The sequence below is a fragment of the Myxine glutinosa genome, chromosome 14 (assembly GCF_964187855.1).
Source record: "Myxine glutinosa chromosome 14, kmMyxGlut1.1, whole genome shotgun sequence".
Lineage (NCBI taxonomy): Eukaryota > Metazoa > Chordata > Myxini > Myxiniformes > Myxinidae > Myxine > Myxine glutinosa.
In genome coordinates this window covers 23,636,184-23,708,272 of record NC_136274.1, presented here as the reverse complement: position 1 = coordinate 23,708,272, position 72,089 = coordinate 23,636,184, and the positions used below count along the sequence as shown (strand labels likewise).

The window sequence follows — 72,089 nt, the reverse complement described above, 5'->3', positions numbered from 1 at the left end:
ATCTTCGGTTAAAACACCTCATTACATGTGAAACAAGACTGAGACCACATCTTCGGTTATAAACACCTCATAACATGTGAAACAAGACCGAGACCACATCTTCGGTTAAAACGCCTCATAACATTTGAAACGAGACCGAGACCACATCTTCGGTTATAAACACCTCATAACATGTGAAACACGATCGAGACCACATCTTCAGTTATAAACACCTCATAACACGTGAAACAAGACCGAGACCACATCTTCGGTTATAAACACCTCATAACATGTGAAACACGACCGAGACCACATCTTCGGTTATAAACACCTCATAACATGTGAAACAAGATCGAGACCACATCTTCGGTTATAAACACCTCATTACATGTGAAACAAGACTGAGACCACATCTTCGGTTATAAACACCTCATAACATGTGAAACAAGACCGAGACCACATCATCGGTTATAAACACCTCATAACATGTGAAACAAGACCGAGACTACATCTTCGGTTATAAACACCTCATAACATGTGAAACAAGACCGAGACCACATCTTCGGTAATAAATGCCTCATAACATGTGAAACAAGACCGAGACCACATCTTCGGTTATAAACGCCTCATAGCATGTGAAACAAGACCGAGACCACATCTTCGGTTATAAACGCCTCATAACATGTGAAACAAGACAGAGACCACACCTTCGGTTAAACACGCCTCATAACATGTGAAACAAGACCGAGACCACATCTTCGGTTAAAACGCCTCATAACATGTGAAACAAGACCGAGACCACATCTTCAGTTATAAACACCTCATAACATGTGAAACAAGACCGAGACCACATCTTCGGTTATTAACACCTCATAACATGTGAAACAAGACCGAGACCACATCTTCGGTTAAAACACCTCATAACATGTGAAACAAGACCGAGACCACATCTTCGGTTATTAACACCTCATAACATGTGAAACAAGACCGAGACCACATTTTCAGTTATAAGCACCTCATAACATGTGAAACAAGACCGAGACCACATCTTCGGTTATAAACACCTCATAACATGTGAAACAAGACCCAGACCACGTCTTCGGTTATAAACGCCTCATAACATGTGAAACAAGACCGAGACCACATCTTCGGTTAAAAACGCCTCATAACATGTGAAACAAGACCGAGACCACATCTTCGGTGAAAACGCCTCATAACATGTGAAACAAGACAGAGACGACATCTTCGGTAATAAATGCCTCATAACATGTGAAACAAGACCGAGACCACATCTTCGGTTATAAACACCTCATAACATGTGAAACAAGACCGAGACCACATTTTCAGTTATAAGCACCTCATAACATGTGAAACAAGACCGAGACCACATCTTCGGTTACAAACACCTCATAACATGTCAAACAAGACCGAGACCACATCATCGGTTATAAACACCTCATAACATGTGAAACAAGACCGAGACCACATGTTCAGTTATAAACACCTCATAACATGTGAAACAAGACCGAGACCACATCATCGGTTATAAAATACCTCACAACATGTGAAACAAGACCGAGACCACATCTTCGGTTATGAACGCCTCATAACATGTGAAACAAGACCGAGACCACATCTTCGGTTATAAACGCCTCATAACATGTGAAACAAGACCGAGACCACATCTTCGGTTAAAAACGCCTCATAACATGTGAAACAAGACCGAGACCACATCTTCGGTTATAAACACCTCATAACATGTGAAACAAGACCGAGACCACATCATCGGCATGAATCTGGACGGAGTTTCTCATTCCAATGTTGTGTGAAAGTGGCGAATGAGACTTATTCGTGACATACACATGATATAGTGAATGAGACTTATTCGTTACATACACATGATATTGTGGCGGACACGATGGCTCGCTGGCGCAGTCACATAATTCCGCGCATCAGTGGGCGTCGGCCACGCCCCAGGTGAGGTGTGGCCTCCAGATATACACGCGGGCTCGCAGCCCCGAGCACGGCAGTGCTGACGAGTGAGCAACGAATAAAGAGCTCGACTTAACCTAAAGTGTTGTGGCCTACCTTTGTTTAACGTGTGTGCCCAGCACCACACTGGTGACCCCCACTGGTTCAGCCGTTGCTGTTCCCCGAACGCGCCAGGGCCGTCAACGCTGTTGCGATCAAGCTCCCGGAGTTCTGGGAAGCGCAGGCCGACACCTGGTTTCTACAGGCCGAGGCCCAATTCCAGCTCCGGGGCGTCACGGCGGACGACACGAGGTACTTTTACGTGGTCGCTGCCCTTGGATCCGGCACGGCCGCCCGAGTCGTGTCCTTCCTCCGGCACCCGCCGGACGAGAGCAAGTACGCAGCGCTCAAGCAACTTCTCCTCGACACGTTTGGCCTCACAGAGGCCGACCGCGCTGACCGTCTTTTGGACCTTCCCATCCTCGGCGACACACGACCGTCCGCCCGCATGGATTACATGCTGTCCCTGCTCGTCGACGGCCACGCGGATTTCCTTTTCCGTGCTCTCTTCCTCCACCAGCTACCTGTACAGGTACGGCTCGCGCTGGCCGGTTCGACCATTACAGAACCGCGCGCCCTGGCCAAGGAGGCGGACAAGTTTTTCGCAGCCCATGACACATGGCCGGCATATAGCACGGCCGTCGTGGATCCCGGCGCCGCCCACGGCGCGAGTGGTTCGGATCGCCACGTGGCATGGCGTTCGGATCCTCCCGACCACGGCGCAGGTTGTTCGGATCCGCGCATGGCTGCCGCCATGCCCCGCCCACCACCGTCGTCACAACCGGCGCGACAACCACCACCGGGCCAGACCTGGTGCCACTTCCATACCAGGTTCGGCCACAAGGCCAGGTCCTGCCGCCCGCCTTGTACTTTTGGCAGGTCGGGAAACGGCCAGGCCGGCACTCGCTTCCTGCCATGAGCGTCGGCCATACTGGCAGCCTTCTGTTCATAACAGACACCTCCTCGGGTCGTCGCTTCCTGTGCGACACGGGAGCGCAGGTGAGCGTCCTCCCTGCCTCCGCGTCCGACAAGCAAGCTGAGGGCCGGGGCCCCGCTTTGCTTGCCGCCAACGACACGCCCATCCGAACGTTCGGGAAACGTTGTCTCTCGCTGTGGTTCGTGGGGCAGCACTTTCAGTGGTCGTTCGTTACCGCTAGTGTCCCCATGGGCCTACTCGGAGCGGACTTCCTCTGTGCGCATGGGCTGCTGGTGGACGTGAGGCACAGACGCCTTGTCCAAGCCGAAACCTTCAGCTCACTCGCTTGCGCGCTGAGCAGTTTGTTGAGCAGCTCCCTGGGTGGCTCACCCGGCGGCTCGCCAAGCGGCTTGCTGAGCGGTTCGGTCCCGGCGAGGTTGGTCTGCACGCTTCCGGCAGCGGACGAGTTCACCCGCCCCCTCGCCAGTTTCCCGGCCCTCACGCGGCCCACCTTCTCGGCGGTGGCCATCAAGCATGGGGTGGAACATCACATCCCCACCGTCGGGCCACCGGTCTACGCCCGGGCGCGCCGCCTCGACCCGGCGAAGCTCGCCGTGGCGCAGGAGGAGTTCACCATGCTGGAGCGACTGGCCATCGTCCGGCGCTCCAACAGCGCATGGGCATCGCCGCTGCACATTGTGCCCAAGCCCGGCGGCGGGTGGTGGCCCTGCAGAGACTCCCGCCGCCTCAACGATGCGACCACCCCCGACCACTACCCGGTCCCTCACATCCAGGACTTTTCCGCCCGGTTGGCGAAAATGTCCCTCTTCTCCAAGGTGGACCTCATCCGTGGATACCACCAGGGCCACGTCAGGCCGGAGGACATACCGAAGACGGCCGTCATCACACCATTCGGCCTCTTTGAGTTTCTGCGGATGCCCTTCGGGTTGAAGAATGCGGCCCAGGCGTTCCAGCGGCTTATGGACAGCGTCTTGCGCGACTTGGACTTCGTGTACGTCTACCTGGATGACATCCTCGCCGCAAGCGCGTCCCATGAGGAGCACCTCCGCCATCTCCGAACGCTCTTCGAACGTCTGGGCCGGCATTGCCTGATCATCAACCCCGCCAAGTGCCGGTTCGGCGTCACCGAAATCGACTTTTTGGGGCACCGCGTCACCAAGCACAGGGCCATCCCCTTACCGGCCAAGGTGGAGGCGGTCAGGGGTTTTCCGCGCCCCTGCACGATCAAGGGGCTCCAGGAGTTCCTGGGCATGGTGAACTTTTATCACCGTTTCCTGCCCCGCATCGCCCAGCTCCTGCGCCCCCTGCACGAGGCCCTCCGGGGGAAGCCGGGCAAAGGCGACGTCGCGGCGTTCGCGGGCACGAAGCTCGCCTTGGCTAACGCCACCATGCTCGCGCACCCGGCGCCCGATGCACCGATCGCCCTCACCACCGACGCGTCGGACTACGCGGTGGGCGCGGTGCACGAGCAATGGGTGTGGGGTGCCTGGCAACCGCTGGCATTTTTCAGCCAGCAGCTTCGCCCGCACGAACGGCGGTATAGTACCTTCGACCGCGAGCTGCTCGGACTCCACCTGGCGGTCCGGCACTTCCGCCATCTGCTCGAGGGCCGCCCGTTCGCGGCCTTCGTCGACCACAAGCCCCTGGTCTTCGCGATGGCCAAGGTCGCCGAGCCGTGGTCGGCCCGGCAGCAGCATCACCTCTCGGCCGTGTCCGAGTACACGACGGACATCCGGCACGTCGCGGGGAAGGACAACCCAGTGGCGGATTGCCTTTCCCGGTCCGTCGCCCACGCGGTCCACCTCGGGATCGACTATGCCCGGATGGCGGCGGACCAGTCCGCCGACCCCCCCGCCGTCCAGGCTTTTCGGACCGCCGTCACAGGCCTCCGTGTCACCGAGGTACCATTCGACGGCGCGGGCACGGCCCTATTGTGCGACGTCTCCCTCGGCCGGCCTCGCCCCATCGTGCCCGCTGGCTGGCAGCACCGGGTTTTTGAAGCCATTCACGGCCTGTCCCACCCGGGCACGAAGGCCTCCCAGAAGCTGGTCGCCGACAAGTTCGTCTGGCATGGCCTCCGGAAGGCCGTCCGCGATTGGGCCAGGACGTGCCTCGCATGCCAGCGCGCGAAGGTTCACCGCCACATCCAGGCCCCGTTGGCCCCGTTTACTGTGCCCAAACGTCGGTTCGACCACGTTCACGTGGACTTGGTGGGACCTCTGCCCCCCTCGTGGGGTTTCACCCACGTCCTCACCATGGTGGACCGCACCACCCGGTGGCTGGAGGCCGTGCCTTTGGCAGCAACGACGGCGGCGGACGTCGCGCAGGCATTCATCGCCACTTGGGTTGCCCGGTCCGGCGCCCCCTCGGACATCTCGTCCGACCGCGGCCCCCAGTTCACCTCGGAGCTCTGGGGGGCGGTTGCGCGGGGGCTCGGCGTCCAGCTGCACCGCACCACGGCCTACCACCCCCAGGCCAACGGCCTGTGCGAGCGCTTCCATCGCGCCATGAAGGCCGCGCTCTGGGCCAGCCTCCGCGACGGCGGCTGGGTCGACAGGCTCCCCTGGGTCCTGCTGGGCCTAGGACGGCGCCCATGGATGACCTGCACGCATCCGCGGCGGAGTTGGTCTTCGGACAACCGCTGCGGGTGCCAGGCGAGTTCCTCCCCGACTCCACGGCACCATGATCCGCGGCACAGCAGCGCTCCGCCCTGCAAGAGACCGCCCGGAGGTTCGCCCCGGTGCCGACGGCGCACCACGGTTGCCCGCCAACGCACGTCGCCCCGGAGCTTCGCACGGCGGAGTACGTGTTCATCCGCCACGACGCCCACCGAACACCGCTGCGGCCCCCGTACGACGGGCCCTTCTGCGTGCTGGAGACCGGGGCGAAGCATTTCACCCTGGACATCGGCGGTACTCCTGACCGCGTCTCTGTGGACCGCCTCAAACCGGCCCACCTCGACTTGGACCACCCCCCCCCCCCCCCCGCCAGCGGCTCTGCCCCCGCGTCGGGGCCGCCCCCCAGTGGGCGGACCCCCGGCACCGCCCAACCCCGCCGTCACGCCACCCCCCTGCCCTGCACCCATCCCAGATGCCGCCAGAGGCAACCCAGATGGCATCCCGGCATCCCGGACGCCGCCAGCCGCCAGAGGGCGCTTCGGCCGGGTCATCCGGTTGCCCCGCAAACTGACCCTTCAGGTGCGCGGGAATTCTGGGGGGGCGCGTGTGGCGGACACGATGGCTCCCTGGCGCAGTGACATAATTCCGCGCACCAGTGGGCGTCGGCCAAGCCCCAGGTGAGGCGTGGCCTCCAGAGTCCAGATATACACGCGGGCTCGCAGCCCCAAGCATGGCAGTGCTGACGAGTGAGCAAGCAATAAAGAGCTCGACTTAACCTAAAGCGTTGTGGCCTACCTTTGTTTAACGTGTGTGCCCAGCACCACAATATAGTGAATGAGACTTATTCGTTACATACACATGATATAGTGATGAGACTTATTCGTTACATACACATGATATAGTGAATGAGACTTATTCGTTACATACACATGAGATAGTGAATGTGACTTTTGAGTGAAGATACTGGAAAATAATCAGCGGTTCAATTTTAGGCGGTGTAGGTTCGAGCCTCGAGGTGCGATCCGGAAAATCCTGAATTACTTCATTATGTTAACTTCACTATTTAAATGCAATTAATGTTTACACTAATATATCAATTACCGTTTCCAAACAAATAGCACCAATAAAACGAAAAGATGTGCTCTGCATTTTAAGTTAAAAACAAACGGTGGATGACGTCACTAGATGTGGCTCCTCAGCCGCCATTTTGCGTTTCATCATCGGGCGTTTTCCGTGAAGTGTGACAGTGTCGCCAGAGAGTGAAGACAGACAGCATGGGGTTTTACACTTGTGGTCCAAACGAGGCGATGGTCGTGTCAGGTGAGTTCAGTTTGATTTGATGTGATTTATATGCAGTGATTTTGTAAGTGATTATGTTTACATCCTGTTAGTGTTACCCCTCTATCCCCGAGGCCGATGCATCAAGGTACCTGTTTACTCTTGCTGCCGTGTCACTCGCTACCTTTTCTTTCCAGGGAGAACGTTCCAATAACCGTTGCTAATCGTTGACACTTCACTTTGATTACGAATGCCATTTGGACTCGTTTTAAAAGAATTTAAATAATGAACACACAAAGTGTAGCATGTACGAGTTGTTTGTGGCGGTGTATTCGTACCCTTGGGTATTGAAGGTACAGTTTGCCTTTAGTAGTAATAGTCGGTGCATTATCAGAAAAGGGCTTACCTTGTTACACTTACAGTACTTTTTGGCGTCATTCCACAATGGGATGCACCTGGAGGCAGGTAAATGGTCCGTGCACTTCTTTTAACGACCATAACAAATTGGCTGGACCGTTCTTCACTCTTCAGGGTGAGCCATAAGCCCCAAGAGTAATAACATATTACAGTAATAAATAATAACAAGATTAATAATAACACATTACAGTGATAACAGTAATACATAACAAGAGTAAAACTAGAACGGCATTTAGTAGGGTGCATACCTCCACCTGGTGATCAGGGCACATATGGTTTGTATCCCACTGATAGGCCGGATCTGGATTCAGACCTGAACCAAAATCTAATCGGCTTGTTCTTGTCACCTAACCAACTCATCCACCAAGTTTAGTCACAAGTCGTCCGTAACTTTAAAAAATGTGTTATTTATCACTTTTCGCCCAATCTCTCAATGGTGAAGAATCGCTTAAAAATTCAATAATTCTTGTAGACGAACACATATTCAGATCTTCACCAAAATCGAATTGTTAAGTCATTGTCACACACACAACCTGTCCACCAAGTTTCGTCCAAATGCGTCTACAACTTTTTGAGATATCGTTCTATGTATCGTTTTGGCCCTATCTCCCAATGGTGAAGAAACACTTAAAAAATTATAATAGCCGGATCTGGATCTTCACCAAAATCTAATCATTTCGTCCGTGTCATACGCTACATCTCTGCCAAATTTCGTCCGAATCCGTCCACAACTTTTTTAAATTATATCTTGTTCACAGACAGACAGACAGACAAACAAACAAGAAGATGTCATGCAGAGCACGATACTTGCAAAATCCACCCCCTTTCCCCAAAAAAGTTTGCAATTCATCCAGCAAATTGCCCATTTCTTCAAGATTAAAATTGACGATCTTGATCAAAGCTCGGGTCAATAAGATGAAAAGTGATGATTTTAGAAGTTTGACCTAGAGTTGACCTTTGACCTTTTGACCTCAAAATAGTTGGTTTTCCAATTTAGTGACTCGGTATGCAAATGCTGTTCAATTTTCAAGTCAATTGGATTTAAAATGGCGATTTTAGAAATCTGACCTCTAGATGACCTTTGACCTTCTCAATTGTGACGACCTCTACAACTTGGTGAAGTTTCATGACGGTCGGTTTAGAATTGTGACCTGTAGACGAGTTGACGGTCATAGTGACGTCACATTTGTCACTCGTCACTTTTTTTTTTTTTTTTTTTTTTTTTAATCCTTTTATCACAGTCTACTAAATTCAAGCCGAGTGCTTTATTCAAAAAGGAAGTGCTCTATATTGACCAGACTCGATGGCATAATGGTCCGAGAGTCCGCTCTGTCCGAGACGTCCGAGACGAGTGACAAACAGATAGACGGAATAACAAACGCAACCGACCAATATCTTTGAAAAAATCTTCGATTTTGCAAGTAACAAACAGACAGACAGGGGTGAAAACACAACCTCCATCCACCTCAGGTAATATTTAATTGATTTGGTGCACACATGTATAATTTTGTACATTGTACTGTACTGTAAATAATTAGGCTTCCAGTGAGGTTCCCACTGGAAGCCTATTGTTTTTGTAAGGATTATTATTCTCACACATTTTGTGGAGACTATTCCGAGAAAACCGTTATAGCTAGCTCTATGAAACCTTAACTCGTTTTAGATACCAGTGTAACTAAGTGCATCATTAATTTTGTTTTTGCAATTTTCACTTACTTTGGCTGCCATTGCCAGTAATACATAATAACAGTGATAAATAATAACAGTGATAAATAATAACAGTAACAATAACATATTACAGTAATACAACGGTTACAATACCTGCTTAGACATCGAGTGCATCCATATGACGTCCGCTGTTGTCACGGCACAAGATGATTGTTTTTCCACGTGATGTGTGAAAACTGATGCGAAATACCATGTGTTATGGTGCCAAATGTTTCCTGAATGCGTTGTTTCCGTTCATCAACAGATAGCATGCGATGTTCTGCAACCTTAGCTTTGACGTACCCCACAGAGCAGTCACAAGTGGTCAGGTCAGGACTGCAGGTGACCACACAAGCTGTCAACCTGTTTTCATGATCTGACAATTCACAAATGGCAGTTGGTTTATCTGGTTTCATGTGAAGATTGAGAAGGTTGATGGAAATGGTTGAGAAGAGTGATGGAAATGAATGTAGAAGGAAGTAGAAGACGGGGAAGACCGAGAAAGACTTGGCTAAAGATGGTGGAAGAAGAAATGCGGGCAAGGGGGTTAACAAGGAGAGATGCAGAAAATAGGGCAAAATGGAGAAGATTGTCATGGGGACCGCAAGGCTAACCCCCGCTCTAGCAGGGAAAATGGCCTTTAAAATGCATGTTGTTGTTGTTGTATGTGAAGATCTTCTTCCATTGTGCGACGTAACGATGAATACGAAACGCCCAACTCTGCAGAACGTTTCCGTAATGATTTTTTTTCCGGAGATCTGAGAACGGATGTTTTCAATTGCAAAATCACTAATTTTTGGTAGTCTGCTGCACTTGCTGTCGAGTTGTGAAATTCCATTGTGAAATTGTGGAAATTGTGAAATTTGTGAAATTGTGAAAATTGTGAAAAATTCTTCTTCCATTGTGAAAAATTGTGAAAAAAAACTTCCATTGTGAAATTCCTTTTTTGCCCAAAGATGAAAATTTGATTTTGGTGGAGCTGTATTTCCAAAACGCTCCTCGGTCTTCTTGCACCTGTTTCATCGTCTTGTTTGTGTTTCTCCTCTCGTGGGACCATACCACTGCCAGCAGCACCTCTTCCACTGTCAATGGACATGTCTGCCATCTTGGTTTAATGTATTATTTGTATTATCTGAAAAAAAAAAAATGGTATAAACAAATCTTTATAAGTCGCTAAAACAGTGTCCTTGGACTTATGACTCACCTTATAGGTCGTTAGCTTTTTGTAACGATTCCTCAAGTTTCATGTATTGTGTGGAATGACACTGAATCTTTACATCCATAGACTGGAGGTATTTCGGATCTTTTACGGACCCTGTGTTACAATACGACATGCACCCGTGTGGTGCTCCCAGAAGTCTCTACGCGTTGCCGAGGCAACTGTAGCACCTCGGGGATCACGCAACCTAGTCGGCTGTGAATATTTCTTGGCTGTGCTACAGTGACGTCACCTTGATGCTTATCTCTGTCTACCTTTTGTCTCGTAGGTTGTGGTCGTTCTCCACCCTTCACCATCACTGGTGGACGTGTGTTCGTATGGCCCATCATCCAGCAGATTCAGCGGTGAGCTGCGAGTGGTTACAAGCTGATGTTTGGATCCTGAAATCCACATGAATGGATCATTTAATGTATTATTAAATAAAATGGCATCTTCACTTGCACTATGGTAGTGTATTTAAATGCTTTTGGGTCCTCACTGATTGTTTAACTAGTACTAGTACTGCTCCTGCAGTTGCTTTTCGACGTTTGAAAGACCAGGAAAGGAAGTGCTGATGTTGTCTCAATTGCACGCCTTGTTTGTATTCCAAACAGAATCTCCTTGAATACAATGACTCTGAACGTAAAGAGTGATACGGTGTACACGCGACATGGCGTGCCCATCTCGGTCACTGGGATCGCCCAGGTACTGAACCGCTCCTCCCCTATCATCCACAATCCTTTTGTAAACCACCATCGTCCATCAAACGTTCTCTCGATTACATGCTTGACCCTGACTGATCCGCGTTTCTACCTTGGGTCACCAGGTGTTGTAGGGGATTTTGTTTCCACCCTTCTAGTGTTGTATCCTTGTCGATAATCAGGTGAATCACAAATGTTGATTTTTCAGAAAGACACTTGGTAAATGGGGAAGCCTATCTGCTCTCTATTAGTATGTTGTTCTACCTGGAAACTATTTACCATGGAAACGAGTGTTACTGGTGAGGTTGTGTCTTTGGTTTAGGCTTCGATGTTTTCAGTGAGTGAACTCAGAGTTAGCTTTTCCAAGTTGGAGCAATGTCCAAGGTTGGATCCTAGTGCAAACTTGCTAGACGGAGGTGAGTGGAAAGTATCTGTCGATGAGACTTAATTTGTGGATGGCCTGATTGGATAATGTAAATTTTAAAAGGTAATTTAAGCCAAATACTCACGGCAAAGTTAGCAATTCCATATTATAGTGTTTTTATATACCGGCACAACATGGAGCACCCCACGTGTTCTACAAGCCTGCCTGAATTGAGGGTTTGTGAAAGCTCTCACACGTTGACAGGAAGTTACCAACATAGCTGAATGTGAATCTGCCATGTTCGATGTCTTCACCTCGTCATATAAAACCCAACACTGGCATAATATTCATATTCTGTGTTTACGAGTCACATCCCACTTGGTGTTCCTTCTGTGGATACTGTATTCGTCGGATTGTTTACAAATGTCGGACTTGGTTGGACTGTACGAATGCTTGTTATCAATGTTGCATTAAAATGCCGCAGACTTGTTGAGCTCATCACTTCGCTCCGAGTCCCCGATGAGAAATGGACTTCAGATTGAACTCCTCTGACCCGTTTGTCTTTTCCTGGTCAGGTGAAGATCCAAGGTCAAAACAAGGAGATGCTGGCCGCAGCCTGCCAAATGTTCCTCGGGAGAGAGGACCATGAGGTCGCGCAGATTGCCTTGGAGACGCTCGAGGGCCACCAGCGTGCGATTATGGGCAACATGACTGTCGAGGCGAGTAGTTGGGGTCTACTCAATTCTTGTCTCGTTCTACCCAGCTACTCCAGCTCCATGATCTTAACCTTTCACCCACACCTTCCCTCTCCCTTCCCTTTTCACTTGGTGTTTCACTTTTTTTTTCTTTTTTTTTAATGATTTGGTCTCTTGTAGTCGCTGCAGAATGGAGTCGCTTGCCAAGATTTTAATCGAGCAGTTTTGCTTTGCTAATGATGATTGATGATGAGTTAGAAATGTTACTGTCCAAGATTGGTGTTCATTTTGAAACCTTTGCAAATTCGCATGACTGTTGCACACCAGCCCTTTTGAATAGTGGTTCCTGGTAACACCCTGTAGAGATATCTTATCTACTATTGTGTGTGGGTGTGCAAACATTGCGAGTTGGTCATTTTGGAGGTAATGGACCATATCGCTTGAGTCTCGTCTGTTTGGATCTGCAGGAGATCTACAAAGATCGTAAGAAGTTCTCACAAGAGGTCTTTCGCGTTGCCTCCTCCGACCTTGTGAATATGGGAATCGGTGTTGTCAGCTACACGCTCAAGGATGTCCGGGACGATTTGGTAAAGGAAATACGTGTGGATCTTCTTCTTCCTTCATTATTATATGTGTGACTATCTCTACCAACCCCCTCCTCTACTCAATCCTCTCGTTCATATTGTCTGATGGCTTTTATTCATGGTCCTTTTTCCTGTATCTGTGTTCCGATCAGGAAGGATGTACACGTATATTGATCGTTCCAAATTAGTCATTTTTCTGTGTTTGACATGATTCGGATTTTTGAATTGCATAAAACGTTAATTTTGTTATTTCACAAAGAGTTGTTATAATCTGAGTATAAAAAGTTGTGATCATATGAAGATGATGTGCATGTTCAATGAATGTGCCAGGATATATGTCGTGCTTTGTGCTTGTTATTCTACTACGGGACCCGGAATACGAGCTTTCCTCCTGGCAGGCAGAGATGACTTGTTGTGACGTGTGTCGTTGGCATATGGGCAGGAGGTGGGAGGGAGGAGGGATACATTGCATTATGGGTTCCTGGAATTGATTATTGTCTCAAATAACAAATGAAATTCATCATCCTTTTATCACAGTCTACTAACTTCAAGCCGAGTGCTTTATTCAAAAAGGAAGTGCTCTATATTGACCAGACTCGATGGCATAATGGTCCGAGAGTCCGCTCTGAGTCTTGGAGATCGGAGGTGCAAAACCCTGGCCGTGTCATGATGAAGACAAGATGTGGATGTGACTTTTTCAGCCTTCGCTTAAGATTCCAGTTAGAGATGTGGATTGTTTCTGGTCTGACAACGCCGTTCAGCTTCCTCATCATAACGATTTCCCTCCACAAATCACTGGTCAATCACTCTGGTGAAGTTCTCATAGCTTTTCTGGATGCTCCTCGCATCAAACTTGATGTAGGCATAGGTGTAGGATTTGTACCAGGTGCTGTGGTACATGGCCTCCCACACAACCAGGTGCTGCCCTTCGATGATATGTAAAACAACATGGTCGTTCTTCACTTGGGCAGCAGTAACGATAGAGGTTGCAGCATCAAATGATGTACGCTTGACGAGTTTCTCGTGCTTCCGCCGAGTCAACCCTGCAGTATGTTTTTACTTCCTGCAGATGATGCAGATGCATTCAAATAGATGGCTGTTAATCCCATCAGCACCAGTGATATTGTCTGTCTTTAGGATGGAAGAACACTCATCGGCGTTTGACTCAGATGGTCTCTGAAGCTGTGGTCGATTTCCATTTCTCTGTTCGCTTCTCAGCAGCCTCCAACCGAGTTTTGTCAGTGAATCGACAGTGACACGCATGGTGGTACACGTAATGTGCCAGAAAACTCAATTTAGTTCTGAACTGTGACAAAAGTTGATTTGCCACAGGTTCCCCTGTACCTTCAGCACTGCCCACTTCGGCATGCAGTCCTTCACTTTAGCAGCTGACTCCTCACTGAACTGGAGGATGTGCTCTTCTTCGGCTGGACATATATGGATACAGCAAATCGATGCCATCACTGGGACTTCTGAGACGATCAAAAAGATTTTTTTTAAAACACAGAAACTTATTTGAAGCATGAATCTGTTGTGGTCAAAATAAGAAGTTTTGGCAGCATTCTTTCTTCATAATCGGCAAAAATTGGTACAAGCCCAGCTGTGCCAGCTGCCATATTGATTTCCCATGATTCCTCAGTCTTCTGGGCAACGTTGTAAATACTGCGAATGGCGTACTGTGATTGGTCGAGACAGTAGATGCGTCAGCATCGCTTGTCTGTTAACTGGTACAGCAGCAGTCGAAAACTGACTTTTAAATGCTTATTATTCTCAAACGCGACACGTTAGGGTCTGGAACATTGGTGATTTATAATGTCGAATGGATACAGAATCGATTGATGCAAAGAGATCTTCATTGGAAAAAAAATGAGGAGTGAGATGACCGCTTTTGAGCTTCGTGACGGAGACTTATCAGTATTTTAAAAGGATAAAGCATGGACTAACAACCATATGCTGGCAAATGTAGAGCAGGTTTGATGGGCCTCATGGTCTCCTGTGTTGAGGTTCCTTGTAAGGGAACTCGTATTTAATTTTGAAATTTCATCATTTTGTTCATATTTGAGGCGCAATGAGGAAACTACGAGCACTTCGGACATGATCTGCACCATAGGGTTCTTGCTTACGCAGAGTGCTTATGGGAACTTAAAATGCTCTGGGGTCGCTCGGATTGTGTGTGATGTCATCCTTGTCCAACACATTCGACCGTGTTCAGGACTTTTCGGGTTCACAAAGCATTTCCTCTCCAAGAGTAGGCCCAAGGTGTGCATGCGTCTTTGCAAGGTTAGACCCACGTTTGGTATTGAGATAACCCATCAGCTCAAGACAAATTCAATCGCCCGTTGCCACAGCATTCGGATGAGCCAATGAATTTACGGCTGATCAGGCGTCAGTTGTGAAGCTCCCAGTTGATTTTTGTTGTGGAACAGGTGTGATGCACATTTGTCTACCTGAGATGCACTCTTCCTAACATGTTTTGAACCTTTGTGGTCAGTTCTGGAGATGCAAATGCTGCTTTCAGTCATCTCTTTTCTCATGTCTGAGTAAGCCAACCACAATATTTTTTTTAAAATATAAATGGGCATGTGTTTCGTGTGATTATGGTACATGTATCATTGTGCAAGTCGTTTTTCCGATGCAATAATTCGTTCCGAAGGTTGCATCATGTGCATTGTCCCTGGCGATGAACCGCAAACTTGTAACAATTAAATTTACTTGACAGTGGGTTACCCTAACCTCAATCATGATTGGTCCTCTTTACACAATTGGTCGGTAAACCAGACTGTTAGCCCATATGCTTATTTTTAGTTTGGCTTGTTTATTCGCTTGTTCTAATTTGTGAAATTGTCACGTGTTTATGCCCTACAGGGTTGGGGGTGACATTGGGATGCAGCGGTTAATACCGAATGTTTCTGATGTGCGACTCGGCTTCCTACCCCCAGGATTACCTGCGCTCTCTGGGTAAGGCACGTACGGCTCAAGTACAAAAGGACGCGCGCATTGGAGAGGCTGAAGCTGGTCGTGATGCTGGGATCAGGGTACGTGACACTGGAGGAATTTCCAGCATGCTTTGCAATCCAGGGTCGAGTATAAACGTCGCTGGGTCCGCAGTCCTGTCCATTGTTCAGTTCAAAGTGTCTCCTTTATTTTTCATCAAATTTGTCATGGTGGTACTTTGGTCCAGCACACCCAAGCACTTTTTTCATTTTTTCCATTTACGCTGTTCCGATTTTAAGGGGACCAAGGTGAAACACTAGACATCAGACGTGTTATCCTTCCCGAGTGTCTATGTCGATTGAGATGAGATTTGGTACAAAGGTGCTTTTAAACATCACCAATTATGGTGTTGAGAAACATATCGGATTCAAGCCGTTTTGGATTTTACTGGGACCAAAGGTCATCATCTGTCACAAAATCAAAGTTTCTGCTTTACCTAACCTCTGTATTTGAACCAATATAGAACACAATTAGGACGGCACTTGGCAGAGCGTGTCCCTCCACCAGGCTCAACAGTTTGCATTTTGTATCCCACTGATTGGCCGGATTTGCATTCAGACCTCAACCAAAATCTAATCGGCCTGTTCTTGTCACCGACCCAATTCATCCACCAAATTTTTGTCATAAGCCGTCCATACCTTTTTGAGATATCGTGTTGTATATAGTTTTTGTCCCCATCTTTCAATGGTGAAGATTAATTTAAAAATTCTCGTATCCGAATCTGGATCTTCACCAAAGTTGAATCAATCCGTCCTTGTCACAAGCTCGACCTGTTCACCAAATTTCGTCCGAACCAGTCCAACTTTTTGAGATATCCTGCTCACAGACAAACAGACAGGTGTGAAAACATAACCTCCATTCACCTTTGGTGGTGGAGGTAATTAACAAAATTGATACCTTACCACAATCCCACAGTTGCTACAAGAATAAATGCAGGCAGGTATTGGTCCGGTTTCTTCTTTTCAATAACATGGGGTTCAAAGGTCAAAAATTGTCACCAAATTAACTGTTTTGGCCTCCCGGGCGTTTATATTGTATCGACTCGGACAATATTTGACGCACAAACACCTTGCCACAGTCCTATCTTATAAAGCAGGTAAAATTGGTTTGTTTTAATTTTGAGGTCCAAGTGTATGGAAGAGGATGAGTGGTGGGGTTGGGGTTTGGACACTTCTTTCATTTGCTTGCAAATTTCTATGATTATAGTTTTATTTTGCCATCACCCATTTGTTTTATTTATTTATTTAATGGCGTATTGGCTCTGCCTTGCAGGAAGCGATAGCCAAGCAGGAGAAGGTGGCTGCGCAGTTCCACAATGAGATTGAAGTCGCAAAGGCCGAGCGGGATTTCCATCTGAAGAGTGCAGTCTATGACATGGAAGTAAACACCAAGAAGGCGCAGGCTGACCTGGCTTACCAGCTGCAGGTACGTGTGTGAGCGGCTGTCTTGAAGGTAAACGTTAGCCACCTGTATTGACTATTCCTGATCCCATCCCTCTGCCGACTGTTCTCGCTTATAGGTGGCAAAGACAAAACAGCGTATCGAGGAAGAGCGCATGGAGGTGGCTGTGGTAGAGAGGCGACAACAGATCTCCGTGCAAGAACAGGAGACCACCCGTATGGAGCGAGAGATCGAGGCGACAATACGCAAACCGGCCGAGGCGGAACGCTTTCGCCTCGAGAAGATTGCTGAAGCCGAGAGGTTTGCTTGTTGTGCTGTTGTCAGCGTTGAAGGACTTTCGATGACTTCCTAAACAGTGTGGTTTTGGTTTGTGCTTCTGGGTTTTAACATTTTCATCTAATCGGAGGCAAAGCATTTCCTCATTTTGATCTTTTTATTTTGTTCTGCTTTGCTTTGCAAAGGGCTCGTCTGATTATGGAGGCTGAGGCTGAGAGCGAAGCCATCAAGGTAACTAAAGTCTGTTTTATGTTTTAATTGGAATCGACTCTTCCGTATGGCATTCGGTTTTGCATCAATGTTTGACACGCCGTGCTTTTTTTTTTTCTTCCTCCTCATGCTGCTACCCGCCATGCCCACCATGCTCCCTCACACCTGTAGTTGATGTGCACCTGCGCTCGCGTGTCTTTGTGAAATGTATTCCTGGGCATCATGCACTCGCACCTTTTCTCGGCCACGATGTTTTTCATTTCCGGTGTGTAATCACGTCTGCCCCGTAATCTCGTTGTGATGAAACAGCTTAGGGGTGATGCGCAAGCGTACGCAGCGGCCGCCTGTGCTGCTGCAGAGGCTGAACAGATGACCATGAAGGCTCAGGCTTTCAAGGAGTACAAACAGGCTGCAATGGTGGATCTGCTTCTGCAGGCACTGCCCAAGGTCCACATTGCTGTTTCTCGGGGGTTTCGATTACTTCTTTCTCCTTGGTTGTTTTTTTTTACGGGAATGCTTATGTTTGCCCACCTCTTTACCGACCCTCTCTCCCCGACACTTTACTTTTTCTTGCATCCATTTTATCCCTTCCTCACCAGATAGCGGAGGCGGCAAGCCTTCCCCTAACCAAGACAAAGAAGGTGACCATGATATCGAGCGGTGGAGGTGAGATTGGGGTCTCACGTCTGGCTGGGGAGGTTCTGGACATCGTGGAGAGAGTTCCTGCTGCCGTGAGCAAACTCACCGGCGTGAATATCGGCCAGGTGTGGTGCGATTCGCGGGCGGCGCACAATATTGTGTGACGTTACGATCGAATACAAAGTAAAGTTGATGGTTTGCACTTTCCGCAAATCTGCATTTTTGTTCTCTCCCCTTGTAGGCGCAGTACATGAGCAGTGGGTGAGGAGGTTACCTGTTCGCTGGTGTTTTCTGGTGCACCTTAAACCACCGAGCAGTGTGCACTTTTTTTGTCCTCATGATTACATGTACCAGTTATGACCTCTGTTAACCCAAACCTGCAGTGCAAAATTATTTCCAAAACCAACAGCCGATTTTTCCCTCTTTACCTCATCGATGCACATTACTCCCGAGCTGTTCTTGTAATGACGCCACACTGCTACAGTGGTGAGTTGAGTGTTTTTATAGGGTCATTGAGGAGTGAGTAGGAGAGAAGTTGAAGGATTTCCTGTAACACTAGCGGTGAAGCTCTGCTTCATCGTGTGTCATGCTAAATTAACCACGTGCTGTTGCTTCCTGTCCGTGCTCTCGTTGGTTCCGATGGGTTACCTCTGGCTTGGACGCTTGTAGGCCTGTGCGGTCACTTGATGGAGCTTATCTATGCATGGTTCTTTATATTGCATGAATGCTTTTGGTCACCTTTTGGTGCTATTTGCCTAAACAATGATTTAATTTATACCTCGTCTGTACAAGCACATCATGTGACGGACGTAATAAAAGGCCCTTGAATAGGTCATCGTACATCTCGTGCCATTAACACGAGCTCGTGAAGTTTGTTTGGCACCGTTTTGTTCAATGTGAGGCAAATATGTTTCAACAATTTAAGGACAAGTTTACCTTTTTGTGGTTAACGTTGGATTTTACTTTTATTTTACCTTTCCCCGATACGTATTTTAACCACGAATAACAGCTTTAATCCCTTTAAGTGGTGTTTAACCTTTTTTTTGTGTTTTTTTAATTTAACCGGCCTTTCGCGCCGGGTCCGACATGATGGTGTGGAGATTGCGCACTTACCTTTGAGCCGTCTTGTCTGGGCTCGATTACCAATCTCATTTTAAACCCTCGGATTGTTACTTTGCAGGGGGTTGCATCGCAAAGTATGCCGTTCCTCGGACGGAGGTCAAGCCAGGTGTCCTGTCTGCTAGTATTGGTTGAAGGATTTTTATTGATCCCATGGTGTCTTTCGACAAGAGTGAGTGTGTTATCGCCGGGATCCTGAGCGAGTTGCTATAATCTGTGCTCAAATTTTATCCAGTCAATCTGGCCAGCCGGTTCGTGAAAGACTCAGGCCAAACTTTAGTCTTTATCATTCCGTATGGCGTTTTCTTATCTGTACATTCCAACCATCTCGACTTGTGACCTCCACACACCTTCCCATTGAAATTATTGCTGCATTAGCTCACAGTTGAATAGGCCAAAGTGCCCTAAGGGTCATATTTTGGTTTAATCAAAGGTTCCCAACCGGTACATTTGGGATTTTCTGGTGATACATGATAGACAAAATAATTTTGGATATCTACCTCTGCCACCGAAGGTGTACAGCGGTTATTTTCACCCATTTTTGTCTGAGAGCAGGACATCTCAAAAAGTTATAGATGGATTCGGACGAAACTTGGTGGACAGGTTAGGTGACAAGTACGAATCAAGTCACTGTGACATCAACTATCATGTGAATGACATCAAGTGAATCAAGTGACAAGGTGTGACAAGGACGAATCGATTAGATTTTGGTTAATATCCTGATCCAGCCTATCGGTGGGATATAAAAACGTAAGCTGTTCAGCCTGATGGAGGTACATGCTCTACAAAATAACATTATAGTTTCATATATTATTTTATAGATTTGTGATTCTGAGATTTATGAACTGATGTTACTGACAGAACAATTTAGAATATTTGCATCTTCTACATACTACAGCCCTTGCTGATGATGAAAATAGATTACAGAGCTGTAATTGCTGTATATTGGCCTGGCGATATTTGACCAAAACAAACGGGTCGAGTTTAACGACGAATCCCCATTTATGACCGATATCGAATGGGCAGAACATGTTACTGACCGATACTTTTTCTGGTTCATTGGGGTCGCCTTAGCCATTCCTCTGCTACACGAAGATTGGACGTGGGGATTTGGGAATGCTCTAGTCTGACTGACGCCATCGGTGAACGATTGGAAGACCCGATGGAGCCACCTGGTCCTCTCCAGGAGTCTCTCGTTTATCTACAGAATTATTCTACAGCCTGGGATATCTTTGAAGAGAAAAGTCCATCAGACTTCCGGTGTGATTTGCTGAATCCATACCTTGTGGTTGCCTGATTGGCTGTTTGTGCCCTGATTACGTTCCCATCGACATGGTTGTGAGACCGGATTCTGACCTCTCTTCGTGATGTAAACTAAGGATGTTGTTGTTGTTGTTGTTGTTGTGTGTAGTAAAAACTACTTTTAGCTTGTTTTGTTTTTTTTGTTAGTGAAATTGTTTGAGAATACTACATAATGAATACTATAATTATGCTGGTTATATTAAGATTTTATTATTTAATCATTCATCATGCTCTGAGATTCTGCTTTTATCAACTTTTTTATTTTCATTTCTTGATCTTGGTGGTACATGGTCAATGCCAATGATCTAAAATGGTGCATGTGTTAACGAAGGTTGAAAACCCCGAGTTTAACCGATGATGGACATCCTGGTATGTGACGTGGAGAGGTAACCGTATAATGGTGGAATTTTATCGGATCGCATCTTCGTGTGTAAAAATGCTTCGCTTTTCAGCCAAGATGTTCAGCCTATATTAAACAATAAACGAATGCAACGACGACGTTGGACCTGTGCTGTGTGTGTACTGTCTGATCTCGCACACGATTTGATTTTTCACTTCTGGCAAGTTATTCCTCCGAAGGCATCTGCTTCAAATTCCATTGTAATTCCGGTACAACCTCCCATGCACAATACCTGTTTTCACAACGTAGATCAATTGTCTTTATTTAACCACCTCACATCCGGTCTTGTCCTGCTCCTCTACCAGCATCTCCACATACCTTTTGCCCGGTACCTCATGTCAAATGCCTTCTGTAAGTCTTAATTATACAGTACGAGCCGAATGCACCCGAATGCACCCGGCGTTCTTTTGGAATGAATTTACTACTATAATTCAGTTTTTACTCGCGGCCGCAGAAGATTGACGACGATAATTCAGCTCGGTTTTTAATTGCGAAATGGGCCCAGCCCGGCCGAGGCGACCTCGACCGGCCTCGCCACCTAGCCTATAACCTTCCCGGGGTCCGTCCCGACATTTTTTGTTTCAGAGGTTTCCTCCTATCTTTCACCGTTCAGGAGATTAGCAGGTGCAGACAAACAAACAAACAAACAAAAAGTTTCTTTCATATATCTAGAAGATAGATAGAAGAATTTTTCCACTGCACATCTTGAGCGTCTCTGAGATTTACACACAATCACGAAACAAGACGTCTGTGATGTAAACCCTTGCAGGACCGTCTTTAATTAATTTTGATTTATTTAAATGGTCCTTCATTTGATATCTCATCAGTGTCTCAAATACATTCCCCACAATAAAGGTTAAAACGAACATGTCTATTTCAGGCCTACACCTGTGTGAACATGAAATTCTTCTATTATGTTGAATAATCCTTAAGTCCTCTTCCATCTCTATTCCCTTTTGGTTTGCCTCCTAAGTTTTTTAGCTAAACTCTGTTTACTTCTAAATTTACAAGCAGAAGAAACTTTTTAAAATGGAACATGGCAGGATGGAATTCCAAAAAAACAACCATAAAAGGTAGGAATGACACCACAATCCTTTTTACGGATTGCCATCTTTTGACATTTTTCCCTCTCGATCCCACAACAAATAAAATACATATTCACACGAACCCACACTACAAATCCACAACTACCTCGAACATCTTCATACAATTATTACTACGAGTGAGGTACCCGTGCTACACACGGGTGGGAGGCCAGGAACAAACAGACAATGCAGAAACGGTGAATGCTAAAGCATGAAACCAATAAATTCCACATTCCTGTAGCACCTTCAGTCGCACGTAAGACATGGACAGCAAGTTCGTGAAGGACTTCCATGAAAAACGTACCCGTTGGTAAACAAATGGGTACGTTTGTTCCATACCCAGTCAATGGAGAATCTGCATATGGCGATCCGCGAATTCACGTTTAGAAAGTAGAAACCATCACGGCATTCCGTCATTCACTTGAACTCAATATCTTTTTTCATTCCAAACAGCATAACTCCAATCACAAATTAAATAACATTAATATAAAAAATAAACTTTTAACAACATTTGTGACATAAACAAATATTTAAATCCTGATGTGAAGTTCCGTACGGTTGGGTGAACACAATTACGAATTCAAAATCGTGATTGTATTCACTTAATTCCAATCATCAATTGATACTTGAACAACACGATTAACGTTTAACGATTTAACATTAGATTGAATAAAACCACCGTTTAGAGGCCATTTTTCCCCGCAAAGCGGGGGTTGGCCTTTTCGGGGACCGTGGTTGTTGTTGTTTTTTGGTCCCCTTTTTTAAGCAATGTTTTACGGCCGGATGCCCTTCCTGCCGCCAACCCTGTTTGTCGCCTTTTACGACAAGCAGGGAATTACCAGTGAACTGGTACTCAATTAGCCGACCTCGGAAGGATGACAGGCTGAGTCAACCCCCCTGGCGTTAATTCAGCGATCGACTGGGATTCGAACCAAGGATCCACTTTGAATGATGGTTGTATTTGGATATTATCAAACCCGCGCATTGCCGGCATCTATCCACTTCCGCATTCGTGGCAGGTTCATAATTCTCATCAAAATTTAAACAGTATTTGTAGAATTTTAATAAAAGCCACATCACTGTTCATATCGGTAAATATTATTCCATCGTGTTTGGAAAAACTGGAAAATTGGAAAACTTGGAAAAATTGGAAAAACAATGTCGCCTATTTTACTCCAAGGGGTACCAGAAATACCCACCCAAAATATCGTTGCGATCGGTTGAGCCGTTTTTGCGGTACCTTCGAATGGACAGACGGACATTTGGTGAATTATAGTAAGATTGCCACACGGTCACATTTGATAAAATTGACAAAATATATCGTGTTGTTAATCTGTAAAAGGATTGTGGTTAAATAGTTCTGTTTATTCTTGGTGGTTTTGTTTTCACCCTTTTGTGTCTGTCCATGACCAGGATATGTCAAAAAGTTATTCATGGATTTGGATGAAATTTGGTGGACAGGTTGGGTGTGTGATAAAACAACTCGAATACATTTTGGTTCAGGTTCACATGCAGAGGCCTTGCAATCCATGATGCCTACAATCCACGGCAGACACTTTACGACAGGAAGTGAGCTGCGCATGTCTAAATGGTGTTCGATAGCTTGTGGCATATTGTAGTTGTATTGTTTTTATTTAATCGAATTTCTTTTTTATGTTTCCAGAGGCATTATTATGTTTTCAGGTCGTCCGTCAGTCCGTCCGGCTGTGATAGGTTTTCGTTACCACGATAACTTGAGAACGGCTGAAGGGATCTTTGTAAAACTTGGTGCAGGTATGTATATTGAGTAAAGATGAATTGATTAGATTTTGGGGTCAGAGGTCATGTTTGTTAAAAATCCGGTTACCGTGATAACTTGTGAACCAGTGATGGGATTCTGACCAAAATTGGTACACATGTATTATGATGCAAAGATGAACTGATTAGATTTTGGGGTCAAGAGGTCAAAGGTCAATGTCTGTAATAGGTCTATAACTTAAGAACAGCTGAAGGGGTTTAAATCAATCTTGGTACAGGTATGTATAATGATGTATTAATGTGGGTGGAGGCATAATCGGTCGACATCGTGACTTTGAACAGTGTCGTTCTCGTTTGTTTTTGTTATGGTACGGGTACAATACCCAAGAGACAATGTCACTTGCTCCCATTACAATCATTGTAATCGTTTCAGACATTATTGTGCAAGGCTGTCTGAATAAATTGAGAGAAGTGCAATTGGGCGGTTTTGCAATCTCTCGATTCGTTTCTTCAGCGATGTAATCTGGCATCTTTTCGGCCTTGGTAGTTATAAAAACGCTCTGAAGTGAAAGGGCATGCCTTTTAAAAGCTTGAGGCTTCACTCTTATCTTTTCAGCGAATCGGCCTGTACACGTTTGATGGGGCGGCCACTTTTGGTTTTAACGATGTCATTGGTGCCATAATTATAACGTCATAATTTGACAGGGACAACACTTAGTCTAATCAGTTTGAAATGTATTGAGCATGATCTATGCAACAATTATATTAGAAAATATAAATTTATGATGTCATCGCTCACATGATCTGGCAGCCATATTGGATCAAAGAAAAAAAAAAACCTTCAAAAACAAAAGAGTTGGCTCGCAACAAGTTCAATGCGCAGGGTAAGTATTCTATGAATACCATCTAGTTTAGACAACTGTATTCATCGAAAACACCACGGTCTAACAACTATCCAAGTCCAATCCAAGACCATCGGCCTGCGGGTCATATTTTTAAACCAAAAACGACAAAACTCACAAATCCTAGACTTACCTTATTCTTCTCTGTACACCCTTGTCTCCAAATATCCAGACGTATCCTCAGGACCGACACAGGAAACATGTCTTACGGTGGCCTCAACCCAGCTCACGTTCCCTGTTAGTGAGTTGTTTTTTTTTGTTTATTTGTTTGTTTGTTTTTGTATACAAGATCAAGGCTCGTGAAAGAGCGGACATTAATCACACAGAAAGACAAACCAACACATAAAACATATAACATGGGGAGCGGTAGACAAGATGGGGAGAGAGGGCAAAGGAAACAATCAACATTTGAGAGCAGGCACATCGAGAGATCTGTGGGAGGGAGCGGGCTTTGGGGGGGGGCGAGGCATGGGAAGGGGGGTTGGAGAGGTATAAAACATGGACACTGCAAGGACTTCCAGGAAAGAAGTTGAAATTTCAAACAAAGTGGATCTGGGGTGAATTAGCGGGGGTAGAAAAGATCAAAGTTTTGGATGGGGGAAGATAAGAGATGGTGGTGAACAGCTGTTTTAAAGACCTGGAGGGAGGAGTGGGATTGAAGGGAGTGTGGGAGTTTGTTCCAGAGGCGGGAGAAAAGAGGAATGAAAGAGTGAAGGTGAGCAGAGAGCCTAGATTTTGGCAGTTTAACCGTCAGAGGGTTGCTGGCAGATCTTGTGCAACCTGTAGGAATATTTGGGGGTCAAATCACAGAGAGAGCTGGGGGAGCAAGGCCGGAGAGGAGTCGGTAGAAGACAGAAAGACCACCTACCTGCCTGTGGTGAGTGAGTGAAAGGCCCTCAGAGATAGCTTCATTCGCTGGAGATTCCAATGATTCTGAAAGCTTTGGTTTCAACAGCGTGAAGCCGAGCGAGGTGTGAGGCAGGAGCACCGGCCCATAGGGGAGAACAGTATTCCATTGAGCTGCGGATGAAAGCCTTGTATGTGATGAGGAGCTCAGGTGTGCCAAGGAAAGACCGCACGATGGAGTGAACAATCTCAATAGGCCAAAACAAAATGGTGGGTTTAGAACCCAGCGATGTGACAGTGGGCTGACCAAGATGGCGGACCGCCATTTTGTGATGCGACAGTGGGCTGACCACAAAATGGCTTTTCGCCATTTTGATGTGACAGTGGGCTGGGCAAGATGGCGGACTGCGATTTTGTGATGACTGGGCTGCACCTTGTTACCCTCACCTGAGGAGAGGGTATTGCATTTGAGTTTGTTTGTCTTGTTTGCTTGTCTGTCTGTTTGTTTGTCCATTATGACATCATAATTCAACAAGTACAAAACTTGGTTTTTCAAAGATGGCGGCCGAACCACGTGACCGGTGACGTCATAATTATATATTTTTTCTCCGCCAGTTTATGCCGACATGGCGCTGAAGAAATTTCATCTTGATTGGATGAAATTTTGTACTTGTCGAATTATGATGTCATAATGGAGGGACCTATAACATCATCATTAACAAATTTTATTCCCCATGGAGAGTTCTTTACAATGGGCCATGTCTCAATTTTTTCTATTCATCGCTTTCCGAGATATAGAGGTACAAAGTTTTTTGATTTTTCCAAGATGGCGGCCAAACCACGTGACCTATGACGTAATTATTTAAAAATTCTACAGGTGGAGTTGCACCTATGGTGAAAATTTCCTGTCAATCGGACGAACGGTTGCAGAGAAAATCATTTATTCTGTGCAGACAATCAGACAAACAAACAAACGGACTCAAATGCAAAACCCTCTCCTCTGGCACAGACACAATTGGAAAAATACTTAACTTTGAAGCCGTGCAGACGTCGAAGTCGCTTCCTTGCTTGAGGGACCGGAAACGAAAGTCCAAGTTCCAAGACCGACAGATGGATGGACGGACAGACACCAACGTGATTTCGAGGGTTTTCTGAATAGAACTCAATATTTAGAAATGGAGAAAAAATGCAGAAACAGACGTTGTTGAAATGTGGAACATATTACCTCAACGTGCTATTAGCGGTGCCTTTTCCAGGGGCTGGTGAGGGGGGGGGGGGGTAGGGGTTAGAGGGGGAGGAGAAGGTTTGTGTTGACGAATGTGTTAGTTTGGCGAATGTGTTAGTTTGACAAATGTGTTAATTTGGCGGATGTGTTGGTTTGGCGGATGTTTTGGTTTGGTGCATGTGTTAGTTTGACAAATGTGTTAATTTGGCGAATGTGTTAGTTTGGCGGATGTGTTAGTTTGACAAATGTGTTAATTTGTCGGATGTGTTAGTTTGGCGAATGTGTTAATTTGGCGAATGTGTTAGTTTGGCGGATGTGTTAGTTTGACAAATGTGTTAATTTGGCGAATGTGTTAGTTTGGCGGATGTGTTAGTTTGACAAATGTGTTAATTTGGCGAATGTGTTAGTTTGGCGGATGTGTTAATTTGGCGGATGTGTTAATTTGGCGGATGTGTTAATTTGGCGGATGTGTTGGTTTGGTGGATGTGTTAGTTTGGCGGAAGTGTTGGTTTGGTGGATGTGTTAGTTTGGTGGATGTGTTAGTTTGGCGGATGTGTTAGTTTGGCGGATGTGTTGGTTTGGTGGATGTGTTAGTTTGGCGGATGTGTTACTTTGTCGGATGTGTTAGTTTGGCGGATGTGTTGGTTTGGCGGATGTTTTGGTTTGGTGCATGTGTTAGTTTGGCAGATGTGTTACTTTGTCGGATGTGTTAGTTTGGCGGATGTGTTGGTTTGGTGGATGTGTTGGTTTGGCGAATGTGTGAGTTTGACGAATGTGTTAGGTTGGCGGATGTGTTAGGTTGGCGGATGTGTTAGTTTGGCGGATGTGTTAGTTTGGCGGATGTGTTGGTTTGGTGGATGTGTTGGTTTGGTGGATGTGTTGGTTTGGCGAATGTGTTGGTTTGGTGGATGTGTTGGTTTGGTGGATGTGTTAGTTTGGCGGATGTGTTAGTTTGGCGGATGTGTTAGTTTGACAAATGTGTTAATTTGGCGGATGTTTTGGTTTGGTGCATGTGTTAGTTTGACAAATGTGTTAATTTGGCGGATGTGTTAGTTTGGCGGATGTGTTAGTTTGACAAATGTGTTAATTTGGCGAATGTGTTAGTTTGGCGGATGTGTTAGTTTGACAAATGTGTTAATTTGGCGGATGTGTTGGTTTGGTGGATGTGTTAGTTTGGCGGATGTGTTGGTTTGGTGGATGTGTTAGTTTGGTGGATGTGTTAGTTTGGCGGATGTGTTAGTTTGGCGGATGTGTTGGTTTGGTGGATGTGTTAGTTTGGCGGCTGTGTTACTTTGTCGGATGTGTTAGTTTGGCGGATGTGTTGGTTTGGTGGATGTGTTGGTTTGGCGAATGTGTGAGTTTGACGAATGTGTTAGGTTGGCGGATGTGTTAGGTTGGCGGATGTGTTGGTTTGGTGGATGTGTTGGTTTGGCGAATGTGTTAGTTTGACAAATGTGTTAATTTGGCGGATGTGTTGGTTTGGTGGATGTGTTGGTTTGGTGGATGTGTTAGTTTGGCGGATGTGTTCGTTTGGCGGATGTGTTAGTTTGGCGGATGTGTTAGTTTGACAAATGTGTTAATTTGGCGAATGTGTTAGTGTGGTGGATGTGTTAGTTTGACAAATGTGTTAATTTGGCGGATGTGTTGGTTTGGTGGATGTGTTAGTTTGGCGGATGTGTTGGTTTGGTGGATGTGTTAGTTTGGTGGATGTGTTGGTTTGGCGGATGTGTTGGTTTGGCGGATGTGTTAGGTTGGCGGATGTGTTAGGTTGGCGGATGTGTTAGTTTGGCGGATGTGTTAGGTTGGCGGATGTGTTGGTTTGGCGGATGTGTTGGTTTGGTGCATGTGTTAGTTTGGCGGATGTGTTAGTTTGGCGAATGTGTTAGTTTGGCGGATGTGTTAGTTTGGCGGATGTGTTACTTTGTCGGATGTGTTAGTTTGGCGAATGTGTTGGTTTGGCGGATGTGTTGGTTTGGCGGATGTGTTGGTTTGGCGGATGTGTTGATTTGGCGCATGTGTTAGTTTGGCGGATGTGTTACTTTGTCGGATGTGTTAGTTTGGTGCATGTGTTAGTTTGGTGGATGTGTTGGTTTGGCGAATGTGTTAGTTTGGCGGATGTGTGAGTTTGACGAATGTGTTAGTTTGGCGGATGTGTTGGTTTGGCGGATGTTTTGGTTTGGTGCATGTGTTAGTTTGGCGGATGTGTTAGTTTGGCGAATGTGTTAGTTTGGCGGATGTGTTAGTTTGGCGGATGTGTTACTTTGTCGGATGTGTTAGTTTGGCGAATGTGTTGGTTTGGCGGATGTGTTGGTTTGGCGGATGTGTTGGTTTGGCGGATGTGTTGATTTGGCGCATGTGTTAGTTTGGCGGATGTGTTACTTTGTCGGATGTGTTAGTTTGGTGCATGTGTTAGTTTGGTGGATGTGTTGGTTTGGCGAATGTGTTACTTTGTCGGATGTGTTAGTTTGGCGGATGTGTTGGTTTGGTGGATGTGTTGGTTTGGCGGATGTGTTAGGTTGACGAATGTGTTAGGTTGACGGATGTGTTAGATTGGCGGATGTGTTGGTTTGGCGGATGTGTTGGTTTAGTGCATGTGTTAGTTTGGCGGATGTGTTACTTTGTCGGATGTGTTAGTTTGGCGGATGTGTTGGTTTGGCGGATGTGTTGGTTTGGTGCATGTGTTAGTTTGGTGCATGTGTTAGTTTGGTGCATGTGTTAGTTTGGCGGATGTGTTGGTTTGGCGAATGTGTTAGTTTGGCGGCTGTGTTGGTTTAGCGGTTGTGTTGGTTTGGCGGATGTGTTAGTTTGGTGCATCTATTGGTTTGACACATGTGTTCGTTTGGCGAATGTGTTAGTTTGACGAATGTGTTAGTTTGGTGGATGTGTTGGTTTGGCGGATGTGTTGGTTTGGTGAATGTGTTGGTGAATGTGTTGGTTTGGTGCATATGTTAGTTTGGCAGATGTGTTGGTTTGGTGGATGTGTTGATTTGGCGGATGTGTTGGTTTGGCGGATGTGTTGGTTTGGCGAATGTGTTAGTTTCGCGGATGTGTTGGTTTGGCGGATGTGTTGGTTTGGTGCATCTGTTAGTTTGGCAGATGTGTTGTTTTAGCGGATATGTTGGTTTGATGGATGTGTTGGTTTGGTGGATGTGTTGGTTTGGCGGATGTGTTGGTTTGGCGGATGTGTTGGTTTGAGGCATGTGTTGGTTTGGGGCATGTGTTGTTTTGGCCGATGTGGTGGTTTGGTGGATGTGTTGGTTTGGTGGATGTGTTGGTTTGGCGGATGTTTTGGTTTGGTGGATGTGTTGGTTTGGCGGATGTGTTGGTTTGGCGGATGTGTTGGTTTGGTGGAAGTGTTGGTTTGGTGGATGTGTTGGTTTGAGGCATGTGTTGGTTTGGGGCATGTGTTGTTTTGGCGGATGTGGTGGTTTGGTGCGTGTGTTGTTTTGGCAGATGTGTTGTTTTGGCGGATGTGTTGGTTTGGTGCATGCGTTGTTTTGGAAGATGTGTTTGTTTGGCGGATGTGTTGGTTTGGTGCATGTGTTGTTTTGGCGGATGTGTTGGTTTGGTGCATATGTTGGTTTGGTGCATGTGTTGGTTTGGTGCATATGTTGGTTTGGTGCATATGTTGGTTTGGTGAATTTGTTGGTTTGGTGCCTGTATTGGTTTGACGGATGTGTTGGTTTGGTGCATGTGTTGGTTTGGTGCATGCGTTGGTTTGGTGCAGGTGTTGGTTTGGTGAATGTGTTGTTTTGGCGGATGTGTTGTTTTGGCGAATGTGTTGGTTTGGCGGATGTGTTGTTTTGATGGATGTTTGTTTGGTGCATGTGTTGTTTTAGCGGAGGTGTTGCTTTGGTGCACGTGTTGGTTTGGCGGATGTTTTGGTTTGGTGCATGTGTTGGTTTGGCAGAATTTTTTTTTTTTTTTTTTTTGTATACAAGATCGAGGCTCGAGAAAGAGCGAACATTAAACACACAGAAAGACGAACCGACACATAAAACATATAACATCGGGAGCGGTAGACAAGATGGGGAGAGAGGGGGAAGGACACAAACACAACATTTGAGAGCAGAGACCGAGAAACATGGAGACATCCAGAGATCTGTGGGAGGGAGAGGGCTTTGGGGGGGGATGCATGGGAAGGGGGGGATGGGAGAGGTATAAAACATATGGACACTGCCAGGACTTCCAGGAAAGAAGTTGGAATTTCAAACAAGGTGGATCTGGGGTGAATTAGCGGGGGTAGAAAAGATCAAGGTTTTGGATCGGGGAAGATAAGAGATGGTGGTGAACAGCTGTTTTAAAGACCTGGAGGGAGGAGTGGGATTGAAGAGAGTGTGGGAGTTTGTTCCAGAGGCGGGAGAAAAGAGGAATGAAAGATAGTCAGGGCCCTTAGGGATATTTTGGGGCCGTTTGGTTCAAATTCTTCCAAAAGCACCAAATTTGGCCCAGATGTTGCCCATGCCATACTCTTTCGATTTTTGACGGGCGCCACCCCCCCCCCCCCCCCCGGGGGCCCCATATTGGCGAAATACTAAATGGCCGCCACCCAGATTAGAGGAAAATCAGTTAAATAACCAAAAGGGTTGGAATCATGTATGACACCACTTTTCAGGGTTTTTCGAGGTCGAGAAATCAAATTATGATGTTATTTTGATGATTCGAGGTCAAGGTCAACCCTCAAGGTCATCCTAAAGGTCATTTTTGAGTCAAACATGTCGGTTTTTCAGTTTTTTGTCAAGATTTACTCGAGGTTCATCATTTTATGTTTCTGGGTTGGGTAATCGAACTCTGACCTTATTTTTGACAATTAGAGTTAGAGGAAATATTTACATGTCTATTTCCTAATTTTCAGGCATCCGCAGTTCATCAGTCTAATTACAAAGGTACGGATTTTGATGTTTTATGAACTGTATGCCATATCCTTGTGTTTAATTTTTGTGCGATCATGATCCGGGTTCATGTATACATGATTGTATACATGTCATAAATATGACGTCATAGGTCATGTGACCTGGCGGCCATATTGGATTTTATGAAAACCTTAAAAATGGATCCCTGCCTTCATTTTTCGATCGATTCATTTTGAACTTTGACCACTTATAGTACGCCATGTGATTGGATGCATATCCTAATTATGACGTCATAGGTCAGGTGACATGGCGGGATGGACCGGTATGGTCCCCGGATCATACGCCCTTGGCGCCCGTCAAAAATCGAAAGAGTATGGCATGGGCAACATCTGCGCCAAATTTGATGCTTTTGGAAGAATTTGAACCAAAATATCCCGAAGGGCCCTGACTAAGAGTGAAGGTGAGCAGAGAGCCGAGATTTCGGCAGTTTAACCATCAGAGGGTTGCGTTGCTGGCAGACCTTGTGCGACCTGTAGGAATATTTAGGGGACAGAGCACAGAGAGAGCTGGAGGAGCAAGGCCGGAGAGGAGTCGGTAGAAGACAGAAAGACCACCTACCTACCCGCCTGCGGTGAGTGAGTGAAAGGCCCTCAGAGATAGCTTCATCGCGGGAGATTCCAATGATTCTGAAAGCTTTGGTTTCAACAGCGTGAAGCCGAGCTAGGTGTGAGGCAGGAGCACCAGCCCAGAGGGGAGAGCAGTATTCCATTGAGCTGCGGATGAAAGCCTTGTATGTGGTGAGGAGCTCAGGTGTGCCTAGGAAGGACTTCGCACGACGGAGGATGCCAGGTCGGCGACTGGCTTTGGAGGCCAGCTTGGAAATGTGGTTTTCCCAAGAAAGATCATGGCAGATAGTGAGACCCAAAAGCGTGAGCGACAGAACTTTTTGGAGAGGATTGTTGAGAAAGTAGATGGGAGGGTTGTCCAGTCGATCTTTTCGGAGAGACATAGTAAGAGTGTGAGATTTGTCAGGATTGAAAGACATGTTCCACTTGTTTGACCAGTCTTTGATTTTGTCCAGGTCTTCAGAGAGTGAGGAGGCTGCAGACTGCCGATATGAGGGAAGAGGAATGGAGCGGCAGAGAGTGGTGTTGCTTTGGTGCATGTATTGGTTTGATGGATGTGTTGGTTTCATGCATGTCTTGGTTTGACACGTGTTGGTTTGGCGGATGTGTTGGTTTGGTGCATGTGTTGGCTTGGTGCATGTGTTGGTTTGGTGCATGTGCTGGTTTGGTGCATGTGTTGGTTTGGTGCATGTGTTGGTTTGGTGCATGTGTTGGTTTGGTGCATGTGTTGGTTTGGTGCATGTGTTGGTTTGGTGCATGTGCATGTGTTGGTTTGGTGCATGTGCATGTGTTGGTTTGGTGCATGTGTTGGTTTGGTGCATGTGTTGGTTTGGTGCATGTGCTAGTTTGGTGCATGTGTTGGTTTGGTGCATGTGTTGGTTTGGTGCATGTGTTGGTTTGGTGCATGTGCATGTGTTGGTTTGATGCATGTGTTGGTTTGGTGCATGTGCATGTGTTGGTTTGGTGCATGTGTTGGTTTGGTGCATGTGCATGTGTTGGTTTGGTGCATGTGTTGGTTTGGTGCATGTGTTGGTTTGGTGCATGTGTTGGTTTGGTGCATGTGTTGGTTTGGTGCATGTGCATGTGTTGGTTTGGTGCATGTGCATGTGTTGGTTTGGTGCATGTGCATGTGTTGGTTTGGTGCATGTGTTGGTTTGGTGCATGTGTTGGTTTGGTGCATTTGTTGGTTTGGTGCATGTGTTGGTTTGGTGCATGTGTTGGTTTGGTGCATGTGCATGTGTTGGTTTGGTGCATGTGTTGGTTTGGTGCATGTGTTGGTTTGGTGCATGTGTTGGTTTGGTGCATGTGCATGTGTTGGTTTGGTGCATGTGTTGGTTTGGTGCATGTGTTGGTTTGGTTCTAAAAAAAATTAAATTTCTAAAATCCTCTTTTCAGCCGATTGACTTGAAATTTGAAGAGGACTTGTATATCTGGTCACTGAATTCAACCACCACGTATATCTGAGGTCAACATATGCCAAAAGGTCAACATAGGCCAGATTTCTAAAATCGTCAATTTTCATCCGATTGACTTGAAATTTGAAGAGGACTTGCATAACTGGTCACTGAATTCAACCACCAAGTATATTTGAGGTCAACATCGGCCAAAAAGTCAACATAGGCCAAATTTCTAAAATCCTCAATTTTCATCCAATTGACTTGAAATTTGAAGATGACTTGCATATCTGGTCATGGAATTCAACCACAAATTATATTTTTGGTGAACATGGGCCAAAAGGTCAACATAGGCCGAATTTCTAAAATCACCAATTTTCATTTGATTGACTTGAAAGTCTAAGAGGATTTACATATATGGTCACTGAATTCAACCACCAACTATTTTTGAGGTCAACATAGGCCAAAAGGTCAACATACGCCAAGTTTTTTAAATCCTCAATTTTCATCCGATTGACTTGAAAATTGAACAGCATTTGCACATTGAGTCACTAAATAGGGTAACTAACTATTTGAGGTCAAAGGTCAACTCAAGGTCAACCTTACGAAATCTTCATTTTTCATCTGAAAAATCGTCGCTTTTCTTCCTGTTGACCCGAGCTTTGATCAAGATTGTCAATTTTAATCTTGATGAAATGGACACTTTGCTTTATCAATGGAATTTTTTCTTTCTTGGGGTTGGAGGGTGGATTTTGCAAGTATCGTGCTCCGCATGGCGTCTTCTTGTTTATTTATTAGTTGTAGTTTTCATCAAGTTTAGTTCGAGCACATGTCAGATGTGTTTCCATTTTGAGATTCGTTCTCCTTGTTATATGTAACGGTAGTCTCTCTTCACACCGGCCGCACCTTTTTGCACACTGGTCGCACCTTTTTGCACACCAGTCCATCCACCTTTTTGCACACCAGTCTCCCGCTCTTCTTCCTCACTCTATTCTCGTCTATTTCCTTCTCAGACTCTCAAGGTTTTCACCCACCAAATTATGTGGAGGCCTCGAAGGGGGGGGAAAGAAGGTAGATAAGGAAGGTCTTTTAACAGAAGAATGAAAATAAAACTGAATGAAAAAAAAAAAGAAGGAGTTGTCTGGTTAAAATTGAATCCCAGAGGTGAGGGTGAGCGTATCGTGTATAGAATAGCAATGGTGAGGGTGAGCATATCTGGTATCGAATTGCAGAGGTGAGGGTGAGCATATCCTGCATCGAATTGCAGAGGTGAGGGTGAGCGTATCTGGTATCAAATTGCAGTGGTGAGGGTGAGCATATCTGGTATCGATTTGCAGAGGTGAGGGTGAGCATATCTGGTATCGATTTGCAGAGGTGAGGGTGAGCATATCTGGTATCGATTTGCAGAGGTGAGGGTGAGCATATCTGGTATCGAATTGCAGAGGAGGGTGAGCATATCTGAGATCGAATCTCAAAGGTGAGGATGAGCATATCTGAGATCGAATCTCAAAGGTGAGGGTGATCGTATGAATGAATGAATGAATGATCGTTTTAAGGCCATTTTCCCCATTAGAGCGGGGGTTAGCCTTGCAGGCCCCATGACAATCATGGTTCGCTGTTTGAGGCAATGTTTTTATGGCCGGATACCCTTCCTGACGCCAACCCTTCGTCACCTATTACGATGCGCAGGGATACGGTGTACCTATTCTAAACCGGGGTACACAACGGGATCATTCATCCCAGCAAGCTGGTACTCAATTTGCCGACCTCGGAAGGATGACGGGCTGAGTCAACCCCCCTGGCGTTAATTCAGCGATCGACCGGGATTCGAACCCAGGACCCTAATATCCCAAGCCGGTACCCTAACCGCTAAGCCAACACCAGGGTTTAGGGTGATCGTATCTGGTATCGAATTGCAGAGGTGAGGGTGAGCATATCTGGTATCGAATCTCAAAGGTGAGGGTGATCCTATCTGGTATCGAATTGCAGAGGTGAGGGTGAGCAGTCATTCTCAAAAGTAAAACATCAATGATGAGAACAGGAACCGAATGGGACAAGATGGACTTAAAAGTCTTTCAATCATGAACATGAGAGTGAAGTAATGAGAGGACTTGTCTTATTGAAAATCATTCACCAGTTTGTCTGAAAGAATCCAGTAAAAGTTTGATGTAATGTTAAACATGTCGTGGTTTCTGTGGATAAACCTTCTGCACCTTGGAATGTAAATGATGGTCAAACAAAGGATTCGCTCTGTGTTATTCAAAATTGGTGTCTGTCAATTTTGTTTCATCTGCCACTCAAGGTGGATGGAGATTGTGTTGTCACCCATTTTCAGTATAATCTTACTATAATTCACCAAATGTCCGTCTGTCCGTTTGAAGGTACCGCAAAAACGGTTCAACCGATCGCATCGATATTTTGGGTGGGTATTCCTGGGAGTAAAATTGGCTATATTGTTTTTCAAAGTTTTCCAAATTTTCCAGTTTTTCCAAACACGATGGAATAATATTTACCGATATGAACAGTGATGTGGCTTTTATTGAAATTCTACAAATACTGTTTAGATTTTGATGGCAATTACGAACCCGCAGCGAATCCGGAAGTGGACAGATGACGGCAATGCGCGGGTTTGATAATATCCAAATATAACCGTCATTCAATCATAATGTTAAATCGTTGAACATTAATCGTTTTGTTAAACTATCAATTGATTGGAATTGAGTGAATACAATTACGATTTTGAATTCGTAATTGTGTTCACCCAACCGTACGGAACTTCACATCAGGATTTAAATATTTGTTTATGTCACGAATGTTGTTAAAAGTTTATTTTTTATATTAATGTTATTTAATTTGTGATTGGAGTTATGCTGTTTGGCATGATAAAAAAGAGATATCGAGTTCAAGTGAATGACGAAATGCCGTGACGGTTTCTACTTTTAAACGTGAATTCGCAGATTGCCATATGCAACTTCGCCATTGACTGGGTAAAGAACAAACGTACCTGTTTGTTTGCGAATGGGTACGTTTTTCATGGAAGTCCTTCACGAACTTGCTGACCATGTCTGAAGTGTGACTGAAGGTGCTGCAGGAATGTGGAATTTATTGGTTTCATGCTTTAGCATTCGCCGTTTCTGCATTGTCTGTTTGTTTCTGGCCTCACACCCATGCGTAGCACGGGTATCTTTGTCAAGTGAGGTACACGTAGCACGGGTACCTCACCAGTCTCAATAATTCATAGACGGATTCGGACGAAACTTGGTGTACGAGAGGTTGCGCGTGTGATAATGACTAATTGATGATAATTTGATGAAGATCTGAATACGAGACTATTTTAAGTGATTCTTAACAATTGAGAGATTGGACGCAAACGATATATAGAATGACATTTCAAAAAGTTGTTGACTAATTATGACAAAACTTGGTGAATGAGTTGATTGAATGATAAGAATAGCAGATTCGATTTTGGTGCAGGTCCGAATCCAGATCTGGCCGATCAGTGGGATACAAAATATAAACTGCTCAGCCTTGCGGAGGTATCAGGTATGCACTCTACTGAATACCGTTCTAGTTTCAAAATGTAACTTTTTCACAAAAACGTTCTTTATCTTTTGTACGGTTTCGTTTTCTAACATAACTGGAACAGCACTCGGAAGAGCGAATACCAGGATGAACAGTTGATAGAGCAGATCTGGATTCGGACCTGAACCAAAATTGAATCTTCTTGTTCTTGTCACGTACCCAACTCATTCACTTAGTTTGGTCATAAGTCATCCACAACTTTTTTGAGATATCGTGCTCTGTATCGTTTTTGCTCTATCACTCAATGATGAAAAATCAGATGTAATTTAAAAAAATAATTCTCATATGTGGATCTGGGTCTTCACCAAAATCGAATCAATTCGTCCTCTCACACACAACCTGAGCACCAAATTTCGTCTGAATCCGTTCAACTTTTTCAGATATCTTGTTCACAAACAAACAGTGAAGAAGTAACCTCCATCTACCTTTGGTGGCAGAGGTAATAAACTCTTCATGTCAACCGCAAAAAAAAAAACCACAATCTCCTCCATGTTTGACTGGAGGGAAGGTGTTCTTTTCTTTGAAGGCTTCATTTTGTTTTCTGTAGACATAGAGATGATGTGCTTTACCAAAAATCTCTAAATTGGTCATCTGCCCACAGAATGATTTTGGCTTGTTCAGGTGTGTTTTGGCAAACTCTTATCAGGATTTATTATGTCTATCGCTCAGCAGTGGGGTCCTCCTGGGTCTCCTACCACAGAACCCCCTTTCATTGAGTTGGTGACCGATGTTGCAAGTTGAAACTCGTAGCTTGTGTCTGAAGGTCAGCTTGAATCTGTTTGGCAGTTGATCGAGGTGCTTTCTCCACCATTCGAACAATCCTTCGCTGCAGTCTTCGATCAAGTTTTCTCTTGCGTCCACATCCAGGGAGGTTGGCTACAGTGCCATGGGCCTTAAACTTCCTGATAACATCGCGTACGGTGAATACAGGAACATCAAGGTCTCTGGAGATGGACCTTTAGCCTTGCGATTGTCCATGCTTGGCTATAATTTTGTGTCTGACCTCCTCGGACAATTCTCTGGTTTTCTTTCTTTTCTCCATGCTCATTGCGGTACACACAGTGACACAAAACAGCATAATGACTCCTTTTCTCTATTCAAACTGGTTGAATGAGTGTTTTTATATTACAGGCACCTGCAACTCACCATAGGTGAGTTCAATTCCAAAATAAAGGAGAATCACCTGCTTGAAATCTAAATATTTCTAACAACTTCTGAAAGGTGCCAATGATATTGTTACGGTACGCGGTTAAGGATGTCATATTTGCCGAGCGGAGGCTCCGCGACCGAACAGTTGTTCCCCGACTAAACCCGATTCACCCAGACGTTGGCCGTATCGCGCCACAGCTACTCAATCAGGAAAAGACTAAGACGACGAATGCAAAGAGGAAGAAGAAGAAGAAGAAGACGTACAGAAGAGTAACGGGGTTTATTATTATTTACACACATAAGCAAAAAGAGCAGTCACGTTTATTTACAGGGGACATGAGACGCAGGTGACACAGTGAAAATTACTAGCTTATACAGTCTTAGTTACTGCCCAGGACAGCACGAACAAAACAAACTCACGTAGGCAAAATGGGGAACTTGCAGGCAGGAATGGCTGGAAAGGATGAGCAGGTGGGATCACCGGGCACAGCAAGCAGGTCCACTCCGGGCGGGAAGCGGGGAGCCGGCAGCTCCTTGTAATCCGCTTTACAGCGCACACCGTCAGGGCTTCACGCGGCTGGTTGAAACGGGGCTGCACTCCTCTGTTGTATCTCTCGTGTAGCTTGTTTCGTAAAAGCTCCTCGGCTTTCTCTTGGACCCTTTCTTTTGTCGTGTCCCTCTCCACGCAGCTCAGCTCATATTTTTCTTCCTCTCACTTCCCTTCCAGCGCGGGTCTCTCAGCTCAGCTCAGCCTTTTTGCAACCCTCTTCGTATTCCCTACCTCTCACTTCTCTCCAGCTCATCTGCGATCTTCGCACCCTTCTCGCATACCGTTAGCGCGGGTCTGACACGCCCTCCACGGTTTCGGTACCGCCCTCTCCCCCGTGCTCTTTCGTGACCTTGTATCGTAATCCCACGGGCTTGTCTCCTTATTTGGGCATGGCGCCGACGGCACGCCCCTCGTGGCGAGCCACGGGCTTGTTTCCTTATTTGGGCATGGGGCTGCACAGCCCCGCCCTTCTTGGCGCGCCCTGGGCTTGCCTCTCCCTGGCGACCCCGCCCCTCCTGTTCAAACAGAGCACGGAGCACATTTTCACTATAGCAGCGAATTGAGAGGGCGTGCACCCCATGCTTGTGAACTGCTTTACCCACAGATGGAGAGTTTGGCTGGGAAATGGAATTATTGAAGGGGAGCTATTCTCTATTGATTTGGTGCAATGGAGTGTCATTCTAATGGAAGACAAGGCCTTACTCTAAAACACATAATAAGATATAAGCTATCGAACAGGGGTATTCTATGATTGGCTGACGTGTTTGCTTTATGGACTAATTATGGGACGCCCTTTGACCTTTACACACTGGAGCAAGGAGGCTCAGAATAAAGCAATAATAATAATACACACAATCAAAAAAAATGCAATCCTCATATCCGCAACAATATTGTCCAGGCCATTTTAGGATTTCTGTGTGGAATAAACTAAGATTTAGGAATTTTTCAGCTTTTTTGTTTTGTTCCACGACAAACCAAAGAAATACATAGAAATACATATGTGGATACCAAAAGATTTTTTAATTTCAACAATTTTCTGGAAGAAATCGTGAATTATTTGTTTTTTATTGTGTCTTTATTGTGAAGAAACATTTTTTTTTTCTTTTTGTTTAAAGTCTTATGATCACGTTAGTATGATTCTACATGCTGCCCTGTCTTCAAGCAATCATTGAAATTGGTTTAAAATACCTTTAGTCGATGCAGTACACTGTTTATTCCACCAGGTGAGTGCCAGGGGTATTGCCCCTATGTTTCATATTTCTCTTTATTCATTCTAATTCTTCCCTCTTCTTTATTTCTCTCTTTCTTTATCTCTCTGTCTTCGGAGAAGTGAATTCATGCAGAAATTTGTTTTTCCTGGAAGATTCACTTGGCTGCACCTGGATGGGTTTGAGGGTAGAGGAGTAGCGGCTGAAACCCGAATCCTATCCGGTTCCTCCTGATAACTCCATCTTTGCTCTTTACCTTTTTTGGTTCCTTCTGATGACTCCAATGCAGTATTTGGTTTTCTGTTTCATTGTGTTCATGATAACACTCAACTTCATCAGGATATGGGAATGAAAATGTAGGATACTCAGCCTTTGCCATGGAATGGCTGCAGCATCTGAGAAACTTTGTTCGGGTAAAATATAGGATGTGGGGTTAGTTGGAACTTGGAACTTTATATTCCACAAAAATCAGGAGAGAAAAATCCATAAAACCAAGATTATCTTATCCATAAGAAACCTATCGACAAACATGTGAAACTCATATGAAAATCTACAAGTTTTCCAGGTAAGATGTCATGACCTCTTATGTATACACTTTCCATTTAGGTTCCAAAACAGGCAATGACTACAAACAGAATCTTCATGAGAACGAAGGGTGTGACTGGTGGTGGACGTGATCTCTGGATTCTTGTTTTAGTTCATCACGATTTACATTCTTGTTTTCCGACTCATTTCCTCATATCCAACCAAGTACATATGTGTATGTACTTGATGGACAGATTTTCCATGAGATATATGGATGTTGTATTTGGATCGTGCACTTACATTATTTTTTTCCAAATACAATCTCGCTTCACCAAAGTTTTTAATTTGGATTTGTTCATCCCTTCACTTCCCTTTTCATTCACTCCCAGAATTGTTTCCTCATTCTCCAGCGATTCCACCGGAATCACAACCGTTGATGTTTGACATTTGGAAAATAGAAACATTGTAGAAAGATAATCAGGTAATATAAAAAAAAAAATAACCACCTTTAGAGGCCATTTTTCCCCGCAAAGCGGGGGTTGGCCTTTTTCGGGAACCGTGGTTGTTGTTTTTTTTGTTTGTTTTTTTTGGTCCCCTTTTTTGAAGCAATGTTTTACGGTCGGATGCCCTTCCTGACGCCAACCCTTTTTGCCGCCTTTAACGACAAACAGGGAAATCAGGTAATGATGTACTAAATTTATTTTTCACATCCCTTTTACAAAAACTTGTTATAATGGACAGACACAGGAATTCCCAGTTTTATGACTTGTAATACCCCCAATCCCACGAGGTGGCGATACACAATAGACTTTGAGAAACGGAGACCCCCACCCTGAACCCCCAGGACCAGAATTTCTTTTTTTAACTACCTGAAATCTTCCTATGCACCCCACCCCGATGTTGAGTGTATTTGGTCACGAACGAATAAAGTATAATTTGATCAATTAGGTCAGCCTGGGGTGTGCACACACTTGATCAGCGTGAAAATTGGCAACAGAACTAGTCATTCAGCTACTAATAAATGGTAAATTACAAATAGTACTAATTACTTTTGAAAATTGGGGTAATGGATTTTTTTTTCGTTTGGAAAACCTTGTTTCGGACCCACATGATGTGACGTTGACCTAATGGGCACCAAGGAAAGGTCGACGATTCCTGATTAAAGCGGAACACTTATATACCCTCTCAGTATCTTATTGTGGATTCAGAAGATTATTTTACAAAAACATGTCTGTTTCAGGAAAAAAGGGTGTACAATTCAAACCTCATGAAAATGGATGCTGTACAGATTTCTATCTATTTTTTATTATATACAAAGTCCTGTGGTGATGCGCTTAGTCTGAAACAACTTTGTTTCTCGAAGGCAATCCTGACCGAAGGCCATCATATAGACCATAAAACCTACAAATGTGTGTCCACTCTCAGGAGAGCCAGGAAACGACATCCTTCCAACTTGTCTCTTTCTCTCCCTCTCTCCCCCCTCCCCCTCCCCCCCCCCCCCCCCGTCGGAAACCTGGTGGTGCCTTGTTTTACCCGGCCTATCGGTGGGATACAAAACGTAAACTGTTCAGCCTGGCGGAGGTATGCACTCCGAGTGCCGTTCTAGTTAAGTCTTTCGCCAGAGTGTGCTCCCCTTCCATCCCTCTTCAAATGGCACCGCAGTCGACTCCGCTCGTGAGGACACAGATTTCCTCAATTATGTGCTTTCTTCCAAATCTTGTGTTCCCAACCCCACGCACAAGGCCTTCGTCCACAGCTTGATGGAGTACTGCTCTTCCCTCTGGTCCGACTGCCCTGCCACACCTCTTCCTCAGCTTGACGCTGTGGAAACCAAGGCCTTCAAGATCATTGGAATCTACAGCGATGCCGTTGAATCTATGCGCCGATCAAGTCCTCGTCCCGGAGAGGTCGGTGGTCTTTGTGAAGATTGTTGATGAAGATTATCTGTGAAAATTGACAATGGGGAACAATGCAAATAGTTAATTACAGAGGGCAAATATTCCACACGCTTGGGTAGTTCAAAAGATGACTGTGGATGTGTAATGGTTAAGAGGCCTACACAAACACACTCTGGATCGATACAACATGACCAGATAAGCACAGACAAGAAAACACGAATAGAATCACAATACGATTACCAGAACAGGAAAAACATGAAAAGAGTTATAAAAGTCAGATGTGGGATGGTAAACTCGACGAGAAAGATGTGGTGTGGGAAACAAAAACAAGACATGTGGTGTGGGAAACACCGTCTCTGGTAGATGAGAACTAGAACGGCACTCTTCGACATCACGACGTCAACCGATATGCCTCCGCCCACATTATTACATCATTTACATACTGTACCTGAACCAAGTTTTAAGTTAAATCCCTCCAGCTGTTCACAAGTTATCACATTTTTACCTGACATGACCTCCGACCTTTGACCTCGGCACCCCAAAATGTAATCAATCAGTCAATCTTTACATCATTATACTGTATATATGTGTACCAAGTTTGAATTCGATCACTTCAGCTGTTCTCAAGTTATAGACCTACTACAGACTTTTACCTTTGACCTCTTGACCCCAAATTCGAATCAGTTAACCTTCATCATTATACATACCTGTACCAAGTTTGAATTAGATCCCTTTAGCCGTTCTCAAGTCGTACACCCATTACAGACTTTGACCTCTTGACCCCAAAATCTAATCAGTGAATCTTTACATCGTTCTACATAAATGTACCAAATTTGGTCAGAATCCCATCACTGGTTCACATGTTATTGCAGTAACAGGATTTTTACCTAACATGACCTCTGACCTCGTGACCCCAAAATATAATCAGTTCATGTTTACCTTATTATACATTTCTGCACCAAGTTTGACTCGGATCCCTTTAGCCGTTCTCAAGTTATCGCGGTAATGAAAACCTATCACGGACGGACGGACGGACAGACAGCCGGACGGAAAACCTGAAAACATGCCTCCGGTGACTTCCGCAACGGATGCATAAAAAGAAAGGATCAGGAAACATTCAAAATCAACAAGTGTACCTTTTTATTTTCTTGTAGCTTTTAACACCAGGACCACCACGACTCCCAATATCACAGGAAGGAGGACACAAAGGGTCCAAGCATGAAAGAATGTTTGGTATTTTTCTTCTGAGTCTGCAAAGTGAAAAACAAAATGAAAATCTCTCCGGAAGCCTGTAAAAGATTCCTCATCATATCTGTGCTTCCCAGCAGGACCATTTATAATGATGAAGTTGGGCCTCTTTACCATTCCTTGTGGTGGATTTGTTTGGATTGTATTTGATCCACAGTTTTACCACCGAGTACAAAACTAGCCTTGCAACACAAAAATAAACCAGAAAGCATCTGGCTTTGTGGCATCTGGCATCTGGCACCTGGCACCAGATGGGACCTACAGGTAGCTCTTGTGGCATCTGGCACCAGATGCCAGAAAGCATCTGGCATCTGGCATCTGAAAATGCAAAGCCCGTCAGCGTCCGCTTTGTATGCAAACTTCTTCTGTATGTCAAACATGACGAAAACAGCTAAAAAACTAGAACGGGCACTCGGTAGAGCGCATACCTTCGCCGCAGCTACTGTTCTGTACTTGGCATGGGAGTGTAGGGAACAGAACAGTGAACAGTTTGGTGCTGATTTCATGCAAATCGGATAAGAATTGACCGAGTTATGACAAAAAACGCACATTTTGCAAGGTCGTGACCCCCCTGACCTTTGACCCGATTGCTCCCAAAATCTAATCAAATGTGTCCCGTATAATAACCAATCATCCCACCAAATTTCATGCAATTCGGTTGAATACTTTTTGAGTTATGCGAATAACATACACACACACACACACACACAGACATACAAATAAATACACAGCGATCAAAACATAACCTTCCGCTTTTGCGAAGGTAACTAGAACGGCACTCTTCGACGTCACGACGTCGACTGATATGCCTCCGCCCACATTATTACATCTTTATAATATTTGTACCTAGTTTGCTTCAAATCCATATAGCTGTTCTCAAGTTATCACATTTTACCTGAAATGACCTCTGACTTTTGACCTCTTAACCCCAAAATTTAATCCGTTCAAGTTTGCGTCATTATACATACTAGGGCATGCCCGTACTATATATAAGCTAGGACGTGCCCGTACGTGGGTGCCCGTTCCTTGCAAAAAAAAAAAAACTGCAAAAAAAAAAAAAACTGCAAAAAAAAAACAATGGTTTGGTCCATTCGCAACGACCACAGAACCCCCCCCCCCCCCCTCTATTTACATGAATGGTTTGGTCCATTCGCAAAGCCAAAGCGAACGACCACAGAACCCCCCCCCCTCTATTTACATGAATGGTTTGGTCCATTCGCAAAGCCAAAGCGAACGACCACAGAACCCCCCCCCCCCTCTATTTACATGAATGGTTTGGTCCATTCGCAACGGCAAAGCGAACGGCGAACGGCTAAATCGCCATAGCTCGGTAAGTACTTGTCCGATTAATTTCAAACCTTGAAAAGGCACATCCTCGGGTCCCCAGCAATATACCTGGCAAGTTTCAAGTATATCGGACCGGTAGTTGTCGAGAAACAGCGGTCACAGACAAACGTACAGACGTACAAACGTACAAACGTACAGAGATTACTGGAATTATAGATAGATGTGTACCAAGTTTTAAATTTAAATCCCTTCAGCTGTTCACAAGTTATCACATTTTTTTACCTGGTATGACTGTTGACTGTTGACTTTGGGACCCCAAGATCTAATCAGTTAATCTGTACAGCATTATACATATCTGTACCAAGTTTGAATTAGATCCCTTTAGCCGTTCTCAAGTTCGAGACCTATTTCAGACTTTGACCTTTGACCTCTTGACACCAAAATCTAAGCAGTTCATCTTTACATCATTATACATAAGTGTACCAAATTTGGTCAGAATCCCATCACTGGTTCACAAGTTATTGCAGTAACAGTATTTTTACCTAACATGACCTCTGACCCGAAACATGACCTCCAAGTTTGACTTAGATCCCTTCAGCCGTTCTCCTCAAGTTATCGCGGTAACGAAAACCTATCACGGACAGATGGACAGACGCACGGACGGACAGACAAGCTGGACAGCGACTTCGTCAATGGTGGCATAAAAATACAAAAAACAAAAAAAGACGATTTTAGATGATCTTGATTGGAATCAAGTGCTCGGGATCCATTTTGACCTCGAGTAATATGCTTCAGTGACCCAATCTGCAAATTCTTAAAATTTAAGGTCAATCAGATGAAAATTTGTGATTTCATGCAACCTTGCCTTTTGACCTTTGTTCTAAAAAACAAAAAACAATCGCCTTCTAGCTTTTGATTGGTGAACCAATTCAGTGACCGCAATTCAATACGCAAATTCTTTAACTTTCAGGTCAATTGCATGTGAATTGACATTTATGTGATGTTGACCTTTGAATAAATTATTAATTTGGCTTCTCCATATTCTCATAGTAAAGCTTTGAGAATTTGACGACGAAGCTAAAATTGTAAATTGAAATTGCAGGTCAATTGGATGAAAACTGATGATTTTAGGTGATGCTGACCATTGACCTTTTGACCAAGTTATTAATTTGTCTTCTCAATATTCTCATAATACTCTGTTGAAGATTTTATGATAAAACTCAAATGGTAAAAACGTTACGGCCCAGACAGACACAGACACACACACACAAGTGAATGCAAAACCCCGTCTCCCGCACAAGAAAAAAAAAAAAACTGTCATGGCCATCACACACATCCCCTTTAGAGTGGTGGTTCAGCGAACTACAACAAATATAAATTGAAATCCTAAACCACCACCACCACAATTTTGTTCACAATTATATACACCCGAGATGCTTCATTTTTACCTAAATTCATTAAAACTATCATCTCTTCTGTTCATCTTTCTTACTATAATTCACCAAATGTCCGTCTGTCCGTTCGAAGGTATCGTAAAAACTGCTGAACCGATCGCAAAGATATTTTGGGTGGGTAATCCTGGGATCCCCAGGAGTAAAATAGGCCATTTAGTTTTCCCAATTTCAGCTTTGGTCTCCAGCATTCTCGGGCTTGGACTCCCGCATAACATTCGCGTTCGCATAACGTTCATTGTGACGATGTTCTCATTGTGACGATGTTGTGACGATGTATGTGTTCACGGTAGTGTTTGACGTGACGGTGATAACGTAATTTCGTAACGTTTTTCGTTTCGTAATCCTTTAATGAACGTGTAATGCCCTTCGATGTCCGGGGCCACACGCGCGCTACACTGGACAGGCCAGCGTGTACCTTGCCCTTCGCCGTCAGGCTCGGGTAAACCGCTGAGCCCCATCCGTGATGGGGACTGGGGCTTGAGACAGTGTCCCACGAACGAGGAATTCCCAGTAAGCGCGAGTCATCAGCTCGCGTTGATCAAGTCCCTGCCCTTTGTACACACCGCCCGTCGCCGCGCAAACATCACAATGAAACACAATCACAATTCACATATTCGTGCAATTCGAATAAATACGAATAAATAAATTCGAATATTTTCGTCACAATGAAAACATCGTCAAACAAATGGGTACTGGGGATAATGTGACAAACGTCACAAACGGGTACAATATTGGAAAGGCCATTGCCAAAAGGATTTGTTTTCTCTGGTACGTGTTTCTGGGTGGGTACCGTTTCAGATAAACCGGTAAAATGGCTCCCAAATGGAAAGCCTCATTAACGAAAACGTCCAAGGAAGCATTCACATTCACAAAATTTCTGCCTTCAATTTGATATTTTGCCTTTTCATTTCGGCTTCCCAATTGAAGCCCCACCCATAGGGCAGGTACCGTTGCTAGTAATCCCAAATATGATAAGGTTTTCTCCTGATTCATTTCATCTTTCATTTTCATTCATTTCAGTTCTAACATTTGAAAGTTACTTTTTTTAGCTCACCTGGAATGTAGTTATGGGGATATTATGGGATGGCGCATTTTTAGTCTGTCAGTCAGTCCGTAAACACTTGCAACATCTCCGAAATTGCTGATGAAATTGTTACCAAACTTGGCTAAAATTATATTTGGTATGTTGCAATTCAAGTTTGTCACAACATTAAAAATGTCGGAGTCTAAAGGGGTCGACTGGGGGTTAAAGTTGGTCAAGTTACTCTCCCCTAAAATAGGTATTTGCTTTCTTCTACACACTATTTTGATAAAACTTGACCACAACCTTCATCACCCGTGATGTATCAAAGTTTGTCCACGACATTAACAAAAAAGAAAAAAAAATCGAGGTCTTCGGGAGGTTTCACATCATAGTCATTAAAAAAACATGTTCTCCACAAAGGTGCTCCTTTGGTTTGGGGAAGAGATGAAAACCTGATGGAGCCCAGTCAGAGGTGGGGATCTTTTGTGGCAGGGTACTCCATTGACCATCTTTTGCTCAAGATCATAATGGTGCACCCAATTATCATCTCCAGTCATCTATATCAGTCATCCCAACTCTCATCTCCAGTCAGTCGTCCAAAATCTCATCTCCAGTCAGTCCTCCCAACTCATCTTCAGTCAGTCGTCCCAACCCTCATCTCCAGTCAGTCGTCCCAACCCTCATCTCCAGTCAGTCGTCCCAACCCTCATCTCCAGTCAGTCGTCCCAACCCTCATCTCCAATCAGCCATCCCAACCCTCATCTCCAGTCAGTCGTACCAACCCTCATCTCCAGTCAGTCGTCCCAACTCTCATCACCAGTCAGTCGTCCCAACTCTCATCGCCAGTACTCCGCACATCACAGCACTGACAATATCTTTGCTGCCTTCTGCTATCTTGACTAATGTAGCCTGAGATATTTAGTGTCACAATCGCAAAAGTTTGCACCTGGTGGCTGTAAGACATAATGTGCTCTTAATGTGCTCCGAATGTGCTAATGCGTAAGACCTAAGACTGCTCTTTGGAATATTTGTTTTGGAGAAAAATAATATGAGGCATTACTTGTCAACACACCCTTGTATACAAAAGATGTTCCAACTAGTCTTCACTCATAAAATCCACGATAGTTGATATCTACACAAGAAGGTTAAAACTACATCTCCTGGACTGAACTGAGACTTACGAACGAGCAGGTTCAATGATGTAGATATCTCCTTGTGATTGTGGCAACACATCGTACAGGTATAAGTTCCCTGATGATGAAGTTTCACATCCTTGAGAGTCAGAATGAAAGAATCACCGTTTGGACTTTGGGATATTTTCATCCTTTCATCCAGGACTTGTTCTTCTCCATTTCGAAAAAGGTAAAATGGGTTCTTGTTGGAGTCTTTGTAGAACTCGATGGAAAGGAGAGAATTGTCTGTGGTAGGTAATCCATCCTGCTCGTCGAGAGAGAATGTGTAAATGAGGTTCAAATCTTCACCAGTTGTTACCTCAACAGTCTTTGTGCTCTTCACCATCACGTGACCTGCAATGGATAAACAATGCAAGTTTCACAAAATGGAGTAAAACATCCTACACATCACATAGTGTTCTGTATTTACTAAAACTCAACAAATGGCTTTGTTAATGAGAATAAAGATTATTTAAAGGGTTTATAAAATACAACAATACAAATTGAAAATAGAAATTTTATTTTATTAATGGATTTTCTTGTTAGTTTTTGTGAAAAGTTCCATTTTCCCCCAAAGTACCACACACCGTGTACATGACCCAGTAGGTTGCTTTGTGCTGTACGTAGATGCTGGAGCGCCGCCGTCTGGGCGGCGCATCTTCAGAACTACTATAAATAAAGCAAGTTGCATGCTTGTGCCTCGTGCCTTGTCTCGTATTGTCGGTGATAACCACATTTGGCGACGAGGATGGCTGATAATTAATCGGGTCAGTATTCACGGTGAAGTTCCTGCATTCAGTGGCGATGATTTTGAACTCTGCTGAACATTTGGAGTTCTATTTCATCTAAAATGATGTGGACAACGGAATCACAAAGAAGGCCATTCTTCTTTCTTCGCCGTCGTCGGACAATTAACAGCTTTTGTGTGACTTGGTCGCTCAACAAGCCGAAAGACGACGTCTTGATGTTTCAGTCCATCTTCCAGAAGATGAAGGAACATACCAAGCCTAAGGATCGTCACAACTAGCGAGGTATTCATTTGATAATTTGACGAAGAACTCGGGAGAGCGCATAGCTTATTTTGTGGCATGAGTGAAACACGTCTGTTGCCTGCAAGTTCACCCCAGGTGAGCATCCTGCCAGATTTTGTTGCTGGTTTACATGATCATAAGATTGTTTCTGCGAAACTTCACATCTAGTTCGAGGACATTAAATTCGTCGATGCAGTTAAAACCGCACCGGCTGTCGAACAGTCCCTCAAAGATGTACGTGTCATCACCGGTCAGACCATCATGGAGGTCGGCAAGGGAATCTACAGGGTGTCCAGTTCACCTCAGACTCCACAAACAACCTTCGGTAAGAAACAACACACTAGGGAATACCATGGGCCACAGTCACAATGCTTCCAGTCAGGTGACAAGGTGCCCACTCAGGCATGTTGGGGGTGCAGAGGTCAACACTTCCATCGTCATTGTCCCTATAGGACAGTGTGTTTGAATTGTCAGAAGGTGGGCCATCTGGAACGTGTTTGTAGAGCGACATCAACCACCGTATACCTCATGGAAAACGATGACTACTCGGGTTAAGATGTTCATCCAATGTTTAGTCTTTATTTGGTGGGAACTCAAAAAGCTCGACCAACAAACAGTAGACGTGGAGGTTAGCAATACTCCCATCACATACCAAGTCGACACTGGTGCTGCAGTCTCCATCATAAGCGAGCAGACCTCTCGTAAGCCAAGAGGTCTGAAGCTCATCAGTTTGGGCCTCACACTGTATACCTACATCAGCAAGAAAATAAAGCTGATCGGGGTAGCTGATGCCTCAGTGAGCTATCAGGACCAACTTGCCAATCTCAAGTTATATGTATTTCAAGGAAGTGGAACATCCCTTCTTGGTCGTGACTGGCTGATTCACATGAAGCTGGACAGGTCAGCAATTCACCTTGTGCAAACCACACCATGTCGGTTGGAGCATCGATTGGAGCAGATACTTCAAAAGCATAACGTCCTGTTTTCCAATGAGCTTGGCAAACTCAATGATGTCCAGACCAAGCTCTTCAAGAAGGATGGCATGGCTCCTCGTTTTTGTAAACCAAGTGTAGTCCCATATGCTCTCTGTGACAGGGTGAAAGGTGAGTCGTCTTCTACAAACTCCTCTCCGATTTTGCACATGACATCAAGGCTCGAGGCCTGTGGAGTAATTGAAGGGGGTGCCATACTCGGAATGGGACACTCCAATAATCACTGAAGCGGATGGTGATGTTCGATTATGCGAGGACTTCAAGGCTACAGTCGACCTAACTCTTCATATCAAGCAGTACCCTCTTCCATCGATCGATGAGATATATGCACAATTGGCAGGGAGTAAATTATTTATGAGACCGGACCTGCAGGATGCATAATATGTTCATCTGGAAATGGAACTTGGTAGTAGTGACCTGTTAACAATCAACACGTGTCAAGGACCCTATCGATTCAGCCGACTAGGTTTTGGGATTGCTTCGACCGAGTCTTTGTGGCAGAAAGCTATGGATCAGGTTTGTGTAGATCAATCATACCTGGATGATGTACTCATTGTGGGAAAAACGGCTTGACATTCATCATGTCAAGCTTCTTTCAGAGAGGATATGGTTCTCGTTCTCTATGAAGTTAAACGGCCACTTATCTTGGCATGCAATGGCTCTGCCTTCGGCATTGGAGCAGTTCTATCACACAAAATGGATGATGGCTCTGAAAGCCCTGTCTGTATCAAATCTTACACCCTGTCAACAGCGGACCGGAAATATGCCCAAATCGAGCAGGCCTCGTCTGGGGATTGCAGACATATCATCAGCACCTGCTGGGCCACCATTTTACCCTGCAGACTGATCATAAACCACTCCAATTCATCATGGAACCAAAACGAGGTATCCCAGTCACTGCGGTATCACAGATCCAACTAGAACGGCACTCGGTAGAGAGGATACCTCTGCCTGGTTGGCCATATCACTCAATGGTGGAGAAACACTTTAAAAATTATACTGGCTGGATCCGGATCCAGATCTTCACCAAAATTGAATCGATTCTTCCTTGTCACACACACAGCTGGTCAACCAAGTTTCGTCCAAATCCGTCCATAACGTTTTGAGATATCCTGCTATATGTTGGTTTTAGCCCTATCACTCAATGGCGAAGAATCACTTAAAAAATTAAATAATTCTCATATCCGAATCCATATGCAGATCTTCACCAATATCGAATCGATTCGTCCTTGTCACACACACACTTGTCCACCAAGTTTCGTCCAAATCTGTCCACAACCTTTTGAGATATCCTGCTATGTATCGTTTTTGGCCCGATCTCCCAATGGTGAAGAATCACTTTTAAAATTCTAGTAGCCGGATTCAAATCCGGATCTTCACCAAAATCTAATCATTTCTTCGTTGTGACATACGCTACATATCTGCCAAATTTCGTCTGAAACCGTCCACAACCTTTTGAGATATTTTGTTCACAAACAAACAAACTAACTGACAAGGGTGAAAACATAACCTCCATCCACCTTTGGTGGCTGAGATAATGATGGTGTTTGTTCCTCGCCGTCTACAGCAATGATATCCAGGTCTGAGGCACCGAGAAACATGCCAACTGTGACAATCCCTCTCGCCTGCCTTGCAAGGGGGATCCATCTGAATCGTCCGATGAGGTTGATGTGTTGATACTGGGCCAGATCCAGTGTGGACCCGTCATTGCTAACCATGCAGGTGGCTGCTGAATCAGCCCAAGATCCTGTGCTCACCTGTGTTATACAGGCAATCCCCACTGGTAGTTGGAATGACCTGCGTTCAACACATGAGTATCAACCGTATGCGTCTAAGCCTCTAAGGCATCAGAGCCATCTTTCGCTCAAGGTCTTCCTATCCTCTACCGACTCCTCTCCAGCCTAGCTGCCCCAGCTCAGTCTGTGCTCTACAACAACAACATGCATTTTAAGGCCATTTTCCCTGCTAGAGCGGGGGTTAGCCTTACGGGCTCCATGACAATCTTCTCCATTTTGCCCTATTTTCTGCATCTCCACTTGTTAACCCCCTTGCCCACATTACTTCTTCGACCATCTTTAGCCAAGTCTTTCTCGGTCTTCCCCGTCCTCTACTTCCTTCTACATTCATTTCCATCACTCTTCTCAACCAGTCACTTTCATCCTTCCTCAACACATGACCAAACCATCTCAAACTGTTTCTCTTCACAGCATCAATCACAGGCTCTATTCCCATCATCGTTCGCAATTCCTCATTTGTCTTCCTCTCTCTCAACGATACTCCGCACATCCACCGAACCATTCGCATTTCCACCCTTTCCAGCCTTCGTTGCTGCTCCACGTTCATTACCCATGTCTTGCTCCCATAAATCATAACACTTCTCACACATGCAGCATACACCTTTCCCTTCAGCTTCAGCGACATTCTCCTCCTCATCAGCACGCCACTCAGTTCCCGAGACCTCTTCCATGCACATCTCACTCTTGCAACCGTTGCCGAGTCTGATCCACCTTCTCCATTCAGCATGTCTCCGAGGTAGCAAAATGTGCTCTGTCCCCCAAATATTCCTGCAGGTCGCACAAGATCTGCCTGCAACCCTCTTCCGGTGAAACTACCAAAATCAAGACTCGCTGCTTACGTTCACTCCTTCATTCCTCTTTTCTCCCTCCTCTAACAAACTCCCACACTCTTCAATCCCTCTCCTCCCTTCAAGTCTTTGAAACAGCTGTACACCGCAATGTTGTACTCAAGTTTCAGCGAAATTGTGTGTGTAGTTTTGGGAGAGAGAGCAAATACATATTTTTGGGGGCAACCCCGGTAGACCCATTAATGCCAAATTTTCTTTAATGCCGTGAACAAACTTTGGTCCATCAGGCATGATGAAAGTTGCAGCCAAGTTTCATTGGAATTGCATGTGTAGTTTCGGGGAAAGCAAATACCTATTTTGGGGGCAACCGCCATACGACCCTTTAGGCCCAATTTAAAAAAAATTTAATGCCGATTTGAATTTGTTTTTTAATGAACATACTTTGGTACATCACAGGTCATGAAGGTTGTGGTAAAGTTACATCGAAATTGTGTGTAGTTTCAGAAAAGAAAGCAAATATCTATTTTGGGGGGGTCAAATCTGGACCCACATTGACCCCCTGTAGACGCACTTAGACATTGACTTTTTTTTAAATGCCGTGAACAAGCTCGAGTTCCCACATACCAAATATCATTTGTGCCAAGTTTAGTCACAATCCCATCAGCGGTTTCAGAGAAGGTCCAAGTGTTTATGGATTGACGGACAACGCACCATCGCATAAGCTGCCCGGAACTATGTTCTAGCTTAGCCAAAAATGAAGGATTTGTCATTAAACATGGGGGCAATACCCCTGGTGCTCACCTGGTAGAATAAACAGTATACTGCACCGACTAAGGGTATTTTAAACCAATTTCAATGGTTGCTAGAAGACAGGGCAGCATGTAGATCATACTAACATAATCACTCTAAACAAACAAGCAAATACCTATTTTGGGGGAGGAAACCCTACCCCTACCCCTCCCCCCTCCCCCCCCCCCCCCACTCCCATCCGGTATACCTCCTCAGACACCAATTTTTCTCATGCCTTGAACAAACACTGGTACATCACAGGTGATTGAGGTTGTGTTCAAGTTTCATCAAAATCGTGTGTGTAGTTTCTGAGAAGAAAGCAAATGCATATTTGGTGGGGGGGGGGGGGGGGGGTCAAACCTGGATCCACTTTGACCCCGGTAAACCCCATTAGACCCCGATTTTTTTAATGTTGTGAACAAACTTTAGTCACAACACAACGTGTATCATTTGTTCTAAGTTTGATCGTAATCCCATCAGCGGTTTTGGAGAAGAAGTTTCAATTGTTTACGGACGGACGGACAGATGGGCGGACAACACGCAATCGCATAAGCTCCCCTGAACTTTGTTCCAGTTCCAGTACAGGTGAGCTAAAAATAAAAAAGTAGTAATGCCAGTATTAATATATTGTGGCGTACACGAAAGCCCACTGGCGTGGTGACATCATTCCGCGCACCAAGTGGGCGGCGGCCACGCCCGAGGGGTAGGCGTGGCCTCAAGATATACACCGGGCGCGCAGCCCGGAACGCGCCAGTGCTACAGTGACCTCTTTGGAATAAATAACTATAAACTTACCGCGTTGTCCGCTTCCTCCTTGGTAGCAAGTCACGCGCGTAGCACCGCGTGCTTCATTGGTGACCTCCGACATTCGAGTCAGCCGTCGCTGACTACCCGAAACCGCCGCAACAATGGCTACCAACGCGGTCTCCATCAAGCTCCCCGAATTCTGGGAGTCACAAGCCGAAGTTTGGTTCCTGCAGGCGGAAGCCCAGTTCCGACTTCGAGGCATCACGGTGGACGAGACCATGTACTGCCACGTGGTCGCCGCCCTCGGGCCTGGCACGGCCACCCACGTCATATCGGTCCTAAGGGATCCACCTGCCGACGGCAAGTACGAGGCGGTCAAGCGTCTCCTCCTCGCCACGTTCGGCCTTACGGTGGACGCACGGGCCGATCGCCTCTTGGACCTCCCCGAGATCGGGGACACGCGACCGTCGGTCCGTATGGACCATATGCTGGTGCTCATGGGCGACGAAACCCCGAACGCTCTATTCCGGGCATTGTTTCGATGCCAGCTGCCAGCACGAGTCCACCTCACATTGGCTGGTTCTGCGTTAACGGAACCCCGTGCGCTCGCTGCTGAGGCCGACAAATACTACGCGGCTTTGGACATGCAGGCGAGTCTTGGCGCTGTTGCCGCTCCCGAGGCTCCCGAGGCTTTCCCCGATGCACCGCACCTCGTGTCCGCCGTCACGCCCCACCCACCACCACCGCCGCGAAGAAAACCGCGGCCTCCGACGCCGCAGCTGCCCGCCTGGTGTTTCTTCCATGCCAAGTCCGGCCACGAGGCTCGGCAGTGTCGCCCGCCGTGCTCATTCGGCGGGTCGGGAAACAGGCGAGCCGGCGCTCGGTGGCAACGGTGAGCGTCGGCAATTCAAACAGCCTTCTGTATATAACGGACACCTTGTCCGGGCGCCGTTACCTGTGTGACACAGGGGCGCAGGTGAGTGTCGTTCCTGCCGGTATGTCCGACAAGCACACCGCGGGCCGAGGTCCCGCGCTGCTTGCGGCCAATGGTACGTCTATACGCACGTATGGAAAACGCTGTCTCTCCCTGCGGTTTGGAGGTCAGGTTTTCCGTTGGTCGTTCGTTACGGCCGACGTGCCCATGGCACTGCTCGGCGCGGACTTATGTGCTAATGGCTTACTGGTCGATGTAAAGCGCAGAAGGCTTGTCCAGGCTGAGACGTTCAGCTCGCTCGCGTGTGCGCTGCCCGCCTCATTGAGCAGCTCACAGAGCGGCTCACCGAGCGGCTCGCCGAGCGGCTTGCTAAGCGGTTCCGTTCCGGCCAGGTTCATCTGTACGCTTCCGGCAGCGGACGAATTCGCCCGCCTCCTCACGGGTTTCCCGGCCCTCACGCGGCCCACCTTCTCGGCGGGGACCATCAAGCACGGGGTGGAACATCACATCCCCACCGCCGGGCCACCGGTCTACGCCCGGGCACGCCACCTCGAGCCGACGAAGCTCGCCGTAGCTAAAGCGGAGTTCGCTACGCTGGAGCGGCTCGGCATCGTGCGGCGCTCCGAGAGCGCGTGGGCATCCCCGCTCCACATCGTGCCCAAGCCCGGCGGGGGATGGCGACCGTGCGGGGACTACCGGCGCCTCAATGACGCCACCACCCCCGACCGCTACCCCGTCCCCCACATCCAGGACTTCTCCGCCCGGTTGGCGGGGATGTCCTTCTTTTCAAAGGTGGACCTCCTACGCGGCTACCATCAGGTCCCTGTCAGGCCGGAGGACATCCTGAAGACGGCTGTCATCACGCCATTCGGGCTTTTCGAATTTCTTCGGATGCCCTTCGGTCTGAAAAATGCGGCTCAGGCGTTCCAGCGCCTCATGGACAGCGTCTTGCGCGGCTTGGATTTTTTGTACGTCTACCTGGATGACATCCTCGTCACCAGCACGTCCCGCAAAGAGCACCTTCATCACCTCCGCACGCTCTTCGAACGTCTGGGCCAGCATGGCCTGATCGTGAACCCCGCCAAGTGCCGGTTCGGTGTCGCCGAAATCGTCTTTTTGGGGCACCGCGTCACCAGGCACCGGGCCGTCCCCCTACCGGCCAAGGTGGAGGCGGTGAAGGGGTTTCCGCGCCCCCGCACGATCAGGGGGCTCCAGGAGTTCCTGGGCATGGTAAACTTTTACCATCGGTTCCTGCCCCGCATCGCCCAGCTCCTGCGCCCCTTACACGAGGCCCTTCTAGGGAAGCCGGGCAAAGGTGACGTTACCTGGACCGAGCAGATGGACATGGCGTTCTCGGGCGCGAAGCTCGCCTTGGCCAACGCCACCATGCTCGCGCACCCGGCGCCCGATGCACCGATCGCCCTCACCACCGACGCCTTGGACTACGCGGTTGGCGCGGTGCACGAACAATGGGTGCGTGGTGCTTGGCAACCGCTGGCGTTCTTCAGCCGGCAGCTTCGCCCGCCTGAACGCCGGTACAGTACCTTCGACCGCGAGTTGCTCGGGCTCCACCTGGCGGTCAGGCACTTCCGCCATCTGCTCGAGGGCCTTGCGTTCACGGCCTTCGTCGACCACAAGCCGCTGGTTTTCGCGATGGGCAAGGTCGCCGAGCCGTAGTCGGTCCGGCAACAGCGTCACCTCGCGGCCTTGTCCGAGTACACGACGGATATCCGACACGTCGCGGGAAAGGACAACCCGGTGGCCGACTGCCTTTCCCGATCTGTCGCCCACGCAGTCCACCTTGGCATCGACTATGCCCGGATGGCGGCGGCCCAGGCCGCCGACCCCGGGGTCCAGGCCTTGCGGACCGCCGTCACGGGCCTCCGCGTCACCGAGGTGCCCTTGGACGGCGTGGGCACGGCCCTCGTTTGCGACATCTCCCTCGGGCGGCCTCGCCCCATCGTGCCCGCAGGCTGGCAGCGCCAGGTTTTTGACACCATCCACGGCCTGTCCCACCCGGGCACGAAGACCTCCCAGAGGTTGGTCGCCGACAAGTTTGTCTGGCATGGCCTCCGGAAGGCCGTCCGCGGTTGGACCAGGACGTGCCTCGCGTGCCAGCGCGCGAAGGTGCACCGGCACACCCAGGCCCCCTTGGCCCCGTTTACGGTGCCGGAACGTCGGTTCGACCCCGTGCACGTGGACCTGGTGGGACCTCTGCCCCCCGGGTTTCACCCATGTCCTTACCATGGTGGACCGCACCACCCGGTCGCCGGAGGCCGTGCCTTTGGCGGCGGCGACGGCAGACGTCCATCGCCACCTGGGTCGCCCGGTTCGGCGCCCCCTCGGACATCTCGTCCGACCGCGGCCCCTAGTTCACCTCGGAGCTCTGGGCCGCGGTCGCGCGGGGGCTCGGGGTCCAGCTGCACTGAACCACGGCCTACCACCCCCAAGCCAATGGCCTGTGCGAGCGATTCCACCGCTCGTTGAAGGCCGCGCTCCGGGCCACCCTCCGCGACGGCGGCTGGGTCGACAGGCTCCCCTGGGTCCTGCTGGGCCTCCGGACAGCGCTCTAGGAGAACCTGCGCGCATCCACGGCGGAGTTGGTCTTTGGACAACCGCTGCGGGTGCCGGGCGAGTTCCTCCCCGACCCCACGGCACCTTGGTCCGCGGCGCAGGAGCGTTCTGCGCTGCAGGAGACCGCCCGGAGGTTCGCCCCGGTGCCGACGGTGCACCACGGGCACCCTCCTACACACGTCGCCCCGGAGCTCCGCACCGCGGAGTACGTCTTCATCCGGCACGATGCCCACTGCGGCCCCCGTACGACGGGCCTTTTCGCGTGCTGGAGACCGGGGTGAAACATTTCACCCTGGACATCGGCGGCACTCCTGACCTGGTCTCCATAGACCGCCTCAAGCCGGCCCACCTTGACGTGGACCACCCACCGCCGGTGGCTCGGCCCCCGCGTCGGGGCCGCCCACCTGCGGGCGGACCCCCGGCACCACCCAGCACTGCAGGCACGCCGCCCCCCGGTCCGGCACCCATCCCGGGTACAGCCGCGAGCATCCCACCTGGCATCCCTGCACCCCGGACGCCGCCGGTCGCCAGAGGGCGCTTCGGCCGGTCATCTGTTTGCCCCGCAAACTGGCCCTCCAGGTGCGCGGGAATTCTGGGGGGGCGCGTGTGGCGTACACGAAAGCCCACTGGCGTGGTGACATCATTCTGCGCACCAAGTGGGCGGCGGCCACGCCCGAGGGGTAGGCGTGGCCTCAGGATATACACCGGGCGCGCAGCCCGGAGCGCACCAGTGCTACAGTGACCTCTTTGGAATAAAGAACTATAAACTTACCGCGTTGTCCGCTTCCTCCTTGGTAGCAAGTCATGCGCGTAGCACCGCGTGCTTCAATATGCTATTATTATTAGGGAAGTGACGTATCCAGTCCACGCCTCCCCTTCGGTCTTATGACGTAATGTGTGTTATATTTGCCTCTTGTGGAGTGAATAAAGCTGATGTTTCTTCAGAGATTGGCTCGTTTGTGGTTTGGTACATATCGGGAGTTGACTACCTAAACTGACAACACCTTCCCCACAAATAAAGTCAAATGTACTTGAAACTAAACATTTTTTCAGTCGATTCGTTGGATTTATAAAACGAAATCACAATTTTAAAATTTCCTGAAGAGTGTGAGGAATAAATAATAAATAAACCTCCAGGTATTCACAAACACGAATGACGATAAACAAGGAACCCCGATACCCTCACCTCACGGTCCACCTGTTCAAGAAACGATCTTCATGATAACCGAGCGATGGAAAGAGTCACGAGAGGAGTGACGTGAGTTCTTCACTTGGTACAACATTAAATAAACTCTTCATTTTTATCACCTTATCAATTATCATCACATCGTCACGAAAAAATATTCATTTTTATAAATAAATAAAGTACCCACGTACCGTGCACCACTCGGGTCACCGACTCGGAACCATCAAGGGAATGATTGTGTGGGCGTGTGTTGGTTTTATATACAAAAAGTAAGACCAGCCAATGTTTGTAATCTCGCCCAGTCATTGGACAAAAGGATGGAGGGGGCGGGGCCATGTAGGTGCGCAGTCTGCGCTGAAAATCCTGACACGGTATACATAGGTGTGTGTGTGTGTGTGTGTGTGTGTGTGTGTGTGTGTGTGTGTGTGTGTGTGTGTGTGTGTGTGTGTGTGTGTGTGTGTGTGTGTGTGTGTGTGTGTGTGTGTGTGTGTGTGTGTGTGTGTGTGTGTGTGTGTGTGTGTGTGTGTGATACTCTTTGTGTCTTACGTACATCTAATAATTAATTACGTTCTATTATTTGAAATGTACCTTTTAACCCTTTAGACTGCTGACTACTGAGAACCCTTCGACCTTGAAAGACCCTTTTTAAGACCCCAAAGATCCTTAAGACCCCAAAGACCCACTAATACCCTTAAGACCCATAGGACCCAAAAGACCCCAATGACACAAAATACCCCGAGGACTCAAGAGTCCAATAGTCCATGAGGACCCAAATACACAGAAGACCCAAAAGTCCCCAAGGACTCAAAATACCCAAAAGTCCCCGAGGATCCAAAAGTCCCTGAGGACCCAAAAGATCGAAAAGTTCCCGAGGACCCAAAAGACTACGTAGACCCATAAAACCCAAAAGTCCTCGAGCATCCAAAAGACTCCGAGGACTCAAAAGACCCCCGAGTGAGTCCTGCAGGCAGGTATGCTGCAAGGCGATGAAGACCAATGAAAATTTGGTACAACGGACCAATGGGGAAAGTGGGGAAAATGAATGTCAATGGATCCTTGACAAACTGGGTGAACTAGATTCAGATATTTTTACTAGTCCTTCCGGTTTATCATATATATTTCAACAAACTTCATTACGACATATTTTACATTTTCAATTGGTTTTTTTAGTTGTTTTCGTCGAGTAGGGGAAGGCGGGGCAAGTTGAGCCAGTTTTTGTTCTTGGAATGTTAGGACTGAACTTACTGATGATCTTGCACAAATGAGTATCTTGCCTTCTAATTTAATCCTTGGGAAACATTTTGTAGCTAGTTCTTACTTTCTATCCCCACACTGAAAGTCACTGTGACCTTTGAAAAAACGGAGGCCAAATGGCTCAACTTGCCCCACCTGAGGGGTAAGTTGATCCAACCTCTGGGGTAAGTTGTACCACATAGGGGTAAGTTGATCATTGCCCCCAAATAAAGATAACTAAAGTAGAAAACCATTGTTTTGCCAGAAAAATATTTAATGTTGTAAAGTTCTACAACACTGAACGAAATGATTACCTTGTGTTCATGGTTATAGTAATCAGTTACGAACAAATTGAGTCACTCTCATAGAAAAACAAGATTGTCAACTGTGGTAAGAAAGGTCAACTCAATCCACCTGTCACAGTTTCAAGTCACAATTAAACAAAAAGTATCCCAAATAGTTGATCATTGCCCCAAATAAAGATAACTGAAGTACAAAAATTGGTCTGCCTGAAAAATATTTAATGTACTTGTTACAACACTGAACGAAATATTTACATGTACCTTGTGTTCATGGTTATAATTCAATGTGGCAGCTGGATTGAGTTGAAAACAGCTGCCACAGTTTTAAGTCACAATAAAACAAAAGTGTCCCAAATACACCCAGAAACGCCAACAGTCAGACTGTGGCAATTAAGGCACAATATCTTGCTCATCAATGCCAGCTTCATCATTTGGATCTGGAACTAAAACTAAAACATGTCAGAAATCAAGTCAATTAAGCTGCCATACTGACAAGTCACAATTGAACACAAGCTGTCCAGAACAACGGGCAGAACTGCCAACGCACTTAGGCTGTGGCAGCTTACGCACGATGTCTTGCAGTTCAAATCCTGCTTCATCCTTTGGGTTTGGAACAAACACTGGGTTGTCAGATCCAACTTTTCCAGCAACCTTCTGCAGGAAGACACCTTCAAACTGAAATTCCTCTCCATTCAGTACATCAACCCGAGCAATGTAATGCATTAATTTTGATTTGCCAGCACATTTGCCCGAGCTTTGCTCAGAGCGCTTGAAATGGCAGCACGGCAAGGAATGCTCCCCGGGGAGTGGAGATGGTACACCCAGTGTGGTGCAGGCTCGCAATGTATCCAATGACCGGGGTAATAATATGGTATTCTGTAAGCGCTTTGAGCCTTTGGGGAAAAGCGCATTATAAATGCTAATTATTATTATCTCCACCAACATGAGTTGGCAAGTTGAGCCAGACCCTACGGGGTCTGGCTCAACTTACCCCAGTCTGAACTTTCTGAGATGTCTCCACATACACACATATTCTATGCATCCATCGTATTAAAGTCTATGACAAGAATGGAGACACATACCTGGACTAACAATTGTCATCTGATATCCATAATATATCTATGCTGCATATGGAAGAAACGTGAACTTACCTGTTTTACACCTTTTTACTTTTATGGCTGAAAATTGGATTTTTCCCTCTGCAACACTGGTTTCTGTTTCAATTTAGAAAACAATATGGCAGAATTTGGAGTTATGCAATGGGGCATCTATAGATGGCGCCACCACAAAGTCCGACTCATTCATAACTGGCTGGGAGGTGGTGGCTCAACTTACCCCTATGCTCAACTTGCCCCGCCTTCCCCTGCTAAGTGAATACGGACGGGTTTCTATTATCAGATTCTTTCTAGTTGTTATTTGGAATAGTCAGTGGACCAACCACAAGAGTGTTTTCATCAGACTAGTTCCTCGATTCAAAAGATCAACGTAAATGCGAATATCGCGATGTTCTTACTCGAATGTTGTTCATTTTGAGAAGACCCAGTGGGCAGAGCTTCAGGACCTCGAAGATCTAGGAATTAAACTTTGTTGCCACAAAGAGTCCAATTCATCCCTAAAGGTGCGTCCTGATGTGGAACGACCGGTTCGTTGATGGAGACGACGAAGACCCTGTGAGCCTGTGACCCATTAAGGAAAAATTCAATACCGAGGTGTTCCTGGTCATCACTACTCCCCTAAAAGCGATCTGGAGCCTTATCAATCACTAACCTATGATTAAAAGTGAATTTATCCACTTTTCTACCTTACTGTCATCTTCAACAAAGATTCAAACGTCACACAAACAAGCGAAGTGAGCAGAACTGAGAAGGTACCAATTCCTCCATAAACACACCCTCACCCAACACATCTAACACTGGAATAGGTCTTTGGATGTACCTGTCGATGATGGTATCGAATCGCAGAGGTGAGGGAGAACGGTCATTCTCAAAAGTAAAACACATCAAGGATGAGATCAGGAACCGAATGGGACAAGATCGACTTAAAAGTCTTTCAATCATGAACATGAGAGTGAAGTAATGAGAGGACTTGTCTTATTGAAAATCATTCACCAGTTTATCTGAAAGAATCCAGTGAAAGCTTGATGTAATGTTAAACATGTAGTGGTTTCTGTGGATAAACCTTCTGCATCTTGGAATGGTCCTGTGGTCTCGATGTGTTGCGTGATCTGGTGTTTTGTGGGCTAGATTGTCCCTGATGGACGTGTTATGGAGAAGAGGTCAAAAAGTGCTTTCTGAAAAGGGCACGTGAGTTTGGTTGGAGGACACGTGATATTCAGCGACGAAATGGTGGATGCTTTACCGAGAACACTAAGCTATGTTGAGGCATCCAATATATGGTGATGTTTGACGTTTACGAGAATATTGAAATGACGCAAAAAAATCCGCACCTCGGATGGAGTACCTGGCGTCGGCAAGAGTAAACACCCATGGAAATGAGCGACGGAAACCCAAATCAAACTGGGGGCGACATTCTCTAAAGGTATCAATCGTACTGTTAGTGGTAGGTAATGAATACAGTGGACTGCAAACATATTCACCCCATAATAATAATGACACATTTAGGTGAATTACGAATTATGTGGAAATATTTTTCCCAAGTTACCTTTTTATTAATAACTGAAGAGTTCAAACTCAACACTGTTATAGTTGAGAAGGTTACATGTCAGGAATACCTGGAAAAAACATGTACAAATCAAAATTCACTGGTTGTAAAAGTATTCAGCCCCTAAGGTCAGTACCTGGAGGAATCACGTTTTGCAGCAATGACGTTTGCAGCAATTTTGCAGCTATGGGTTATTTTGGGTAGCTAGGTCTCTACCAGCTTTGCACAGTGAGATGGTGAAATATTTGCCCAAAATTTCTCTAGTTCTGCCAAGTTTGACTAGGATCGTCGATGGACTGCAATCTTCAAGTCTCGCCATAAATGTTCAATTGGGTTCAAGTCAGGACTTTGACTGAACCACTCAAGAACAATTATTTTCTTCTTATTCAGCCACCCCAGTGTGGCTTTGGCTTTGTGCTTGGGATCATTGTCCTGGCGAAATGTGAAAATCCCACCCAGATACACCGTCCATTGTCTCTCCTATCCTGACAGGCTTGCCAGTCCCTGCTGATGAAAAGCAGCCCCATAACATGATGCTGCCACCAGCATGCTTGACAGTAGGGATGGTGTTGACTGGGTGATGTGCAGTGTTATGCTCGCACCAAACATAACGCTTTCAATTTAGACAAACAAGTTCAATTTTTGTCTCGTCTGATCTCAAAGCTTTTCTCCACATGCCTGCAGTATCATTAAGATGTTTTTAACGCAACCTCCATGCGAGCTTTTAGATGCGTCTTTTTCAGTAATGGCTTCTTCTTTGGCACCAGTCATTATTGGATTTACAGTGACATCCCGAATCTGTTTCCTGCTTGCCCGGCTGCTGAGTTTGGATGGGCAACCTGATCAGGGTAGAGTCTTGGTGGTATGATACGTCTTTCACTTCTTAATGATGAATTTCACCACACTCAAAGGGATAATGAGTGACTGAAATCTTCTTATAACCCTCTCCTGAATGGTGCTTCTCCACCATTTTATGTCTGGATTCTTTGGAAAGCTCCTTGGTCTTCATGTTTCCCTTGTTGGTTGACTGAGTGAGTTGCACCTTAAAACTCCTAAGATAATGGGAGAGCTTTATTTTTTTTAAGTTAAACCACTGATTACATACAGGTGAAACCTATTACACTTATTTTCTAACCGACCAAACAAATAATTTGCTCCTGAAGTGATTTTGGTTAATTAGACCAACGGTTTAATTACTTATGAAACTGAGATTCATCTGATTTTCTCATTTAATCAAACGTAGTTTTTTAGCTTTATCACTTTGGAATAGTTTATGAAGACGACATATTAAGTTTGATTTGAAAACCTCATGAAACAAGCTCATCTCAAAAAGTTATGGACGGATTTGGACGAAACTTGGTGGACAGGTTGTGTGAGTGACAAGGAAGATTCGATTCAATTTTGGTGAAGATCTGGATCCGGATCCGGCTAGTAGAATTTTTAAGTGATTCTTCACCATTGAGTGATATGGCCAACCAGGTGGAGGTATACTCTCTACTGAGTGCCGTTCTAGTTACGTTTGTGGGGGTAGGTAATTAAATACCTTAGTGAAGTCAGGATTGTGTAAATTAACATGGACCGTGTGATGGTAAGAATAAGAACCTCGATGTAACAAAGTGGAGAATCTGTATAGAATAAGATAGTATATGTCTCCATTTGAGGGGTGGAGCTATGCTAATTAGGTAGGGCTTAAGGATAATCCCCATTGTGTGATTTTACCTTATGTTTTATTTCATCAAAAAGGGCCGCCATTACAACAACAATTACAACGAGAACGGCACTCAGTGGAGAGCATACCCCGCCTGGTTGGCCATAATCACTCAATGGTGAAGAATCACTTCCAAATTTCTGTGTGACATTCTCCAAGCTATGTGTCAGTCTCAGAAATATATTTAACTTACACAAAACACCAAAACGAGGAACCAGTTTGGTGACATAATTAACATACAAGAAATGAAGAAACATTAAAATTAAAAAATAGGGGCAACACCCCTGGGCGCTCACCTGGTCGAATAAAACAGTACACTACACCGACTAAAGGTATTTTAAACAGTACCATGAGAGTTTAAACCAATTTTAATGGTTGGTAGAAGACAAGACAGCATGTAGAATCATACTAACGTAATCATAAGACTTTAAACAAACAAACAAAAAAATACCTCTTTTGGGGCCAACCCTCCTCCCCCTCCCTCAAACCCCTATACATTTTTGGCACCCTAAGACCCCTTGTAATTCCTAAGACCCTTTGGCACACTAAGAGTCTTTATGATCCCTAAGACCCTCTGGCACCCTAAGACCCCTTACCATCCGTAAGACCCTTAATACCCCGAATAACCTAGAGAACACAAATATCCTGTGGACCCTACAGACCGAGTTACACCATTTAGAACCCTAAATACCCTTATACTCCTTTCTACCCTTTAGACTCACTAGGGCATGCCCGTACTATATATATATCTAAAATTATATCCCCCCCCCCCCTCTATTTACATGAAATGGTTTGGTCCATTCGCAAAGCCAAAGCGAACGGCTTGCGAGTACGGTGACAATCCCCCCCCTCTATTTACATGAAATGGTTTGGTCCAAAGCGAACGGCTTGCGGAGTTTGGTAAAGAAATCGCCATAGCTCGGTAACTACTTCTCCGATTAATATGAAACCTTGAAAAGGCACATCCTCGGGTCCCCAGCAATATACCTGGCAAGTTTCAAGTATATCGGACCCGTGGTTGTCGAGAAACAGCGGTCACAGACAAACACACACACACACACACACACACACACACACACACACACACACACACAGACATACACACAGAGATTACTGGAATTATAGATAGATTTGACCTCTGAGTACCCTTTTAGACATTTTATGACCATTTATATGTTTTAAGACCATTTAGACCCTTAAGCCGGTATAGACACTTTCAACATTTTAGACTCATTTAGACCTTCAGACCATTTGACCTTTACATCCTTTCCGACCTTTACACATTTACAAGCAGACCATTTTCACCTTTTAGACAACTCTTGTATGGTGCTGTTCTCTATTGCGTTCTCATCTTGTGTAATACTGCGCATTGTTATTTGCATATTCTGTATCTATTATCTTATTCTAATATCTACCATCGCTTTCTTTGTCTTGCAGATTGATTGTTCATCGTTGTTGCCAATAAACCTGCATTCAATTGATACATTCTTGTTTATGAACAATCAACTCATCTGAAGATGCCTGCTGCAGTCTGCCCCTTCCCGAGCTGTGTCTACGTTACTGACAGCACTGACAATGCCGTTGCTGCTATCCAGCTCTCCATCCACGCCATGACCCACACGTCCATTGCACCAGCCAAACCGGACAAAGTCAGCCGTCCTCGTATCCAAACCGGCGGTACCAGCGAAGATTGGCAATATTTCACCAGAAGATGGGATGGTTACAAGGCAGCGACCCAGATAATCGGCAATGATGTTCGCGTTCAACTCCTTGAATGTTGTGATGATAACCTACGACGTGACCTCCACCGCAGCAACCCACGCATTGAAATCAAGGACGAGGCAGCTATACTACAAGCCATTCGGTCCCTTGCTGTCCGAGAGGAGAATACCATGGTGTCCCGCGTAAACCTCCACAACATGCGACAGGACCGAGAAGAACCAATTCGTACCTACGCAGCCCGTCTGGCTGGTCAAGCTGAGATCTGCAAGTTTTCTGTTGTATGCTCATGCAATCCCCCTACTGATGTCAACTACACCAAGGACATGGTTCGCGATGTCCTATGTCGGGGACTCGCCGATCAAGATATACAACAGGACATTCTCGGCGATCAAAATCAGAACATGAGCTTGGAGGAAGTTCTTATTTTCGTCGAGGCCAAGGAAGCAGGGAAACGTTCCCAGAATGCCTTGCTCGATAGTGAAGGCGCTCATGGCGCAAGCCAATACAAAATCTGGAAGAACAAAAGAGCCCTGATCACTACCGACAAGCAGGCGGCCATTTGTAGTTATTGCGGCAAAACTGGTCATGGCAAACAGCCGAACATCGACCAAAGGCGTCAATTCTGCAATGCCTACGGGAAAACATGCAGTAAATGCGCCACTCGCGGCCATTTTGCACATGTCTGCCGGGGAGGCACGAAAAAGGCGGACAACAAACCTACGGACAAATCAATGGATGCTCATGATGTGGAAGAAAGCAGCCAGGTCCACGATCTCCTCTGCTCTGTCACGGAACGAGAAACGGCCATTTGGAAGCCGCAAATTAAAAGGGCCATGGCCACCTTGTCAACTCCACTACACCTCGACCACCATATATTTGACCACCTCTCTGGCTGGACCAAGAAGAAGTCTCAACCACAGCCGTACATAAAACTCATAGCACGGATCGATAAGGAATCTTATGACCATTTCGGCCAGCCACTGTCATCCCGACCAAAATCGGCCAGGCTCCAGGCCATGGCCGACACTGGCTGTCAAAGCTGCCTCACAGGACTTAATATTTTCCACAAACTCGGGCTGCGTAATGAAGACCTGTTACCTGTCAACCTGAAGATGAATGCTGTTAACAGTGGAAGGGTCCGGATTATCGGCGCCATGCTCCTACACCTGTCTGGTCGCACAGCCAATGGCGACATTATTGAAACCCGATAAATCTGCTACATCTCACCTGACACACGGAACATGTATCTCAGTCGTGAAGCATGCGTCGATCTAGGCCTCGTGTCTAGTAGCTTCCCAACCATTGGCGAATCCAACACAGTTGGTGCTGCAGTGGCAGCAGTTATCGATGCAAATTGTAACTGCCCGGAAAGATCGCTTCCCCCTACACTGCCTACATCTATCCCATTTCCGGCCACTGACGAGAACCGAGAGAGGCTGGAGAAATGGCTACTGGAGTACTACAAAAGCAGCACATTCAATGTCTGCGAACACCAGCCACTACCCCACATGGAAGGTCCGCCTCTCACACTGATGGTTGACCCCGAGGCAACACCAAAAGCGGTGCACACCCCAGTGCCTGTCCCCTTACACTGGCAGGCAGAAGTCAAGGCTGGTATCGATCGCGACATCAGGTTAGGGGTTCTGGAACCGGTGCCAATTGGTGAACCAGTGACATGGTGCAGCAGAATGGTCGTCTGTCCAAAGAAGGATGGGACCCCACGGAGGACAGTTGATCTGCAACCACTGAATGCGCACTGCACACGTGAGACCCACCACACCCAGTCACCCTTCCATCAAGCAATGGCGGTGCCACATAACACCAAAAAGACGGTAACAGACGCCTGGAATGGCTATCACAGCGTTCCAATCAGAGAATGTGACCGCCATCTGACAACGTTCATCACACCATGGGGCCGATACCGTTACTGCACCACTCCCCAAGGTTACATCGCCTCAGGTGATGGATACTCCAGACGATTTGACGAAATCGTATCGGACTTCAAAAACAAGTCCAAATGTATTGATGATACCATCATGTGGAGCGACACATTGGAAGAGAGCTTTTTTCAGACATGCAACTGGCTCGACCTGTGCGGCCGTAATGGGATTACGCAAAATCCGACGAAATTCCATTTTGGTCAGGACACGGTCGAATTCGCTGGATTCGAGATCACCATGGACAGTGTACGACCATGCCAAAGGTATCTCCAAGCGATACAGGACTTACCCACACCAAAAACAATTACTGACATTCGCTCCTGGTTTGGGCTAGTCAATCAGGTAACATACTGCTTCAGCATGACCGAGAGGATGCGACCTTTTCGGGACCTCCTAAAACCATGCACCCCCTTCTACTGGGATGCAACACTACAATCCCTATTCGAAGAATCAAAACGACTCATCATATCTGAAGTCGCAAATGGGGTCCGGATCTTTGACAAGGAACGGACAACATGTCTCGCAACTGACTGGTCGAAGGATGGGATTGGCTTCTGGCTCCTCCAAAAACACTGCAGATGCCCTGGTGAAACCCCACAGTGCTGCCCCGATGGCTGGAAAATCACCCTTGCTGGAGGCCGCTTCACCCATGCAGCGGAGTCGCGCTATGCTCCGATAGAGGGTGAAGCTCTAGCAGTGGCGGACAGCCTGTAAAAAGTAAAGTATTTTGTGTTGGGATGCAAGAACCTGATTATTGCCGTCGATCACAAGCCCTTAATCAAGCTTCTTGGTGACAGACGATTAGAGGACATCCATAACACGCGGCTTGCCAACTTGAAAGAAAGGACCCTAGCATATCGTTTCCGAATTATCCACATCCCGGGAAAACGACACTGCGTACCAGATGCGATTTCACGACATCCGTCGGGTGCTAGACCATCGGAACGACTGCCACTGGTGGATGACATTTCCTCCATTATGGATGTGGCCACATCGACTACACTAAGACAGCACACCTTGACTGGGCTGTGGACCACAGATGACGACACTGGCATGGAAATGGCTATTTCTATGGCAGCCATCAAGACACTCGATTCTGTGCGGTCCATCACTTGGGACGATGTTCGGGACGAAACAGCAAGTGACACTCAGATGCTGCAGTTACTCAATTCTATTGAGCAGGGTCTACCTGCCAGTCGGGACGATTTCCCTGTGTCCATTTTGGAATACTTTCCCTTCCGTGAACACCTCTACACTATTGATGGCATAGTGGTCTACAAGGGGAGGATTATCATCCCACCGAAGCTACGGAAGCTTGTCCTTGAGAATCTTCATGCTGCTCACCAAGGAGTCACGGCTATGACCACCCGGGCCAGCAGCTCGATCTTTTGGCCTGGAATCACTCCCCAGATTCATGAGATGCGCAATCGCTGCTCACACTGCAATCGGATGGCCCCATCGCAACCAAGCGCTCCACCTACAGCCTCAGCTGAACCTGCCTACCCTTTCCAGTACGTTTGTTCAGATTACTTTCATCACAAGGGTCGGAGTTATTTGGTCACCGTTGATCGTTACTCTAATTGGCCAATCATTCAGCTAACAACTGGCGGGGCACAAGGCCTAGTGAAATGTCTGCGGTCGAACTTCGCCACTTATGGTATCCCCGACGAATTGGCATCTGACTGTGGGCCAGAATTCACGGCACATGACACCCAAGACTTCTTGCGTCGGTGGGGCGTTAACCATCGGTTGTCATCCACTGCCTTCCCACACAGCAACTGTCGTGCCGAGATCGCAGTCAAAACATCGAAAAGAATGATCACTGATAACACTGGTTCCAATGGTGAACTAGACACTGATCGGTTCCAACGTGCAATACTCCAGTACCGGAATGCACCGGATCAGGACACTGGGTTGTCTCCAGCCATGATCATCTTCAAGAGGCCAGTCAAGGACTTCATACCCATCATCCCAGGCAGATACTTGCCATCGGACACCTGGCGGGAAACACGCAACAATCGTGAGGAAGCTTTGCGCATTCGGCATGCCAGGGAGATCGAAAGACTCTCTGAACACACGACAAAACTACCTCCACTGGCCGTCGGGGACCATGTCCGGATCCAGAACCAGACCGGCCTGGAACCACGAAAATGGGACCGGACCGGAACCGTGATTGAGGTAAAACAATTCGATCAATACGTTGTCAAGGTGGATGGCTCCGGAAGAATCACTCTCCGGAATCGTAAGTTCCTGCGACGTTTTACGCCTTTCAGCATGACAACTCCCACTACGACTGGCAAAAGTGGCATGCTGCCAACCGTTATGCCAAGTGTTATGCCAATCGTACCGAAATCCTTAATGTCTGGTACCCTACCCATCGCCGCTCCAAGAGTCTGTCTCAATCCTGTTACCACTCCCCAGAAGGGTGAACCCCAACATGTCATTGCGCCGGGCTTACCATCACAGACACTCCGCTCCACCACCGCGATGACACCACCCGCGAGAGTCGCTAACCAACCACATGTGCAGACCACCGCCACAACTCCACGGTCACTGCCTATTTCTGCCCCCTTGACGGTTCGGGTGATGATGGACCAGCTGGAGGGGACTCCGGCGTCGGACAGGGCGATAGTGAACCACCCACCGGAGGCTCCCACAATGGACCAGGAAATTACGACCTGCCCTCAGAGGACTCCGACGATTGATCGGGTGGTGACGGGCCGCCCGAAGCGAATTATCAAACCACCAGCCCGATTCAATTCAGAAGAATATCAATTATAAACTCATGTGATCCTTTTTCTCGGTCTCCAGTTTTCGTTCTATTCTGTGTCACAATTGAACGTTTTTGGGAAAGGGAGATAGACAACTCTTGTATGGTGCTGTTCTCTATTGCGTTCTCATCTTGTGTAATACTGCGCATTGTTATTTGCATATTCTGTATCTATTATCTTATTCTAATATCTACCATCGCTTTCTTTGTCTTGCAGATTGATTGTTCATCGTTGTTGCCAATAAACCTGCATTCAATTGATACATTATTGTTTACCTTTCATTTGCAATCAATGACCTTT

General features: G+C 46.4%; 2 protein-coding genes across 2 annotated transcripts; one reads left to right on the top strand and one right to left on the bottom strand.

Annotated features, from left to right (window-relative positions):
- Window positions 1-6,728: 6,728 nt before the first annotated feature.
- On the top strand, window positions 6,729-20,953 carry FLOT1 (flotillin 1). Its single transcript, XM_068135301.2, has 12 exons — window positions 6,729-6,885; window positions 10,455-10,530; window positions 10,780-10,870; window positions 11,806-11,949; window positions 12,393-12,512; window positions 15,449-15,544; window positions 16,776-16,928; window positions 17,023-17,204; window positions 17,366-17,411; window positions 17,700-17,837; window positions 17,990-18,154; window positions 18,271-20,953. The coding sequence occupies exons 1-12, from the start codon at window positions 6,840-6,842 to the stop codon at window positions 18,292-18,294; spliced, it is 1,281 nt and encodes a 426-aa protein (XP_067991402.1). The 5' UTR covers window positions 6,729-6,839; the 3' UTR covers window positions 18,295-20,953.
- A 20,264-nt stretch (window positions 20,954-41,217) lies between these two features.
- Window positions 41,218-55,041, bottom strand: LOC144888755 (uncharacterized). The gene is made up of 4 exons (XM_078767933.1): window positions 54,807-55,041; window positions 48,625-48,969; window positions 43,567-43,680; window positions 41,218-42,476 (listed from the first exon to the last, which is right to left on the bottom strand). Exons 1-3 carry the CDS (start codon window positions 55,036-55,038, stop codon window positions 43,571-43,573), a joined length of 687 nt encoding a protein of 228 aa, XP_078624059.1. The 5' UTR covers window positions 55,039-55,041; the 3' UTR covers window positions 41,218-42,476; window positions 43,567-43,570.
- Between the last annotated feature and the right edge of the window lie 17,048 nt (window positions 55,042-72,089).

What these genes read in the sequence shown, in the direction of transcription:
- FLOT1 (XM_068135301.2), top strand. Translation starts at nt 6,840, where the DNA reads ATGGGGTTTTACACTTGTGGTCCAAACGAGGCGATGGTCGTGTCAG. An exon ending in AGGATGTCCGGGACGATTTG is followed by an intron (nt 12,513 to 15,448) that starts GTAAAGGAAATA and finishes TCCTACCCCCAG; the next exon opens with GATTACCTGCGCTCTCTGGG. An exon ending in TTCTGCAGGCACTGCCCAAG is followed by an intron (nt 17,838 to 17,989) that starts GTCCACATTGCT and finishes CTTCCTCACCAG; the next exon opens with ATAGCGGAGGCGGCAAGCCT.
- LOC144888755 (XM_078767933.1), bottom strand. Translation starts at nt 55,038, where the DNA reads ATGGTCTCGTCCACCGTGATGCCTCGAAGTCGGAACTGGGCTTCCGCC. An exon ending in AGGAGGAAGCGGACAACGCG is followed by an intron (nt 48,970 to 54,806) that starts GTAAGTTTATAG and finishes TATCCATTGCAG; the next exon opens with GTCACGTGATGGTGAAGAGC. An exon ending in ATCATTGAACCTGCTCGTTC is followed by an intron (nt 43,681 to 48,624) that starts GTAAGTCTCAGT and finishes TTCACTTTGCAG; the next exon opens with ACTCAGAAGAAAAATACCAA.